Here is a 72,089-nt window from a genome sequence, read left to right as displayed (position 1 = left end):
TGAATGCCCCACTCTCACACATTGGACAGATAATCTAGGCAAAAAATCCATAGAGAAACACAAGATCTAAACAACACTTTAGACCAATTGGACTTAGCAGATATATACAGAGCATTTCATCCAACAACCTCAGAATATTCATTCTTTTCATCAGCACATGGAACATTCTCCAGGATAGACCACATGTTAGGTCACAAAACAAGTCTCAACAAATTCAGAAAAACTGGAATTATTCCATGTATTTTTTCAGATCACAATGGTTTAAAATTAGAAAGAAAAAAAAAAAAAAACTCTGGAAACTATACAGACACATAGAAATTAAACAACATTCTACTTAATGACATATGGGCCCAAGAAGAAATTAAACAGGAAGTCAAAAAATTTATTGAAAATAATGACACATCATACCAAAACCAGTGGGACACTGCAAAAGCAGTACTAAGGGGGAAATTTATCACATTAAATGCTTACTTAAGAAGAATAGAAAGATGGCAAATAAACAACCTAACACTTCACCTTAAAGAACTAGAAGAATAAGAACAATCCAAACCCAAAGTTAGTAGACAGAAAGAAATAATTAAGATCAGAGCAGAACTAAATGAAATAGAAACCTGAAAAACAATACAAAAGTTGGTGAATGAAATAAAAAGTTGGGTTTTTGAAAAGATAAATAAAATTAACAAAACTTTAGCAAGGCTAAATAAGAAAATAAGACAGAAGACCCAAATAACAGATATTAGAAATGAAAAAGGTAATATTACAACTGATACCTGAGAAATACAAGGAATCATTCAAGACTACTATAAACAACTATATGCCAACAAATTGGAAAATCTGGAGGAAATGGATAAATTTCTGGACACACACAAACTACCAAAACTGAGCCTAGAAAATCTGAACAGACCAATAACCATAAAAGACATTAAAGCTGTTGTCAGAAGGCTCCCAATGAAGAAAAAACCAGGACTGGATGGGTTCACTGCAGAATTCTACCAAACTTTCAAAGAGGAATTGGTACCAATTCCCTACAAACTATTCCAAAAGATTGAAACTTAGGCCATTCTCCCAAACTCATTCTATGAGGCAAACATCACCCTGATACCAAAGCCAAAGATACATCAAAAATAGAAAAATACAGGCCAATATCCTTGACAAATATAGACATAAAAATCCTCAATAAAATACTAGCTAACAGAATACAGCAACACATACACAAAGTTATACACCATGATCAAGTGGGATTCATCCCAGGGATGCAAGGTTGGTTTAACATAGGCAAATCAATAAATGTGATACACCATATCAATAAAATCAAAGACAAAACCATAAGATCATCTCTAAAGATGCTGAAAATGCATATGACAAAATTCAACATTCATTCATGATAAAGACTCTCTACTCTCTACAAGTTAGGTATAGATAGAAAGTATTTCAACACTATTAAAGCCATATATGATAAGCCCACTGCCAATATCATCATGAACAGGGAGGAAATAGACAAGGATGCCTACTCTTACCACTCCTATTCAACATAGAGTTGGAAGTATTAGCCAGAGCAATCAGAAAAGAGAAGGAAATAAAGGGCATCCAGATTGGAAAAGATGAAATCAAACTCCCTGTTTGCAAATGATATGATCCTGTGTATTGAACAGCCTAAAGCCTCAGCCAAAAAACTCTTAGAGTTGATAAATGATTTCAGCAAAGCTGCAGGATACAAAATCAACACACAAAAATCAGTAGCATTTCTATGCTCCAACACTGAACACACAGAAAAAGAAATCAAGGAAGCTAGCTCATTTACAATAGCCACGAAAAAAATAAAATACTTAGGAATAAAGTTAACCAAGGGGATGAAAAATCTCTATGAAGAGAACTACAAACCACTCTTGAGAGAAATTAAAGAAGACTCAAGAAGATGGAAAGATATCCCACGAACTTGGATTGGAAGAACTAACATTGTGAAAATGTCCATATTACCCAAAGTGATCTACAGATTCAATGCAATCCCCATAAAAATTCCAATGACATTTTTCTCAGAAATGGAAAAAATGATCCAGACATTTATATGGAATAACAAAAGACTACGCATAGCCAATGCAATCCTGAGCAAAAAATAAATAAAGCTGTAGGCATAACACTACCTGATTTTAAAGTATACTACAAAGCTATAATAACCCAAACAGCATGGTACTGGCATAAAAACAGACACACGGAACAATGGAACACAGTAGAGAACCCAGAAATCAACCCATACACCTACAGGCATCTGATCTTGGACAAAGACAACAAGTCTACACATTGGGGAAGAGACTGCCTCTTCAGCAAATGGTGCTGGGAAAACTGGATATTCATATGTAGGAGAATGAAACTAGACCCGTACCTCTCACCACATACCAAAATCAACCCAAATGGATTAAAAATTAAACATACATCCTGAAACAATAAAACTCCTTAAAGAAAACATAGGGGAAACACTCCAGGAAGTAGGAGTGGGTACAGACTTCATGAATATGACCCCAAAACATAGTCAACCAAAGAAAAAATAAATAAATGAGATTATCTCAAGCTAAAAAGCTTCTGCACAGCAAAATAAACAATTAACAATGCAAAAAGTCAATCAAGAGAGTGGAAGAAAATGTTTGCAAAATACACATCTGACAAAGAATTAATATCCAGAATATACAAGGAACTCAAACAACTTTACAGCAAAAAAATAAATTACCCAATTAAAAAATGGGCAAAGGAGCTGAATAAGCATTTCTCAAAGGAAGGTGTACGAATGGCCAACAGACATATGTAAAAATGCTCAACATCACTCAGCATTTGGGAAACGCAAATGAAGACCACTTTGAGATACCATCTCTTCCAGTTAGGATGGCTAATATCCAAAAGACTGAGAGTGATAAATGCTGACAAGGTTGCAGAGAAAAAGGAACTCTCATACACTGTTGGTGGGACTGCAAAATGGTGTAGCTTTTATGGAATATGGTATGGAAGTTCCTCAAACAATTACAAATAGATCTCCCATATGACCCAGCAATCCCACTGCTAGGAATATACCCAGAGGAATGGAAATCATCATGTCAAAGGGATACCTGTACTCCAATGTTTATTTCAGCACTATTTACAATAGCCAAGAGCTGGAACCAGCCCAAATGTCCATCATCAGATGAGTGGATAAGGAAACTGTGGTATATCTACACAATGGAACACTACTCTGCTATAAAAAAGAACAAAATACTGCCATTTGCAACAACTTGGATGGACTTAGAGAAAATTAAGTGAAACAAGTCAGGTACAGAAAGAGAAATACCACATGTTCTCACTTATTTGTGGGAGCTATAAATAAATAAATAAATAAACATACAAACAAATAAAGGGTGGGGGGAGGGAGAAAACACATCACAACAATTCCTGGAACTTGTTAAGACAAGTGAACAGTTATGATGTAGCGGGGGTGGAGGGGAGTGAGGGAGGGAGGAAAGAGGAACGAGTAAAGAGACATGAAAATCAACTGCAGTGTATATTGAAAAGTTAAAATTTAAAATAAATAAATAAATAAATAAATAAATAATAAAATAAACCCTAGCACTTAGAATAGTACTTGACACATGATTTGCAGCCAATAAATATTTTTAACGAATAAATAAATATATAAATTAGCAGATTAGATTGTAGAGTTGGCAGAGGATGATTAGTGAATTGGAAGTTAGAATAAAATCACACAGGAAACATACAAAGAGATAAGACATTTTTTAAAAAAGAAGAAGAAAGGAAGCAAAGTGACCTGGACAAAGAAAGCAATATTCCTGCATTCATTTACAATGGGGACTCCAGAAGAACAAAAGAGAAAGAATGGGGCAGAGGAAGTACTGAAAGGCATGCTGTCCAGTAAGCTTCCACTATTTAAAATGTATAAAGAATTTCTAAAAAATAATAATAAAAAGTAAACATACAAAGACAAAAATGAGCAAAAGCTATTAAGAGGCAATTCACTGAAAAAGACCCAAAGGTTTAATTAACATGTGAAAAGATGCTCAAGCCCATGGGTAATCGGGAAAACTCAATTGAGAACAGCAATTAGATACCGTATCTCACTCATCAGATTGGAGAGACTTATACCATCAAGTGTGATAAAATGGCAACTTTTACACAGCAAAAATTGAAAAATGTTAGCGCTTAAACTCAGTTATATTATCATTTGTAGTTTTGTATCTTTAACATATTTAATAATTCAAAATAATGGAATGTGAGCAAAACAAAGACATTTTCAGGTCTGCAAATATTAGTAGAATTTACAATCCAGAGACCCTGGCTGACACACTATAAGTGGATTTATGTACTTTAAAGGGAAAAAGGGAGGAGTAAAATACAAGAAGCATGGTTAACAATGTTGGACAAAAGGTCCTTTCTAATTTTTTGCTAGTATAAATAACACTGTAATGAACACTCTTTTGCATAAATCAGTGTGTAATTTCCTGCATGGTCTTATATTTGTCTTTAACAGACAGACAAAGAGTACAATTACAGGAGCTAAATATACATGGATGAAAAATTATGTATCCTTTGGCATCTTCAGGTTAACCAGTGTGATGAGTGGCATGAAAGGGTCCGATGCGTTCAGATATGGGATAAATCTGATTCAACAAATGCACCCTTTAATAGATGGCAATGCCCAGAAGGAACAGGAGGGGATCGTCTTGGCTATTTCTCCCAACAACGGATGGTGGTCACTTTGGTCCAGCTGTCAAGTCCAGGTCTCTGCAGATACAGAGGTGGAAAGACAGAAACCGTGTCCTTGTGGAGACCATGCACGTCTGAGAAGACAGTGCATAAACATACAAGGAGAACACCACAATGTGACAACTGCTGTAAAGGAGGCGCCACATCAATTTGACCATGGCTTTTAAGACCTTCATTTATTTTTCACTTTTCTAAGTAAGTCAGGGGTAGAATCTATCAAAATAAGTGAGTTATTGGTAGTATTGATTAATAAATATGGAACACTAAAAACCTGAACTACCTATTGTTATATATATTTGTATTCTCTAGAAGCACTCTTTCTAATTAAATGTCTCTAGGATTACGACAGTTTCTCAGATAGCCAATCTGTACCTATTCTCTGACCGGCCAAGTCTAATCCACCAGTCGAAATCCTTACAAAGGTTTAGTTTGTCCTTCTGTCCTCTCCTTCCCAAGAATAGTGACTTCCCACTGATGCACCCCATGGCACATTTGATATTTTGCTAATGAGCTACTTCTAAGAAATGCTGAGATAAAATCAGGACTTGAAGAAAAGATATAGATATTTTTATCTCAGTGAACTTTTTACAGTATTAACATTTGCTGAAAGTCAAGGCCAATGATGGAAAAATCAGGCAGCGTCAACCAAGGCTTCACCGTAAAACACCCTCTAAAAGGCAGTCCATGCATTTGTAGACCTTCTGGAGACATTTACTCACAATGAGAAGAATTTAATTAACTGTAACCTAATACCGTCACTCCCAGCATTAAACTCATTATTGAGCAGTGATTAAAACTGGTGAGCCGATGTTGGGGAGTCTCAAAGAAGTAGTAATGTTCCAACAACATTCTGTAAACTGAAAGTATATCAGTGATCAACCAGTACATATTTATGAGTGCTCCACTTGGTGCTGGAGAGAGAAGGGAGAGAGGCAGTGGTGATAAAGAGAAGCCTAAGACTTGCCCCCAAACCCTGGCAATGTAGACAGGTAGAAACAATAAGGTCAGAATTAAGTGTTCAACCTTGTGGCATAAACATATTAGGAAATCAAAAGGGAGAGAGCCCTTTGGTTGGAAGAGTTCAAGATATCCCCGTGGAGAAGAAGAACGGACTTGAAGTGATGGATAGAACTGGGGCACCTCATTGAGCACCAGGACAGGGAGGTCACAGCCAGCCAGGCAGACTCGGGTGCTCAGGGCTTCCTGCGTGCCTGCCTGGCAGCAGTGGTCACAATGTGGTGCTCTTGTTGCCTGTTTGCATGTACCCACAGGACCTCGCACAGAGCCTGGCACACAGAGGAGGCTGAGCCAAGGGGAATGCCAAGAAAGAGTAAGCAAAAGATTGTCATCTGCTCGAAACAGATGAAAGGGACATGTTGGGCAACACTGGGGCATCAGGATAGTCAGGTGAAGTTAGGTGACAGAGAGTTTTGAAAACCAGTGTAACTGAATAACCAAAGATCAAAATGTAACCTGTATTGAGCCTGAATTTATCAGCTTGCCAGGCAAGGAAAGCTGCATCACTCTAAAGCGAGTTCAGCAACTCTCCTTGAACGTACGTGTGAGGACGTGATATAGACGAGGATTTCCGAGAAATCCTCTGTGACTGGTGGCAGAGGGAATTGAAAAGTCTCCCCTGGGATTGATCATTATTGCAGTGAGACGTCACTGGGGTGTCCATTAAGCAGGGTCAATCCACACAAGGTGCATGGTGAATTGTGTAAGGCTCAAACAATCTCAAGGTCAATCCCTTATAAGCTAACCAGGGATTGAACAGAGATTTTCTTCAGCAGCAACAGACAATAGGGTGCTACCGTAGAATCTTGAGAAGGGGAATAAATGATCAAGATCATATTTTAGAAATATGACTAACCTGGTATCCCACTATTGCCCAATATGTACCTTTTATTTGTCATAAAGATATGACCAGTGTCTTAGTCCATTTGAGCTGCTATAACACAACACCATCCTGGTGGCTTATAAACAACATTATCTATTTCTTACAGTTCTGGAGGCTGGAAAGTCCAAGATCAAGTCATGGCAAATTCGGTATCTGATGAGGGCCTACTTTCTGGCTCATAGACAGTGTCTTCTCACTGTGTCCTCACATGGTGGAAGGAACTAGCTAGCACTCTGGGGCCTCTCTTATAAGGGCACTAATCCCAATTGTGAAGGCTCCACCCTAATGACCTAATCACCTCCCAAAGGCCCACCTGCTAATACCATCCCCTAGGGGGTTAGGTTTCAACATATGAATTTTGGAGGAACATAAGTTCCTCATTGCCTCTGACATTACACTGTTGTCAATTTCAGAATGACTTTGGTTTACTTTACCCAATTTCCATCCCTTGGTCATATATGTGAGCACTAATTATTTATGGATCTAGGACCACATTAAAAATGGTACAGTGTTCCAGAATTCCAATTTTGGAAACTAGAGGCATCTAGCTCACTTCCAGCATCTGTCTACTCGGCTTCTCTGTGGGAGGGAAAGCGGAGCTGGAGGCCTGACTAGTCTGGTAAGAGGCCCTTTGCACTGGGGAAGGTGAAGATCAGTGCCTGGGAGAAATGGGTGCAGATGTGTCATCTGGATGAGGAAGGCTGAGGCAGGTCTCAGGCTCCAGAGCATGGAGCAAAAGGGACAAACACAGGAACTGTAGAGAGATGTGCTTCCTGGTCAAACCTGGCCAGTACAAGGACACTTGGAGCCAGTCGTCGCTGGTGTGCGGGAGTCTCTAGTGCCTGGGCTTTATGAAGCTGCAGAGGGCTCCAGTTAACGTAAAAGGCTTGAGTCAAGGCCAAATCATGACTGAAATACACACCTTTCTTTCAACCAGATTGCACACTTCTTCAAAGCAACCTTCTTGCTCATCTTGCATCCACAAGCATCTGGCATACTGACTCACAAATTTGGATCCTCCGTGCATATGCATACCAGTTACATTTTGCTAAAAAGCCTCTTTTTTCCACAGCCATAAACCAAAGGAGATTCAGGTCAAGACAGTGTCTGAGGCATCAAAACCCTCAGTTAAAGCAGTTAACACTTTCTCCCTTCACCCCCATCCTCGCCCCCCTCCAATCCCACCTAGGGGAAACTCTTAGCCCTGCCCCTGGGTATCTTCCTCCCTTCAGGTCAATGCCCTGTATTTACATGCAATGGGTCCTCTTCTGGACCAGCCCTGCAGAGTTCAGCCTCCTCTGGGGATGTCTGCTCTCTGAAGAGCCTGTTTCCTTTCAACAGAGCCATGTCCCCTTTCTCATTACAAATCTAAACCGTGCCAGAACACAGATTTATAAACACATCTCTGCTGAGCCAAGCAAGCACTTTCCATCAGAGACAAAAGTGGCAGAGTGGTTTTTTCACATCCGCCCTGGCTCGGAGCCAGGTCTGCTCGATGGGCATGCCATCGGTCTGGCTGGGGCCAGGTCTGGAGGGACGTGCCTGCCCTGGCCACAGTCCATCCCACTACCCAACAGCAGCAAACTGAGATGCTTTCTAAATGGCCACTTACAAACCCCACATTCTTGTGCTTGCATAGTGCTCACGGTAACTTGGGGGCAAAGCACTGTTTTCTTTACCAAGTTGGCTGAGGCTTAATCATGTACAATATAATACAACCATTTATGTGTACAGTTGAATGAGTTTTGACAAATGTAATCCTGTGTTACCACTATCAAGATATAGAACACCCAAGAGATGGAATACCATGACCTAAGGTAGTTCCTCAAGCCTCTCTGCAGTCCACTCCCAACCCCAGTTCCAGCCTTTTCTAGAACTTCATGCACATACAGTAGGTACTCTTTTATGTCCAACTTCTATAGTTCACTCTTATTCATCTAAGTTCTTGGCCCCTTTTTCAATTTTAAGTAGTTTTTCATGGTATGGGTATACCAGAATTTTTACCTGTTGATGGTCATTTAGGTTATTTCCTCTTTGGGGTTGTCATTGAATAAGGCTGCTATGGATATTCATACGCAAGTTTTAGTGTCTGAATTTTTATGTTTCCTGGGTAAATACCTATAGTGGAATTGCTGGGTCATATGCTAATTGTATGTTTAATTTTATAACAACTGATAATTGTTATCCAAAGTGAGTGTACCATTTTGTATTCTTACCAGCAATGTGTGAATGTCCCAGTTGTTCCATATACAAGTGAACATTTGATATTGTAAGTTGTTGGGTTTTTTTTTATTTTGGCTATGTCTTTGTGGTTGTAAATTGTATGAAGGTGTTTCAAAAAGTTCTATGAAAAGATTTGTATTGTCTTTTAATTCTATTTTCCCATGGACTTTTTGAAGTACCCTCATATTTCTCTGATGCCTAATAATGTTAAGCATAGTTTTGATGTTCTTGCTGACCATTCACAGCTTCTTTGGTGAAGTGTCTTTCAATCTTTGAGACAAGTCACTTTTTAAAAGCCTTGAGAATAATGGAAATTCTCTGGATTGAGGGCCAAAGGACTAGGGTTTGAGTCTGCAAGGACTAGGGTTTGAGTCTGCAAGGACTAGGGTTTGAGTCTGCTCTGTAAGTAGCTGGTGGCTTCAGGAAGTGATTCACAGATTTACATATCAGTGTCTTACACTGATAATAAGGAAGAATGACTAGATTACCTTGAAGGTGCTTTTTCTGCCCCAGAGACTATGACTATATAATCTCCATTTCTTTATTTACAAGACAGGTTCATCCCTGGGACTCAAAGAAACACATAAACATAGAATGTTAAAACGGAAAGGGACGTTGGTAATCTCAACCTGCTCCTGCATATAGTCAGATACCAAAAATGTAGCATGGCCAACATCACTCAACTATTTAATGGCATTGATGCAACTAATCCCAGGGTTCCTGGCTTCAACGCAACTATTAATATAAGAATTTGAGAGATCAGCATATATTGTCACTGACTTCAGAGGAAATCCCTGAGGAATAAAGGCTGGGCAACATGGTTTTTCTTTCCTGCCCAAACTAGCACATGTTCACTTGAATGCGAGGTATTCATGAGAACAATAGAGAGGAGGTAGTAAGAAGGATCTGGAGGGCCCCTGAACCCAGGCGTCTGTCTGTGAACTGCTCCACCCATTGTGGCAGGTGCATTCCCATTAAGACACAAATCTAGCAGCCTCAGCCCAGGCAGCCTGTTTACAGAGCTGTGACTGCTGTAAACATTGCCACACAAATTACATTTGCACTCCAGTCTCGAGAATGAGTCCTGTAAACGGACAAGTACTTAGAGGCCGCGGTGTATCCCTCCATAATTACGGCAAGCTGTTCCCATGGGTGTTAATGTTTATAGAAGGCTAGTTAACCTTGCATAGGATCTGGGATCACAGGCCCATGTGTGCCATTCAGCTGCAGAACTGAAGAATGCATTTCCATGACTGCCACGTGTATGAAAACTCAAAGAGGACAATCATGGCTTGTTCTTGGGGCCAGGGCAACAAGGCTCCTGGACCTGGCCTTGGATCCCTTGATTGCTCGACCAAGGCCTGGAGCTTTCCCTGAACCACCCCAATTTAATGGACTGTGATTATTGGTCTTATACTGTAACTCTGTCATGTTACTTAAGCAAACCATGTAGTTACACATTCGTTTGTAACTTTTCAAGACCCCCTAGGAAAGAAAGGGCCATTGTAAACCTTTGAAACAGAACCCAGACACGCTGGGAGCCTTGGCGATGGTTTCCAGTAATATGAAACTGCTTTTCATCATGCACCCAAGGGGCTGCAAAGGAGGGTAAGATGTGGTGCTTTTGTTCCAAAAGTTTAAAATCTATAGATTTTGGATAGACAAGGCAGGCATACGTGAAAAATTCAATAAAATGGAAGAGGGTATGTGCAGAATCTCAGCAGGAGGGTGTAGAGGTAAGTTCATGAGAGATTTAGAAGTGTTGCTGTGGCTTGGCAAAATGGAAGAAAACTTCAGAAAGGAGATGGATACCAAATGGCCTGTTGGGGGCTGGATAGAGAGTGGATTAGGGCATGGAAATGTATAAGATAGGAGGCCAGCCCGATTGAAGATGACTGGAGCACTGAAGCCAGGGCTGAAAAAGCATGGGTCTCGCCCACATTGTGCAGGTCCTTGAAAGTCAACAGACCCTGGGAACAGAAGAGAAATGTGGAGGTAACTATGTTTCATTTGTTTGGTCAATACCCTTCAATGTCTTCCTAACTCTGAGTACAAACCAAAGTCCTAACAATGGTTCTACACAATCTGCCCCCTGCCCAATACAGGTTGAGTATCCCTTAACCAAAATACTTGGGACCAGAAGTGTTTTGGATTTAGGATTTTTTAGGATTTTGGAATACATGCAGGATGCATACCCGTTGAGCATCCCTAATCCGAAAATCTGAAATCCGAAATGCTCCAATGAGCATTTCCTTTGAGCGTCATGTCAATTCTCAAAAAGTTTTGAATTTTGAGCATCTCAGATTTCAGATTTCTGGATTAGGGACACTCAACCTCTGCTTCCTGATCTTAACACCTGCTACTTTCTTTCCTGCTCACTCCACTCCAGCTGCATGAGCTTTCTTGCTGCTAAAGCACTGGAGGCACATTTCCATCTTAGCACTCTTACATTTTCTGTCCTCTTTCCCGCTCTATCCACATGGCTTTCCATCTAACCTCTCTATTACTTGAATCCCCCTTGTCCGTGATTTTTCTCTAATAACTCAATTTAATATCACAACAGCTTCTCACCTTTGGTTCTTTCACACTTTACTTTTTAAGTTTATTTTCAGTTTGTGTGTGTCTGGTCAGTATAGGGATTGAAACCTGGCCCTTAGTGCTGTCAGCATCATGTTCTAACCGACTGAGCTAACCGGCCAGCCCTAGCCTTGGCTCTTTCTGTCTCCTTTTTGGGGTTCATTGTTTTCCAGAGGAATTTCACCATCTAACCTTGTATATGTGTACACACACACACACACACACACACACACACATGTATATGTGTATATGAATATAAAAATATAGGTATGTATATGAACATGTGTGTATACATACATGCATTACTATTTACTTTGTTTATTGTCTCTCTTTTCCACTACAGTGTAAAATCATGAAGACATGGAATTTTGTCTGTTTTGTTCATTGATGCATCCCCAGCACCTGAAATGATGCTCAGATACTCAATAAATATTTGTCAAATAAACAAATAGGTGATTTTTTAGAGCACATATATGATTAAAGAGCTATTTTAGGTGCACCAGAACACATGCATACAGCAGGATCCAGAATTCACAGTGCAAGAAAGAGGCTGGAGGAAGATACAGGATTTCACAGAGCACCTTTATAAGACAGGTAAGAGCAGGTATTAGGGCTCCTTTGTTGCAAGCAACAGAACTGAAATCAGGCTTAGGCTAACGGTAATTTACTAGAAAGGATCACGAGCTCACAGAATTGATGAGAGGCCAGAAGACCAGGCTAGGAAACGTAGAGAAGAAAGCAACCCTGGAGACCAAGTGTCAAGGAACATGACATGTGCCCATGCGGGGACGGTGTGGTGGGGAGGCCACTGCAGAGGGGACTGGAATGCCGGCTGCTTGCAGTTTCCTTGTCCTCCTGCTGAAGAGCTAAATTCCATTGAGGGAGCATCCAGTTGGCCCAGCTCAGGTCATGCCTGCCCCCTCACTCATCATAAAGATCTGCTGGGTTCTGGAGATCCAGCACCCATTGCCTCTTCCAGCTATCATCCCCAGATTCTTTTTCAGCATTTTTTTTCTCCACTAGATAGAGTTTAATAAGATTATAATCAAGAATTTATCTCTCCTTTGCCAAGAAGCTGAGCTCTTCCTTTCTAAGTTTTTACTCAGAACGGATAACTTGGGGAATCAAAGAGATTTCACGAAAGTGATCTTTTAAGAGCTTACCATAATGAAAATAACTTTGAAATATATAAGACATTATGTTTATAAAACACTGCTATATATATTCTCATTTGAATCTCAGCATTTCTGTGAGGTAGTTAGGTAGGTGTTGACCTTACTTTACAGGTGAGGAAACTGAACCTTGGAGAGTTTAAGCTATTTATTCAAGGTCTTAATGACAGGGCTGTCTTAATATGACATTCTGTTATGGTGATGGCACTTGCTATGTATTAAGCACTTTTATGCACAATACATGGGTTAACTAAAGTAATTCCCATGACAACCTATGAGGTGAGTACTAATATTCTAGTTAGCGGATGAAGAGGCTGAGGTAGGTCCAAGTAATTTACTTAAGGTGATGTATTTACAAAGTGAAAGAGACAGGCTCCCACCCCTGAGTCTGTACCCTTAACACTAGGCTATACTGCCTCTTGTTTTATTTAATTAGATGTTGATGGATACGTTCAACATCAAAAATATTCATGTTTACCAAAATTCCAGAAAAACACGTACTTCTGTGGATCAAATTCAGAGATTCTAAAATGCACAGTGTCTGTTCCATAGTGGTCATTCAATAAATATAAGTTAAGGGGTGAATGAGTGAATGAATAAATGAAAGAATGAATAAATGAAAGGTCTTTCCCTCACAGACTCTTTGCAGCAGGAAGCTTTGTCTTTCGATAACATTGCAGATTCTAGGACTTGAGAAGGTTACATTACAATGATTGTTGGTGCATTTTATTTTCTACTTTGTGCCCATATTCCAGGCACAAAAGAGAGGCAGTTCCCATCCATTACTCCCCTTCATCCTGCTGAGTTCTAAGGCATAACATGTTTAGAAAAGAATCTAAAGATATCTCTGTTCTTTGACATCCTGCATCCAGGCTTGCTCTGAATTGCTAATTTTTGTCAAGTAGGGAAAATTCTTCTGACTTGGAAAATAATCCTAGTAGCACACTCTTCATCCTATCCCACTGGATACACTGGCATGCCAACACTGGCAGTTCATGCCTGTGAGCTTCCCCATCTGGGAGTGCCCTTAGCCCGTGAATATTGAAGTGAGGAAGAAACACATTTATTGGCATGGAGGGTTCATGGCTGCCTGCAGCAGGCTGTGTGCTACACTCTGAGAACTAGCAGATGTACAAGACATGACCCTTACCTCTTGGGCCTGTGGCTGTTGTTTCTGTTTTGAAGGTTCAAGTTGGTCCGTGAATAATCCATACGTTTTGAAGGAATGTAGTTCAGGGGAAAGTGCTAACAAAGTGAACTTGATTCAGAACTACCTGATCTGGAAGTCAGAAAAGCAGTCGGTAAGCTACAATGAGCGTGTATCCACGAGAAGATGCGATTCAGGCCACGTGATACTCATGGATGTGAGAAGTGTAGACAAAGTGAACAACACCAGGCCAAAGCTAATGGTTCTCTATCACCCCAGATCCTTGTGTAGATATTTAATATCACGTAGTTCCATGAAAAAGCTGCACAAGGAACAGACATGGACAGTCACAAACCTGACTGGCAACAGTAGATGATGAAATAAACACCTCAATTATCACCTTGTTTTAAATGGCTCCATATGTAATAAATTACACATGAAAGGACTATATTAGTAGTTGTATCTTTGAAGAGTTATGTCTCAAATAGCAGTCATATTTCAAACAGATATAACCGCTCATAACTGGATTGAGGACAAATGCCAAAATGTGGGAAGTCACCAGCCCTATTCTGTCCTAATCATCTGGAAAAGACTTTCCAAAGAATGGGTATTTCAGCAGCTCCTTGAATAATAGGATTAAGCCAGCTTTGATAAATTCAGAATAAGTATCAAACATCACTTTAAAAAATGCAAATCTGTATCTTCAGGGTGATTTACAGCTTAGTTTAACTCTCCTATACTCGTATTTGAATATAAACCAGTTTAAGTAGATATTTTCATTATGCTGAAAGAATGGGTGAAGAACTTAGGAAAGTAAAGAAAACAATTTTGGAGAGTTGGGTCCTGCCCTAGAAGAGTTCAGAGAACACTAACTCTAATTCAAGATTTCCGTGAATTTTTTTAGTTTTACTTTCCATGAGTAAAATCATTGACTAAATCTGTCATTGAGATTTTTATATGCAAATGCACAGTTTGCAAATGTCCGACAGGTACTCCTACCATACCAACTTGTTATGGAAAATGACTATTATCTAGAACACAGGATTTTAGACCTAATGTTCAAGAACAGTTTTACTCCAAGTATGGCATTGGATTTATTCTTGGAAAAACACATGAGTTTACTTTGGAGAAAGAATCCCCAATAAGGGTTCCAGATTTTATAAGTGAACCATTCCATTCCCCAGCCCTGCTCTTTCACACCTCCGTGGGCTCTCTAAACATCAACAAAAACTCCAAGGATTTGATGGGAAAATGGTGTTAAGTCTCATGTTGTTTCAGGAATTTCCCAATATGCACTAAATTAACTTTTGGGCCATATGAGCATGAGTGGTAGGAAATCATTTCACTGGACACAGATGGCAGGCTAATGTCCCCAACAGCTGCTGCACACACGTGAAATCAGATTGGGATTAACACTTACCTTCAGAGCGGTCGTACCCGGATGGAATGGCTTCTCTGTAACATACACCAAGCTTAGCTTATGTCTCCAAAACCACATGACCTTGCAGGACTTAGGAACATTTGATCCAGGAAATCTGAACTTGGGCAGAAATCATAAAGCATCAGGTACACGTTAAGCAGGAATTTATCTGCTTTTTGTCTGAAGCAGCCTCACATCTATCCAGCTTTTGTCTGACTCTGGTGAAATATTTATAGACAAGCTGCTTTCTGAGGCAGAGTTACAGACCTATACGTTTGGTGTGAAATGTCTCTGCCCATTGACCACCTGCTGAAACCTAAATTCCAAGTGCAACCAGACCCACGATCATTTGTAACACCGTGAGCTTTAGCACTGATATCAGGGTGGTAACCGAAGTAGAATTAAGACCCCCAAAGACCCCTTTTGTCTTGCTTTGAGAAAGAGGACTACTTCCTTTGGGGAAGTTGCCATTTTACAAATTCTGAAATTCTCTTTAATATTATTTTCAGAACTATAGCTCAATAGTTCAAATAGACTTACTGCTGTGTCCTTGGAGGGTAGATTTGATTTTTAGTAACAACCAAAGGTCATTCAGAGCTAAGCCTGATGATTTAGGAAGGAGATCAAATTGGGTGATATCAATATGTGTCAAAATGAGGTGTGACTTTTAATTAGTAAGGTGGATTTTATTTTATGGCTTAACATATGGTCTTAAGGCAGTTCCAAAACTTTTCTTTTTAATAATGCCAATAGTATAGCAATTTGAATGCTTTAATTCTGGAATGTTTGCTTAAAAATAATCAGTTTTATTACTTAGTATTACAGTTTGTATGTGACCATAATGAGGACAAAGTTATGAAAGGATCTTAAGAAACTCTTCCCTTTGGAGTTAATCAGAAAGAAGTAAGCAACTCAGAATTCCTGATACGTAACTCTGGTACTCTTCAATTTTCAATATTATTAGTCAAGAGCCTACATTTTTCTTTGCTTTGCTGTCTTATCAAGGATCTATTAACCAGCTTTAAATTTCCTTCTTTTATTCCCTTTCATGTTCTCAAAGTTCATGGTTCACCTTTTGGAAAAGAAAAAAACAAAAGCCAAAAGCTCAGTAACTTTAACCGAACAGAATTTTATTTCTCTCATTCCGTTCAAGTTTAAGCAGTCCAAGGCTGGTACAGAGACTCCAGAATTTTGGATACTTCAGATCCTTTTTTTTTTTTTCTTCTTTCCTCTACTAAAGGAAAGATGGAAATGGCTTCCATCTTGTCTCTCAAAATAGCTGCTCCGACACATCCACAGACAAGCCAATGGATAAGAAGGAAAGAGAAATCACTTTTCTTTCAAGGAGACAGGTTGGAAATCATATGCACTAGCTCATCACTTCTATCTGAATCCCCTAGCCAGAATTTAGCTGCAAGCAAAGCTGGAAAACATAGTTTAACTTCCAAGCATGTGTCCAGCTAAAACTTGTGGCTTTGTTATTAAAGGGAAAGGGAAAGGATGGATATTGGGGAAAACAAGCAGTCTCTGGCACACAAAATCTTTGGTGAGATTTTATTTAACGTGATAGATAGTTTTGGCTATGCCTTGAGGAATTAGGGAAGGGAAGATGCCCCCATTGGGATAGGAAACAGCCAAAAGACACCGGTCTGGAGACAGTAAGAAAGAGGGAGATGTGAGGGGGACAGTCAGGGTGGGTTTGTGGAACGTCTAAGCTTTCCTTAGGAAATCCCAAAAGTAGTCAGGCTGTGCTGCATACTAACTGTCAGGAAAGCAGAGTCTGGTAGGAAGAATAAATTCTGATGTTCAAGGCTGACCACAGCTAATAATATTATATTGTATATTTCTAAATAGCTAGAAAAGAGGATCTTGAACTTAATCACTACAAAGAAAAGATAAATATTGCATGACGGATCTACCCAAAGTGAATCTATGCAAGCATAAAAACAACACACTGTACCTCACAAATATGTACAATTAATTTTTTTTTAATTTAAAAAGGGAAAAGTAACTCCAGAATACTGTACAGTGTGGGAACAGCTGGGCTTAAGCTAGTCCCTCCATTACAGGAGAATATTCTCAGTTCTTAAATGCCAACCTTTTATTCATCGGGGGAAAAGCCTATTCTGACATGTTTGTTTTTTAACAAATGGCAACAGACCAAGAGGAATCATGGTTAAGGTTTAAGCGCATGTGGGATTACTAGAAAACAAGTTGGAGGGAATCATTAATCCCCTTGTAGTATGTATCTGGCAAATGCTGTAGAGTTAGTGCTCTAATTATTCCACAAAGTGAAAAGAGCATTTAATAAGTTTAAGATCAAGAAATTTCACAACATCTGGCCCCATCACCACATTATGTGGATTGATGGCTGTGACTCGGGAAATACCAATTGGCCATAAGGCAAGACTTCTCGCCCCTGGCATCAGTCCCTTAATACTTACGAGAATATCCCTCTCATTGTTGAGATTCTCCAAGTCCAATTGTATCCAGAAGCCCAGCATATTAGGGTGAGAATTATCCTGGATACTGATATGCTGACAATCACACTGTGTATGTTTTAGAGGACCCTTGTAAGAATACTCAAACCATTTAAAAAGAATTGAAATCATGAGAGGTATTCCTTTAGGATACGCCTCAGCAAACATAGTGGAAGTGTCACAGAAGAATAAGTCAAAGTTGATGAAGAAGTGAGTAAAATCCACTCTTTGCAAATACTGCTGAAAAGTCAACTAACGTGAAGATATTCTAGAGAGCTGTGATTAAAAACTCAGTTTTGCAGAAAGCCGACCAGTAGTCAAATGGTGGCAGAGCATAAAATATGACCTGTGGTATCCAACGTCCTGTTACAGAAAAATCAAAAGAAAGTGGAAGAGGAGTGGGGCGGGGGGAGGAGAAAAGAAAATGTTTAAAGTGTTGGAAAAGATAGGATGCCATTAGTGAATCAGTGGACTAGAAATGTTTAGGAATTCTTAAATGATACAAAGCAGACAGAATCAGATCCTCCGTAAATAAACAAACAACGACCAAGAGGACAGCTCAGAATATGTCCAGAAGGAGCCTTCTTCAGAGGAAAAAACAGTTCTGGGGGCCATGAGGCCAGAGCCAGCCATCACAAGAAGCTGGAGAAGAGCCTGATCTGGACCCTGAGCTAATTAACAAGGTGTTTGCATTCATGGCTACATCTGAAGCAACTTGCCTCCTGCTTCCTCTGTGCTGGTCAGAAGGTAGCAGTGGTAAGAGTGTCAGGAACAGAAAAACAGCAAACAGCCCCAGAATGCAGCAGCCCCAGAAGACACAGGGAATTCCTACACCCTGAAGACCAGCCACAAGAATCCCTGCCAGAAACCAGTCCAACTCCTCCTTGGTCAGTGGAGGTGGCCCAGAGGAAACAGAAACATCTGAGGTAAACAGGACTCAGGACACATGGAAAAACACAATGAGGCATCCCCAGACACTTGCAGAGAACACTTGTAAGAGGGACAGCAAACTCGACAAATGCCACTGCCTGAGAAAATGGATTTAAATGAGAAAAGAGAAGACTTTAAAATATTTAAAATACTACTTAAATATTCAAAAGGCTCAAGAAGCTATTGCATCCATGATAGTAATCAATAGCAGTTCTTGGAAATTAATATTTGTTTCACCAAAAAATTTTTTTTAATCATTAAATGGGAGAAACAACAGAAGGGATGCAGCTGAAGTTAAAAAAAAAAGATAATTACCTGAAATACCAAACATGTAATTATCTAAGAATGAAAGATAAAAATGATAAATATTAAGAAACAGGGAACATAGATCTAGAAGTTCTAATATCCACCTTATGTAATTTTAGTATAAAGAACAAAGAAAACAAAGGGAAGAAATAACATTTAAAAAAATTATTAAATATGTATTATTCTTAATTTAAGAAATGACACAGCAACACTACTGAAAGACATATGGGGGTTCTTTACAATAATCTCTGTTCTTTTTTATGTTTGAAATATCTATATTTAAGTTAAGAAAAAAAAAACAATTAAGTTCTGAGAAGAAAAGAAAAAAAATGCCTACAACTATACCTATCATTGTAAAATTTCATAACACAAAAGGTAAAGGGAGAAAATGCTTCCAGAAAGGGTGGAAATGCTCCTGCCAAGGAAGAGAATCAGAAAGGCATCAGATTCCTCCAAAGCTGATGCTGTGGATAATGAAAGCAGACATAACAAGATAAGGTAATATTAAGTATTACGAAAGACTACTATGAAATTTTAGGCAAATAAAGTTTACAATTCTAAAGAATTAGTAATTTGGTAGGAATATATAATATTCAAAAATTTGAAGACCGGCTGGTTAGCTCAATTGGTTAGAACATGATGCTGATAACACTAAGATCCAGGATTTGATCCCTGTACTGAACAGCTGCCAAAAAAACAAAAACAAAAACAAAAAATTGGCTAAAGAAATCAATGGACTAGATAGACCAAACCAATTTATGAAGTTGTAAAGTCTTCAAAAACATACTCCTAAATAAACCTCTGAATTTAAATGATTTTATTTACAAATTTTGTCATATTTCCAAGGACACAATCATGCCTATGTTACATAAATGCTTACAGCATTAAAACAAAACAAAACAAAAAAATCCAAAGTTTTCCCAACTCATTCTACAAAATTAATTTTACTCTGACATCAAAATTGGACACAAATAGGACACACGCTCAAAAAAGGCAATGGGCCAAGATAATTTATAAATAAATGCAAAAATCTTAGGGAAAAGATGGTATCAAATCCAGCATGAGAAGAGCAATCCACCATGACTTGTCAGGGTTTGTTCCAGGAAGAAAAATAGTATTCAACTTTAAGAAATAGAAGAATATAATTCATTACTTTAGCAGATTAAAAGATAAATATCATCTGATTGTATTCATTCATACAACAAACATTTGTTGAATGGCTACTTTGTTTTAAGCACTGTTTAATGGATTGGGGATACATCAGTGAACAAAATACTTGAAGATCCTGGATGGTGTAATTGCAGCAGGGTAAAAAAAGCAATATATATATAAAACAACTGAGTAAACTGTACAGCATGTTAGAAGGTCATAAGGGTCATGGAGAAAAAAATAGAGTAGAATAGGAGAGATTGGAATCTCCAGGGAGAGGACTCCGCAGTTTTAAATAAGATGATTAGCAGTGGTCTTCCAAAGCTGACTCAAGAAAAAAAAAAAGATTCTGAATAGACCTATAACAAGTAAAGAGATTGAATCAATACCCCAAAAGCTACTAATAGAGAAAGGCTCAGACCCAGATGGTTTCACTGGTGAGTCCTACCACACATTTAAAAAAGAATTAATCCAATTCTTTATATACTATTCCAAAAAATAGAAGTGGGAAGAACACTTTCCAATTCTAAAAGGTCATTATTACTCTGATACCAAAACCAGACAGAGATATCACAAGAGAATAAAACTACAGATCAATATCCGCTATAAATATAAATACAAAAAACTTTCAACAATAATACTAACAAACTAAATTCATCAACATATAAAAATAATTATACATCACTACAAAGTAAGATTTGTACCAAGAATCAAGATTGGTCTAATATCTAAAAATCGATTAATGTAATACATTGTATCAATACAATAAAAAACAAATGCTATTAAATGTTTATTATTCTTAACCATTTAAGAAATGACACAGCCACACTACTGAAGGTATATGGGGGTACTTTACAACATTCTCTTTTTTTCTTTGCTTGAAAATATATTGAAAATATTTGAATAAGAAAAAGGACCAAACAAGTGCCAAGAAGAACTGAAACAAATACCTACAATTATACCCATCATGAAATTTCAGAACACAAGAAATAAAGGGAGAAAATGCTTTCAAAAAGGGGGCAAGCGTTTATTCCAAGGGAGAGAATCTAGTAGGTCACATCTAAGTAGATACAGACAAATCATTTTACAAAATCCAATATCCTTTTATGATAAAAAATGCCCAAACAAATTAGGAATAGATGAAAACTTCAATCAGATAAAGGGCATCCATGAAAAACCCCCATACTTATTGTGAAAGACTGGATGCTTTCCTCCTAACATCAGAAGAAGGCAGGAATCCACCTCTCCTCATTTCTATTTTACATTGTACTGGAGGTTCTAGTCAGGGCAATTACGCAAGAAAATAAAATAAAAGGCATCCAGGTTAGAAAGGAAGAAGTAAACTATCTCAATTTGCAGATGACATGATCTTGTAATTGGAAAGTCTAAGAAATAACTAAAAAGCCATTAGAACTAATAACTTCAGAAATGTTGCAGGATACAAGATCCTTATATAAAAATCAATTGTATTTCTACGTACTAACAATTAACATGCCAAAAATGAAAATAAGAAAACGATTCCATCGAAAATAGCATCAAAAAGAATAAACTGCTTAGGGATAAATTCAGCAAAAGAAGTGTAAAACTTAAACTTTAAAAACTACAAAACATTGTTGAAAGAAATTAAAAGATCCAATAAATGAAAAATATCTGTGTTCCCAGATTGTAGACAATACTTTTAGGATGGTAATAATCCCCAAATTGATCTACAGATCTAATGAAACTCTTCCAAATTCTAGCTGATATCTTTGTAAAAATCGATAAGTAAATCCTAAATTTCATATGGAATCTCAAATAGTCAAAACAATCATGAAAACAAAAAAGAGAGCAAAGTTGGATGATTTATATCTCCAATTTCAAAACAAAGCAACAGCAATCAAAACATAAGGACAAATCAATGCAGTAGACGGGAGAGTCTAGAAATAAACCCTTGTAAGTAGTCAATTGATTTTCAGCAAGGGTGCCAAGACCATTCAATGGGAAAAGAATAGTCTTTTCAACAAAAGGTGCTAGCATATATCCATATACAAAAGAATAAAGACATTGAATCCTTTCCTCACCACCATATGCAAAAAGTAACAAAATGGGTCAAAAAACTAAATATGAGAGCTAAAACTATAAAACTCATAGAAGCAAACTGCTATGGTCTGAATACATCCCCCAAAGTTCATGTGCTGGAAACTTAGTCCCCAATGCAGCAGCGTTGGGAAGTGGGTATTAATGGGAAGTGTTGAGATCATGAGGGCTCCACATTCATAAATGGGTTAATGTTGATATAAAAGGGCTGGTGAGACAGAGTTCTCTCTGTTTCACTCTTAAGCTGCATGAGGACACAATGTTTGCCCTTAAGCCTTCCACCATGTGAGGATGCAGCAAGAAGGCTTTCACCAGACCAGATGCTGGCGGCTTGCTCTTAGACTTCCCAGCCTCCAGATGTGTGAAAAAATAAATTTCTGTTCTTTAGAAATGAAACAGTCTGTGATATTCTGTTGTAGCAGCCCAAAATGGACGAAGACACAAACACAGGAATAAATCTTTGGACCTTGAATTTGGCAATGGTTTTTTCAATATAACATCAAAAACATAAGCAATAAAATAAAAAAATAGATAAGTTGGACTTCATCAAAATTAGAAATTTCTATGCTTCAAAGGACACTATCAAGAAAGTGAAAAGACAACCTACAAAATAGATATTTGTGAATGATATATTTGATAAGCAATGTGTATCTAGAATATGAAAAGAGCTCTTACAACTCAGTAATAAAAAGACAACCCAATTGAAAAATGGACAAAAGACTTGACAAACATTTCTCCAGAGAAGATATACCAATGGCTGACAAGCACATGAAAATTCACTCAACATCATTAGTCTACAGAAATGCAAATCAGAACCTCAATGAAACACCACTTCACACTCACTAGGGTGGCTATAATAATAATTTTTAAAAATCAAATAAATGTTGGTGAGATTGTGGAGAAAATAGAACCCTCATATACTGCTGGTAGGAAAGTAAAATGCTATAACCACTTTGGAAAACAGTCTGGTAGTTCCTCAAAACTTGAAACATAGAGTTAATATTTGACCAAGTAACTCTGCTTAGCTATATACCCAAGAGAAATGAAAACATATACGCACACAAAAACTTCTACACGAATGATTATGACAACATTATTCATAAGAGCCAAAAGGTAGAAACAACTCAAATGTCCATCAGGGGATAAGCAAATAAACAAAATGTGGTATATTTATTCATTGGAATATTATCTGGCCACTAAAGCAATGAAGTACTGGATACAGCATGAATGAACCTTAAAATAGTATGTTTAGTAAAAAAAGCCAGTCAGGGAGGAACACACAAAATATGATTTCACTATATAACATGTCCAGAATAAACAAACCAATAGAGATAGAAAACAGCAGTTTCCTAGGAAAGGAGGAGAAAGGCGGGTTGAGTAATAGCTGAGGGGTGTGGGGTTTCTTTTTGGGGTGATGAAAATGTTCTCAAATTGATGGTGATGATGTTTGCACAACTCAGTGACTATACCAAAAGCCATTGAATCGTACCTTTTAAATAGGTGAATTGTATGGTATATCAATTAAATCTCAATAAAGCTGTTGGAAGGAAGGAAAGAAGGAAGGAAGGAAGGAAGGAAGGAAGGAAGGAAGGGAGGGAGGGAGGGAGGGAGGGAGGGAGGGAGGGAGGGAGGGAGGGAGGGAGGGAGGAAGGAAGGAAGGAAGGAAGGAAGGAAGGAAGGAAGGAAGGAAGGAAGGAAGGAAGGGAGGAAGGGAGGAAGGGAGGGAGGGAAAGAGAAAGAAAGAAAGATCATGAGTGAACTAGGACTAGAAGAAAACTTTCTAATCTAATAAAGGATAACCATCAGAAACTACAACAAATATCAAATTAAGTTCCCATTAAAATCAGAATAAAATTAGAACGCCAGCTCCCACTGCCATCCAAGACTGTACTTCATGTATAGAGAAGTCAATGCATTGAGAAGGAAAAACAGAGATCTAAATATTGAGGAAGGGAGGAGAAAACACTCCCAATATTTCTGGATGGTAGTATTATCTATCTAGCAAATTCATCCAGTAAATGAATATGATATCAATGAGCACAACTGTTCTATATACCAGCATTAACATGCCAAAAAATGTTTTAGGAAAAAAAATTCCATTTACAGTAACTACAAGAAACATAAAACACCTATATTAATGCATAAGACCCATACACATAAAACTATAAAATAGTACCAAACAACATTAAAAAAAAAAAAAAAGAATTAAATAAATGAAGAGATACCACACTTACTGGACAAGAAAACTTTACCTTGTGAAGATATAAGTTCCACCCAAATTAACATAAAAATTCAAATACTTCTTATCTAAATAACTGTGGAATTAATTTTATCGAGTGTAACAAGCTAGTTTTAAAGTCCATGAAGGAGAGAAAATATGCAAGAACAGCCAAGAAAAATGCAGATGAAACAGACAAGGAGAGACGGGTGTGCCCCATCCAGCAGGACAGCAGGCTGATTGGCTCTTTTGTCATAATGCTACGTCGTGTTTGGATCTTTCAGAAAAAGAATGTATTCTTGTATTACTTGTAATACATATTGCCACTTTTCTTCTTTCCCAAAGTATTTGTCCAGAGTTATTTGATACCCATATTGTGACATATTAATTTCTGAGCTGCATTTTACAGACAGTGCATTACTAACGATTTGGAGATGGGAAAAATAATTAAAGAAAGAGCACCGTGCCACTTTTATCAGCAAGAGTCATGAGCCAAAGTCACAATGAACTAAGGAACTCTTCAAGAAAGCCCATGTGTGAATTTTTCTACGAGTCATGACCTCCACTAAATCCAAAGGACAAGTCATCCTGGAGATGGTTAGAGTGGCCTGTCTTATCACCACCCACTACTAGACATGATGGTCAATGTCATTTGTCTCATTGCTGTGAAGGGGTTGAGGAAATGCCTTTTTAAAACTAGACACTTCTGGCCAGAAATCTTACCCATTCCCCTGCTTTATTACCCCAAATGCCAGCAGGTACTGGACTTTGAGGGGACTTTCACTAAGCAGGCTAAACAGTTCCATTGTATTTGAAACAGATGTACAAAAGAAACGTAAGAGGAAAATAGATTTCCTTTATGAAAAGATTACATTTTGTATACATAGTCACAAGAAACCGAGTATAAATAAGTGGTAAATGTAGATGGTAAATGTCCCCAGGGCATTCTATTCAGATCTCTGTTATCACACTTATGTGCAATTATTGTAATTATTTGTTTACATGTCCCAGCCTAGTGCTCCTCAAATCATAGACCCTCAATAAATATTTGTTAAAGAGATGGAAAAAAATAAAGACTATTATCTAATCACTACATTTGCGTTTATTTTCAGCCTATTACTTGAAGATGGCTCTCTGTTTAAAATCATCTGTGGTCAGGCAGGATTCCTCAAACAGTGATGCTCAGGGACCCTGCCAAGGTCACCCTTCCATGATTGACAAAATCCAGAGGGTTTGTTATCTCTGACACTCTGTTCCTTCAATTTACAGAGTGATTTCCTCTCTCAGGGGCACAAGCATCTTCTGTACACGGACAGTCAGATCTCAAAGCTGTCTACACACTGCCCCATAGTGAAGTCACTTTTCCAATAGCCCTCTTTCAGCAACCTCAGTCAACATATGCACAGTAATGTTCCAATTTCTTGTTAATTTAGTTACAGTTTTATTTCTTTAACTAGGCTCCAGACATCCACTACTGTTAAAATTAACCTTCAGTCTGTAGTGGTCCTTACTCTGAAATCATGGTCTTTTTCTCCCAAGCTTATTTAATCTGATTTCTTCTGCCCCTCAGCTGCTTTGTTCCCTGCAATCTTTAACTATCAATTGCATTCATGGATACTAATAGGGCTTCTTCAGTTAACGTTCCATGGACACATTTCTTTAGAAGTAAACTTCTGCCTTCCAGCCTGAAATTGCTTCCAGTTTCCCATTAAAATACCTTTTAAAACAGGGGAAAGGCAGGTAAATCACAGTACTATAAACTAACATTGACAAGCAGCAGAATATAAGGCTCTAGGAGGGATATCTACTTACTAATGAGGCAAGAGGAGCTGCATCTGGAAAATTCTACTCACAGGGGACTCCTTCAAAGTCTCTCTCCTTTCTAGACTCGTGGCTAGAACAGAGTGCCTCCTAAGCCACCACATCTCTTAAAAGGACACAGAGCCGGTTCTTTATATATTTAACAAATAGCATAAATGGCAAATAGAGATTTCTTTGTTTAGCAAAATGTCCACAAATTATCATTATTATTTTATAAATGACTTTTCAGCTGCAGACGGACATTTGAGTCATCATTTTCGAATAAGAGTACTTCTAGGTGTCAACAACCTTTTAGGTCATAAGAACCCTCAGTGAGACAAAATAATTCCGGGCCAGCCCAAGGCACAAACAGGGAAAAAGGAAAAGAGGAAAGGGCTAAGTGTGAGGAATGGAAAACTGGGTATCATTTTCCCACTGAAATTTCTCCAGCGAATTTTAACACACTTAACAGAAATTCCACAGCCTCTGCTCTGGGGTAACAAGGCACATGATTAGACCCTACCTCTTCTCCAGGACCTCTTGTCCTACTGCTTTCCCTAGTGCTCCCCACTCCAGCCACACCGGTCCCCTTAATATTCCTCCAACAATGCCACCTCTGCTCCTGCCTCAGGCCCTTTGCCCTTGCCACCACCTCTGCCTGCCAGGAGCACTTCCTCCCAGCTGTCCATACGATTTACTTCATCCAGACCAATTACCACTTCATCAGCCCCACCCTCCCTACTCTCTCACACTGCTTGCCTCTCTATTCCTTACTCTCCTTAACTTTTGTTTGTAGCAATGTCTCACCTCCTGACTTTACCTGCGCATGTATGTATGTACGCATATGTAAGTACGTGCATATGCATTTCCTGTCTGTCCTCGCTAGATTGGCAAGGACTTTGAGTCATTCACTGCTGCATCCCTTTGTCTGAAACAGTGCCTGTCATTCAACAAATATTTGTCAAATTAATGGGTACATCGGTAATGGGAGGGGGAGAAAGGATTTCTCAGAGCACAAAGAAAAGAGGGGGTCTCCAAGGATTGCTGTAAGCACCAAGCTATCCAAATCACAGACCCATGAAATTGATAACCCCTTGCTGATACAACTCTTACTCTATTTCTGCATGTACTAGTGATAATGTATTTTACAAATATCATATTAAGGTATTTGGAAAGTTAGTTGGTGTAAAGGGGATCTGTCCCATCAAATGAGCCATAGGTATGAAATACAGATGAACACATGGCATTGGAAGAGATGAGAAGAGAAAACACCACATCAACCAGGGACTTAGTTCACAAAGGTAGAGAGTAAAAAGGTTTTCTGACTGCAGGTTGGGCAGCTCCAAATCAGGGGTGGCAAGCCTTCATGTGGAGAACTACACAGCAAATATACTCAGCCGCAGGCATTTACTGTTAAGTTGGAAAAAGACTGGCATTGCCAAATCTTCCAGTATCTCCAAAAAAAAAAAAAAAGGAAATCTGATTTTTATAGGAAATTACATGCGAACCAATTTTCGAAAATTAAAGCACTAAGTCGGGGCAACTCTGAGCAAAGTGCACCTTCTAGAGGGTCAAATCTGTGGGTCGTTAGTTTGCCACCTCTGCTCTTTAAGGTAATTAAGATGAAATACAACCAGGCCTTAGAATAGGTCACTTAGATTTAGGCATAACTACAAGTTGGTTTAAGTCAGTTTGCTCTGCTATTTAACAGGAATAAAACCTGCCTCATGGAGCTGTTGCAAGGCTTTGATGAGAAGCTCTAGCACACCTCGCACAGGGACATAATAGAATTAGCTTTTTATTACATGGTACATTTGCTCAATAATTGTAGCTTCCTAGTGAAGTATCATGTGCATACAGACTGTTTACATGCCATAAATGCATTTCTATTTGTTTTTATAAACTGAACACACCCGTGTAATCAGCACCCAGATAGAGAAGCAGAAATTATCCTAATCTTAGTATACTCCTGGGGGTCCTCCCAGCCAGGAAACCCCCATCCTGCCCTGAGGGCACAACCTCTGTCATGACTTAGTTCATCTGTGTTAGTTCTGCCTGTATTGTAACTTACATAAATGAAATCATGCAGAATGTATGTGTCCACACAAGCACATAAAAAGATTTGGGTCTAGCTTACTTCACTAATGTTGTTTGTGAGATTTGTCTCCACTTGCAGATTGTCCGATCTCATTTCTCTACGGTATCCCATTGTGTGAATATTCCACAATTTTTGTATTCATTTTATTATACGTGGACATTGGGTTATCTAGCTTTTTACTATTACAAATATTGTTGCTGTGAACATTCTAATATTTAACTTTTGGTGAATCTATGCCTGGATTCCTGCTGGGTATATTCCTAGGAATCAAATTGCTGGGTCATGGAGTATTACAGAGGAGGCAAAACTTTACTCCCTTAGGTTCTCCAGATGGGCCCAGGGATTAAATTGACATAAGACAGATTAACAGGAAAAAAAAACAAAACACAGATTTTTTATGTGTATATGGAGCCCCCACAGAAAAATGAAGACCCAAAGAAGGGGCAACACCTAAGTGCTTATGTACCAGGTTGAACAAAGGGAGGTAATTGTGGAAAAGTAACTAAAATATATGGGAGACCAAAGGAAAATAAGAGTTATTTTAACAAGTTCTGTTCGTAGAGAATTCTCTGGGCCTCAACTCCCCTTCTCTGGTGATAACAATGTTCTTTCCTCCTGGTGTAGAGAGGGCATTTTCACATGGGAGTTTTATCTACTACTTTCAGGAAGAAAAGGGGAGGTCAGAGCATCCCTCCTGCACCTGTTTTTCATGTGCCTTTAGCTCATAATAAGCCTTATTCCAAAGTGGCATATTTTGGTGTGGTATATTCTGCCATCCTTCAGTACGCACATGAGTAGCTTTAGTTAACACCATGAAACACTTTACAAAGCAGTGCATCATTACACTCCAACTAGCAGTGTTACTTCACATTCTTACCAAAACATTGCATTGTCAGTTCTTTTAACTTTAGCAGTATTGGCAGAAGTGGTGTAACAATGGTTAATTTGCATTTATTTCCCTTTTGACTAGTGAAGGTGAGGACCTTTTCACATAATAGTGGCCATTTGGTTATTCTGTTTTATGAAGCATCTGGTCAGATCTTTGCCCATTTTTCTATTGGATTTTCTGCCCTTTTCTTAATGGTTTGTAGAACTTCCTTTCATTTTTCTGGCTAAGTCTTTTGTTGAATGAACAGAAAGAGAGAGATTGAGAGAATTTTTCTTCTCCTATTGGCTACCTTTTTGCTATTTTTATAGTCTCTTTTTTAAAAGTTTTTAATTTTAAAAGCAGTTCCACCTATTTTTTTTTTTTTTCCTTTAGAGTTTAGCACTTTTTGTATTTTGGTAAAAAAAAAAATTTTCCTACTCCAATGTCATGAAGGTGTTCTCTTGAGTTACTGATTCCTAAAAGCTTTATTGATTTACCTTTCACATTTAAATCTGTAACCCATATGAAACTACTTTTGTATATGGTGTGAGTTAGAGGTCAGGACAGTTTTCTTTTTCCATATGGCTACCCAGTGGACCAGCACTATATTTTGAAAGACCCCACCATTACCCCACCATTACTTTTTAATTTTCATACTGCTGACTCATGTATAAATTTGTGGTCAACCAAGTAGTACAGGTGTTTTTCATATGGATGGCATTAAACCACGTCTCCCCATCCTGCATGTATTGCACAGGTGTTTTATAGTTGTGTTTGTTTGTTTTACCTAAACATGGGACTGATATTTATTTCTGATAAATTTTCTCTTATTTTTTTCAACCTATCATTTTTTAAGTGTCAGAAACTTTATAAAATTTCACATTACATTCCAATACACTTGTTATATCCAACGGGTTTAATAGGCATGCATTTTGCTTTTTCATCCAAAATATTTAAAATATTGAAAAAGAATTAGGCCTTATATAGATAGCCTTTGTGTCAGGACCATAAGGAATTTTCTCTAGGTAAGCAGTGATCAGTTCATCAATTGTTTGGTGATACAGATGGCCAGCCAGTTATCTGCATATCATCCAGCTGTGTTTCCTTTTTGACCTGACTTTCACAACTGTGTGATCATCTATTTTCAGACCTACTTTACAACACCAATATACTTTCCCAAAATCAGTATCTAAAATTCAAAACAATACCCAAATAGCAATCCAACAGCAGAGTAATATCTTTCTCAAAATCCAGAAAGCAAATTTTCCCAATGAATGACAATGCAACCTCCCCCAGAAATAAGAGAGTCCAAAAAACTCCTAGCCACCCCAACACACAGGATCCTTACTCCTAAGCCACCACCCCTAATACATACCATGGTAACACTTGTCAGCCAAGTGCCCAGCATCCTTATTTCCTTCCTGTGGCAGGCCAGTCTTCTTTGGGAGAAACTGTGGGGAACACTCTCAGCTCATGTGTTCTAGGAGAAGCTGACTTCAGCCCCGTTCTCAAACGGTAGAGTACATCACCTAGACCAGGGCCAGCTGGCAAACTTTTCTTTCTATAAAGGGCCAGATAGTATATATTTTAGGCTTTGAGGGCCACACAGTTTCTGATGAAACTACTTAAACCCTGCATTGTAGCACAAAAATATAGCCATAGACTGTACATAAACCAACGAGCATGGCTGTGTTCCAATAAAACTTCATTTGCAAAAATGGCATAATTTGCAACCCAAGACCTAGACTAAGCTAGTCAGCACATTTTATATCATTTGGCTATTGTGACTGACTTAAGTCAGGCCAATTAGGGCAAATGAGCCTCCATTCTGGGACTCTGAAATACAAGCAAAGCAGGCTCCCTGCTCCCTTGGAGCAGACACTGTACAAACACAAGGCTGAAGCTGCTGCGGACACTATGAGGTGCCCAGAACGGAGCCTTCACAGAGGACATAGAGGGGGGTCAGGTTTTGATTACATCCCTCAAACTGTAAATCTAGACACACAAAAGCTACCTTGTAACACACACAGCACAATTCTTTTTTTTTTTTTTCTTCCTCAATTTGATTTTGTTTGTGCTTCCTGGCCCTTGCAACTAAATGGGACTTATCAAACTTATTCATTGACTCTCAGTCTAGGTCTCCCACATCCTGCTTACCAAACAGGTCCGTGTGGGGCTCTGCATCTAACACCATCAAATCCCACCACTTGCTCTCATCTTACTCAGCTGTGTTAAGCCTCACCTATTCTATACAGTCTAGGTGAACATGCTAAGATGAAGGGATTCTCTTTTACCTCCTATATTTTATAAAGGTGTGAAGGCAGATGCATTTCTAAGGAAAGAGATTTTTAATGAAAATGATCAAAATGATGATTTTGGAAGTGTGCTGATCAAAAGTTTTGTGCAAAATGGATGTTAGTGACAGGACCTTGGAGAAGGTAAGGTAGACATTTAAAGAAAAGACCTCTCCCTGCAACAAATGTGGCAAACACTATTCATGGTCAATCTCTAACCACCAAACTGCCATCTCTCTCCTCCTTCCCTGTTGTCATGCACCTGGTTTTGTTCAGGTTGTGGAGAAAGAACCCTGCTCTCAGGGGAGTCACCTACTCTGCCCGGCCTAGGGTGAAGCACACGCGATAACCTCTCTTACCTCTGGACACGCTCACTTTCACACCTCCCCTGCAGCAGGGACTCATGAAACATGTGTTTTTTCTTTTTCTCTTCTTTTTTCTTTTAATAGCAATTTTAGTTTTACAAAGAAATGGAGCAGAAAGTACAGAGAGTTCCCATACTCTCCCCCACCCACATGTACAGTTCATGAAATGTATTTCTGAATAATAAAGTGAACAACAGGGCTTGAGGGAAGTCGGGTGTGTGTGTGCCTGGGAAGGATTTCCTACATGGAGTAAGAAGACAGAGCCTTAGGGAAGGAAAGGCATTTGCTGCTTCCCCTTCTTTGTTGCTTGGGATGCCAGTCTAAGGAGCGGTGATTAATGCTGCTGCAGCCATCTTGTGACCATGAGGAACAGAACAAGAACATCACAGAGAAGCTAACTCACCGTGCTGCCATCATAGCTGTGTTAAATCAATCTTGGTTATACCTTCAGCTAGTTTTTAGATGAGATGATTAGACATCTCCACTGACAAAGCCCCTGTACTTGCAGGTGTTCTGTCACTTGCTGCTGAAAGTATTTCTGACATATCAGAAATTCAAGAGTATGCTTAACTCATCACTGCATGATAGTAACAGAATTTTTAGGTACTGAAATTGATACAGAAAGACTATTAGGAAATAAGATCATCAGCTGCAGGCCTATGAACCCATCCAAAATGGTCATTCAGTCATACCCTACACCAGTCATTCCTGCAGTTTCGGGTGTCACCCACAGACTCTCCACATTTCCTGCCAGCCCTACTGGTAAATATACCAACTAGACAAGATCAAGGAAAGAGCTACACACAGCTTATCCCTGCAGGCCAAGGGTTGCACATCCAAAAGACAGCAAAGGTTTGCATGCAACATGTATGTATTAGAAACAAGACATTAGGGAATGGTGAGAACTGTGGGACAAGACAGGGTATATGTCCTGTACTAACGTTCACATTCACTTTTGTTTACAACACTAAGCTGACCAAGGAAATGTATGCAAGTCACATTTGGCCTACAGGCCTCTGTTTGAAGTCATCATTGACTAAGGTGATCTCATAATTTATCATCTATACCAGAGCACTCTGGAAAGTGAAAATAGATGCTAGTAATTGTTCCTCCAGGACAACAGAGGTGAACTGGGAGTGTCCCAGGCAAACCAGGACATACAGCAACAACAATATTCCCATGAGGAAGGCAAAGTTAGATTTATTTTTAATGGTGCTACTATTGGAGGTCAAGGTGAATGCTCAGCCAGCTCTGGACCCTCTTTATATCCAAGGTACCCTCTCCCCATGACTGAGGGTCTGTAGAACCCAGTTTGACAATCCCTTATGCAGTGCAAAGCCTAGAGAGGTCATTTAGCTGGCATGGCCTAAGAGGCACACCTAATGTTTTGCCAGTTCAGCATTCTTCTTGCTTCATCTCTAGGTCTCTCTGAAGTCTTTAGAGAGGTATTTCTAGGATAGTGGAGCTGCGTTTCCTGAGCTCTAGTTGTTTTGAGATGCTTAAAGCAAACATGGCAGCAACATGCTGTGCAAACAATCAGACTGTGGTCTTGGAAGGTTTTGAAAGCCAGCCATATACACAGCGGCCCTCAGTACCAGCTTTTTGAGGGCTCCGTCTCCACACTTGGTGCTTTGTTCTGCAGCAGATGTCAGAAGAAGCCCTGGAGGTCAGAGCCATATAGGCCCACACATGGTGAGCTTTGGTAGAGCCCAAGACATCCTGAAACTCTCTATCATAAAGCCAGGCTACACATCCCACCTGGAGCACCAGCTCCTACCCAGGTGTGAGGTCCTTCAAGGATTTTGGAGCCGGAAAGGCCAATCCATTGGTGCTACATCCCAGTTGTTTCTATTTATCATGTCTCTTCTCCAGAACTGTTTCAGCTGCTGCAAGGGTTGAGGACCCCATGAAGCAGGGGGGCTGAGGCTATTTATTATCAGAGAAAACTAAAATCAGTTGTCATTGCTGAAAACGATATTGCATGGTTTTGGAATAAAGAAACTAAGCTCCCTGAGAGCAGAGAGGGCATCTTATCCATACATCATGAGACGCCTGTCATCTATCACAGCGGCTGGTACATGGTAGATGCTCAATAAATGATTCTTGGGTAATCTTAGAAAAACCTTAGAAGTAAAAATTTTAAAGGGTTGAGAAACACATATTCCCCTCTTCCTCTCCCCTCTGCCTCCACATAAAGGGATCATAGATTTTACACTTACTTAATTTACAACATCTTTAGCTTTGGCTTTTGAAAACTGATTCAGCAAAACTGCACATGATCCAAAGCCAATGGTCAGCCAGGGAAGGTACAGAAAGGTAGAGAAGCCAGGCTTCCCAGAAATACATCCTTCCGAGTTTTCTCACAAAGGGGTGTGTGGCCCACATATTTGCATTTCAGTAGAGCAGACAGCATCATTTCTCTGTGTTTTCCCAGACTCTCCAAAGCACCTTCTCTTGTAGCTTGATTAATCATTTCAAGCTTACCATCTTTTAAAATGCTGCCTTGTACTGGGGGTAAGGGGTGAAAGGGGCCTGGGGCATGGGGATGGAGGGAATTACACACAAAATAAGGACACAGCAGCACTCCAGGGGAAGGCCACAGCAGAATGGGCTGGCCTTGGGTTTTCTGCAGTCCTCACCACTACCGAAATGCATCCAAGTGTGGCCGTGGACAGCTGGCAGGAAACCCAAGCCCACATGCAGCACAGAGCAAAGTCACGCTTTACCTGCTCTTCCTCCCTGAGGTTGTTTTTCATCATTTAATATTGAGGGAAAATTCCCAAATTTACAACAAATTATATTTGGGGGTGGGGGGGAGATGAGGCATGCTACTGTAGTCAATACTAACATTCAACGAACTGCAAAAAAAAATTGTATTCTGTGACCTCTCTCCCTCATAGTTCACTTTCACACGGATGGACACTGAGACCAGGGCAGGTCCCAAATGTCTCTGGAGCTAGGCCACTGCCACCTTTCCTTCTAGCTTCATGCAGCAACAGGCAGCCCCCCACCCCCTTTTGTTTCTATTAAGGTGAAATTTACCTTAATATAAAATTAACCATTTTAAAGTGTACAATTCAGTGGCATGTAGGACAATCACAATTTCATACAACCGTCATCTCTATATAATTCTAACACATTTTCATCCCCCCAAAAGAAAGCCCCTTCTCCCTTCGTCCTTCCTCCCAGCTCCTGACAACCACTAATCTACTTTCTGTCTCTATGGAGATAACTCTTCTGGATGTTTTATATAAATGGAATCACACGACAAGTGGGCTTTGTGTCTGGCTTCTTTCATTAGCATAATATTTTTAAGGTTCATCCCTGTTGTAGCACGTGTCAATACTTCACTCCTTTATAGGGCTGAGTAATATTCCATTGCATGGATATACCAAATTTCGTTTATTCATTCTTCAGTTAATAGACATTTGGGTTGTTTCCACCTTTTGACTATTGTGAATAGTGCTGCTATGAACATTTGTATACAAATATTTGTTAGAACACCTGTTTTCAATTCTTTTGGGTGCATACCTAGGAGGAGAATTGCTGGGTCATATGACGCGTGGATGTTTAACTTTTTCAGAAATCAACCAGCAGGGTTGTTTTACTTGTTACTAAGGGAAACTGTCGTGAACTGTGCTATGCAACACTTAAACCAATGAAGGGAGTTGGTGATCAGAAGAGGCCTCTCCCCGGCCCTCGGAGGCCAACAATATCACTGGAAAGGAAGACCAAAAAAAATGGAAATAACAGTACAAGGCTGAATATTTTAAGTACTCATGAAGCATCAGGAAACAATTTTTCTAAAGATCCCAAGGAAAAGAAAAAAACCTAGGGCTGGACATCCACTAAAGTGTCTCATCTCTTCTAAAGCTAAGGAAACTCTGGGCAAACAACTTTGGGGACTTTGACCTTAGACATACCTGTGACATGAGTAAAGACACAGAGGCAGGCAGGCACGTGGACCCCAAGCTGTCCCCTCTGGCTGGGAGGATGGCTCATGTGGGGGGCCCAGGGGCTGAGTAATAGTGTATATGAAATGAGAAGCCACTGAAGGTGTTTCCCCAAAGGCAAGAAGCTGAGGGGAGCCCTGTGCCTGGTGGAATTTCAGGAGAAGAGAATAGAACAAATGAGGTTGCTGAGAGAATTATCAAAACCATCCAGACATGATGTAAGGAGGACCACCCAGAGGATGTACCACGTGGATAGAAAGGAGGCGAGAGGTGTAAGAGGAAAGGAAAGAGTCTGAATAAATCATCCACAGGATTTGGGGATGGACCAAGTGTTGACGGAGAGGAAAAAGGGGCAATCCAAGGTCTCACGCCTCAAACACTAGGATACAGCAAGATCCAGGGCCACTCTGAAATGCCAAAATAATTTTACTATCACGAAGAAAGTGATTTTAAATTGATCAGGTGACTTAGACCATCCGTCAGGTTATTAAATTATTGATCATTCTTCCAATGCCACTGACGACTTGAGCTACGGAAAGCAACTAATACCAAATTGGACCTTCTGAATAAGGAAAGAGCTTTCTTTCTTTCTTTCGTTGTGCCCTGTAAGACCACTCTCGTTAAAGTCCATGAATCTGGACACTCACTAAAGTATCCCATCTCTTCTGAAGCTGAGAAAACTTCAAGGAAAACAGCTTTGGGAACTTTGACCTTAGAAATGTCTGACACCAGCAATTCTAACGAAAAACAAACAAACAAAAATGCTCACACACCTGCTAAAAATCCAGTGCAGTTCTCAGAGGAACATGGTTCTTTTCTATTCGGAGCAAAATAGATCTGTTTAACATCTTGCTCTACATTCTGACTTTAAACAGTGCCGTGTGAAGCTCTGAAAAGTGGGAGCCTGCCCCAGCATCTGTGCCTAAAACATCTCTGAAGCAAGCCCACAGAAGGAAGAGGCCTCATAGCAGACTGAGATTTGCCTGCGTAATGTTTTAAAGTATCCCTTCATCACAAAACACCACTGATTATATTGGAAAGCAGACACTGAACAGGGAAGAATATTTGCAACATATATAATAGGGAAAATTTAGTAACATCCTTATATATCAATAAGAAAAAAGAAGGCACCTGCAATGGACTGAATGTCCGCATCCTCCCAAATTCTTACATTGAAACCCTCACTCCCAATGTGATGCTATTAGGAGATGGAGCCTTTGGGAGGCGATTAGGTCATGAGGGTGGAGCCCTCCTGAATGGGATTAGTGCCCTTATCAAAGGGACCCCAGAGAGCTCTCTTGCCCTCTCTCCGCCATGTGGGATACAAGAAAAAGTCAGCAGTCTGCCACCTGGAAGAGTGTCTTTACCAGAATCCAGCCAGGCTGGCACCTTGATCCTGGACTTCCAGCCTCCAGACTTAGAAAAAATATTTGTTGTTTTAGCCACCCATTCCATGGTAATTTGTTTTAGTAGCCCCAAAATGACTGAGACAATATCAGACTTGAATGAGAAATGAGTATCACATGATCCAGCATGGTATTTACCCCCAATGAATTGAAAACTTATGTCCACATAAAAACCTACACGTGGATATTTATAGCAGCTTTGTTCATAATTGCCAAAACCTAAAAGCAATTGAGATGTCCTTCAGCAGGGGAATGGATAAATAAACTGTGGTACATCCAGACAATGGAATATTATTCAGTGCTAAAAAGAAATGAGCTAGCGAGCCATGGAAAGACATGGAGGAAACTTAAAAGTGTATTACTAAGTAAAAGAAGCCAATGTGAAAAGGATACATGCTGTATGATTCCACCTATATGACATTCAGGAAAAGGAAAAACTATAGAGACAGTAAAAAAAAAAAATCAGTGGTCATCGGGGGTTACGGGGGAAGGATGGTTGAATAGGTGGAGCACAGAGGATTTTTGGTGCAGTGAAACTTCTCTGTAATGGTGGACACATGTTATTATACATTCGTACAAACCCATGGAACGCCGAGCACCAGCAGTGAGCTCTCAAGCAAACTATGGACTCTGGGTGACACAGATGTGTGTGTCATTGTAGGTTTGTTGGTTGCAACACATGTACCACTCTGCTGCTGGATGTTGACAGCAGGGTGAGGGTGGGGACCTGAGGGGCGTGGTAATATGGGACCTCTGTACTTCCTACTCAGTTTTGCTGTAAATCTAAAACTGCTCTAAAAGTAAAGTCTATTAAAAAATGAGCAAAAGATATGAACAAGCAATTCACAGAAGGAAAAGTGTTAAATGGCCAACGAGTATTGGAAAGTGTTCAACCTTATCTGTAAGCAAAGAAGTTCAGATAAAAATGATACTATTTTGTGTATTACATTGGCAAAATTTAAAATGCAGAAGAAGGATCCCTAGTTGGCAAGTGTATGGATAAGAATCATGTTTATATACTGCCAATGGAAATGTAAATTGTTACAGCTTTCCTGGATTCACTTTGGCAAGATGTTCCGAATGACTTGAAAACGTCCGTGCCCTTTACCCCCATTCTGCACTAAGAAATTTAAGCCAAGAAAAAAATCATGGATATTCATCAAACGCAGCTGACATCAGTAGCAAATTGCAAACATCCTAAATGTTAAAAAAAACAGTGGACTGATGCTAAAACAGTACGGTATGTCTGTATGATAGAACACTATGCAGCCATTAAAAATTGTGATGTTGAAGTTTATGTGTCGTGCTAAAACGCATCCAATATAGTAATGATTTTGTAAAAGAAGTTATAGAAAAGTAAGTGCATTAAGATTCCATGTACACTAAAAATATAAATATTTATGGATATATATACATATAGCCTTATTGGGTTTATGGAAAGGAAGAATGCCTGGAAGTCTATATACTGCATATGAATCGTAGTTATCTGTAGATGGAAGGGTTTGAATTATTTTTCTAAGTTTTCTTCAAGAAATATAGTCTTGCATAATAAAACTAATAATGAAATCAAACCTAAAAAAAACCAGGCAGAACCTTAATTCTGGTTCTGCAATATATCTAGGCCACTCTTTCAGGCTCGGCAGGCCCAGCTTGGTCTCAGGCCACGAGTGAGCAATGCACTATGAAAGCAGCCCTCAGGCTGAAGTGTGTCCGGCATCATTTCTTGTTCAGACAAAATTTCTCCAGCCTACCATTTGCCTCTCCCTCCCCACTTTCTCCTCTAAACAAATATTGACACTAAGGGAGGGTGGAGCCCTCTGCAAGTTCTGCACTCTGAGCTGTGTTATTGTGACAGCAGCTGCTGGCCAGCCTGCAGCCTCAACATCTGTGCTGCTTGGAAACTGCTTCCCAGGAAGTGAGAAGGACCTCACAGTAGCCAGGACTCCTCTGGAAAGAAGAATTACAACTGAAAATGCACAGTTTAGCTTTGTGGGTTTGGAAGGTTTATAACAGCAGCCCAACTCATATGCACACCTGGGAATTTGATGTGTTACTATAGGAGTTTTGAAAAGGTTTGCAAATAAAGTCAACTGATGCAAGGGGGAAAGGAAACCCCAAAAGCTGCCAAGAGCCAGAAGCTGTGAGTGTCCCACAAAACAGGAAAGGGACACATAAATTGGACATCGAGGGATGGGAAAGTGTCTCTTCATCTTGAATGTGCAGCATTTCTGAGATCATGGTCAGATTCTCCAACCAAAGACTCTGCCCACAATCCTAAGGGGCCCCCAAGAGGCACCCTTCTGCCGTGCAGGAACTCCTAGTCCTAGAGTGCAAGGGGGCATGTCAATAAAGCATTCCCAAACCTGGCCATAAGAACAACAGAGGAAGTAAGTACAGATGCTGTGACGTGGGTTTCCCAGCCCATCTCCATCCTGGCCTCGCAGCCACACCCTTGGTGGGACGTGCCCCTGCTAGACCTCAGACAAGCCTAGGGAGCCACTTCTTTAGGGTACCAATGGTCTCCTTTTAGCTATCCTACCCCTTTTTTCTGTTACTGAGGAGGGTTTCCAAGAATCTCTGAGAAATCCTAGGACAATCACACGTCCTGATATCATTCATGAAACTAGAACTCTACAATATCAGAGCTGGGAGGAATCAGAGGGGAGATCTGTTCCCCTTTTACAGACCTAGGGGAAAAATTGGGAGGCTGGAAGGGGACATGAGCAGTCTGTGGGCCATCACGGAGCTCGTGGAAGACCTAGCCAGGTCTCCTTATTCAGAGCTATTTCTTCCATGGTCTGTGAGTACAAACTCACAGCATGGTTTATGTCCTAGAGGCACTGGCACCACCTGGGAGCTGGTTAGAGAAGTAGAATCTTTTCTTTTTTCTTTTTTTTTTTTCTTTTGTCCTTTTTCGTGACCGGTAAGGGGATCGCAACCCTTGGCGTGGTGTTGCCCACACCGCACTCAGCCAGTGAGCGCACGGGCCATCCCTATATAGGATCCGAACCCGCGGCAGGAGCGCCACTGCACTCCCAGCACCGCACTCTCCCGAGTGAGCCACGGGGCCGGCCCGAAATAGAATCTTTTCTAAGCCTCACCCCAGACTTTTAGAATCAGAATCTGAGCTTTAATAAAATCCCCACATGCACATTCAAGTTTGAAGTGTGCTTCTCTGAGGCAGTGGTCCTCAAAAATTCGTGCACATCAGTAGTCCTTGTGTTAGGACACAGATGGCTGGGCCCCACCCTCCCAGAGGTTCTAATTCAGTAAGTCTGGGGTGGGGTCTGAGGTTCTGCGTTTTCAACAAGTTCCTGGGTGCTATGATGAATGTGTATGTCTCTCCAAAATTCATATGTTGAACCCTAATTGTCAAGGTGATTTTATTAAGAGGTGGGGGCTTGGGGGAGGTGATTAGGTCATGAGGGTCTGTCTTTATTAATGGGATTAGTGTTCTTATAAAAGGACTTAAGGGAGCCCCTTTGCCCCTCCATCATGTGAGGACACAGAAGACATCATCTATGAGGAACGGGCCTTCAACAGACACCAAATCTGCTGGAGCCTTGGTCTTGGACTTCCCAGCCTCTAGAACAATTGTTTATAAATGACCCAGTCTAAGGTATTGTGTTATAGCAGCTTGAACAGACTAAGACACCAGGTGACGCTGATGCAGTTGATCCAAAGACCATGCTTTGAGAACCTCTGTGTTCTTTACGACATGCTGTTAGCAATCACCTCCACCAGGGGAAGCAGCCTGGGGCCTCTCTGGGGCAGGCCATGGGATGGCATGCTGCTGGGGGGCCTGGCCCCAAACTCAGGAGTTTCCTCTGATCACCCTGGGGTCTGTGCTGAGCCTGCTCTGGAAGCTTGGCTCTGCCGTCCTAACACAGAGCCCAGGGGAAAGTGTGGAGGCACTTTGATGCAGAACCTCCACTTGTGTGATGCAGAAAAATGACTCAAATTGGAGTCGTCTTTTTGACTCTTCACTTATGGCCTCCTTTGATCCTCTCTGTGAATGAGGGAAGTGAGAGGGTCATGTATGACTGACCCTTTTTACAAATGAGAAAAGCCACCAGCAGAGAAAGTGAAAAGGGCACTCCTCTAATTGCTGACAAAGCTAGAATGAAAAGCCATCTCTCCACTCTTACTTCATTAATTTTCCACTGCAGTAATTCATTGCCCTTTGGGGTTCTATAGGAGTGAGTATAACTAAGGTGTTTCTGATCACCTTCCAGATGTGGCAGGTACATTGCTATTCCAGATGAGTGGGAAAGAGCCATTCCACTCATTTTACACATAAAAAAGAGGCGTACACACACGCGTGCGCACACACATACGCACACACACACCCAAGCCATAGTGCTAAAAACATATTGAATTCAGCATCAATGTGGGAAGGATCAAAGACTTTCAAGGGAAAGACCATCTCCAACTAGAGAAAATCTGGTACTAATTTAACTCTGCATTTTGCCATTCATAAAAGCATAGGCAGTGCCAAGACTTTAAAAGTGCTGTGCTCCAAAAGCGTAGTTGTAAGTCAGTTTTTTGAAGTATAAAATGCTTACAACAGAGCATTTAGTACATACTGGGCATTAGAAAATTAATGTATTTCTTTAAAAGTTATAATGATAAATGGCAGGGAGCTTTCCCAGGCTAGTCCACAGAATCCTATTTCAGCCACAAGATGCCTGAAATGCCATTTAGCTCTCTGACAGTATCTTTGGAGAAAGATTGCATTTAAACTTCTAATTCCAAGCATATAACACAAGTCTTTCCCCATAATTATCTCATGCTATGTTTTAATTGCTTGGTAATTTGTCTGTCTTCTCCTCCTGAAGGTAAGAAAGTAGAAACCACACTTGTCTTATTTATCATTGTGCCCCTAGTGCAATGCCTGATACGTAAAGATATTTAATGGATGAATAAATAAATGCTCTTCCCACTCCCACCTGCTTTCACTGGCAAGTCATAAAGACAGCCCTCTCTTGACTCCCACCAAAGTCAGACACCTACTCAGGTTCTCCCCATAACACACTGTGCTATCCCCAGTCATAGCAATGACCACATTGTATTTTAAGTGCCTTTTCATTTATCACAAGTATCTTTTTCCAAGACTAGACCCACAAGCTCAGAGCTTTAAATTTGATTCTTTAGTTCTTCATTCTTAACATTGAGTGAATACAAGGCAAACATTTAAGCCTGAGACTATAACAAACAACTTAGAACAACATTCAGGAGACTGCAGAAGAAGACAACTTCAAAAATATAGTATTAACATCCTCAGAGAAGGATATTAAATATGTGTGTGTGTGTGTGTATGAGTGTGTGTGTGTGTGTGTGTATAAAAGTTCTATGAGCTATGAACAGAGAAAGAGTTTCCTATATTTAAATAAATATTCAAAGAACAAAAAAGAGGTCTTAGGAATTAAAAACATGCTATTAGAAATCATAAATTCAATAGAAAAGTTGTAGACATCTCCCAAAAAGAGACAAGGAAAGGGAAAACAGAAAAGATAAGAAAATTAGTAGAGAGTCCATGGGGTCCAACATCTAACTAATTGGAGCTTCAGAGAAAGGGAGAGCACAGAAAAGAGAGGCAGAAAATCAAAACCACAGCAATGATATTAATAAAGTCTTGCAGAACAGAACTGAAAAATGTAAGTGACCAAGTGGAAAGATATATTTGTAGATATTAGTCTTTCATCCAGGCAAATCACGGTGAGATTTCAGAACACAAATGACAAAGGTAAGATACTACAAGCTTCTGGAGAGAAAAGGGTAGATCACATTCAAAGCATCGGGGTTGAGAATGGCTGTGACCTTCCCAGCAGCAGCACTGAAAGACAGAAGATGATGGAGAATGTCCTCACCATTCCCAATGGAGATGAATTCTGACTCAGAATTCCATGCACAAGTTTATCATCGAGAAAAGGTACAGTATAGGAATGCTTAGACTTGAAATATTCCAAACAATTTGCCACCCATCAAAGTCTTTAATGGGATTTACTCCATGAAAATAAGAACACATAAGGAAAAGGAAGACCTGGACATATAAGGAAAACTAGGAAATACAGGACAGGAGAGAAGCAATGGCAAGTTGTGGGATGGTGTGGAGGGAGATCCTCTGTAACTTCCTTGCATCACGTCTTAGATGACAACTGGTCCACAATGGGGCAGATGACAGACTGGCACATTGAGGGCTATCATTGCCACACACTCTGCTGTTATCATCAAACCATTCCTGTTGTCCTCAAACCATTCCTGGAGGACATGCTTCACTAAAGCATGACATCCAAGGAACACTGGAATTCAACCTGGAAGAAAAGCAAAGGGAATTTCAATAATTACAGCAAAGAGAAACCCCAGGAGACAGCTGTGTAGTTCAGACAGTAAAAAAAAAAATTGAGAAATATATCTAAGAAAAAAAAACGGAAAAGATAAATTCCTGATGTAAGTGACTTGGTAGAAAATTCTGCTAAGAAGCTTTTGGAAGTCACGGGGAAAAATGAGCAATAAATACAAAGGAAACCAGGCAAGTGAAACATGATGTGAGTAATCAAGGGTGTGCCGGTGACATGAAATTTAGAGGCTGCCTGGAGGACCGCATGGCCCGAACTTGAGCACATAATGTCTAGAAAGGTAGTTTTATAGATCAAGTCTCCAGGGGGAGAAATTTCTGGAGTACAAAAAGTTAAGTTCATCCAAATAAATACCAAGAATGCTCATGCTTAGACAAGAAAATCCATAAGTTGAAGTTATTTCATAAACAGGGAGAAGTCGGGAGTCTCTGATGGCCCTTTTCAGAGTTCGTTCCCTGAGAAACCTCACACTGTGGTAAAGTCATATCTGGTTTTGGACAGGTGACTCCCCGACTCTGTAGCAGTGGGTCAGGGGCAGTGCATAAAGAAGAGACCAGGAAGAGGAACCGAGGTGGGCTCAAGGTCGTGACTCTGAGCCCCACCTGCGGTGCACAAGGTGGCAGTGCACAGCCCATCAGAGACAAGAGGACACCTTCAGAGTAAAGGCAAAGGGATCACTGCTGTTAGCATGAGACTTCTCCATGTGGGACTTTGCAGCTATGTACTGTGAGAGCTGACTTGAGTAAGAGCTGTGACAAAAGGGCTTAGGACCAACATCAGCAGAGTGGCTATTCTATCTGTACTTCTGGGTGCAGACAGCCACAGACTGGTGAGGTGTTTCCTAACTGACAGTCATACACTTATCACCTACACAGTTTCTGTGATACCTGGGGACCTCCTATATTAAAATTTACTTAGTATTCTGTTTAAATAGATAAAGATTTAAAACTTAAAACATTTATCTAAAAGGTAGATTTATGACATGGCAATCAAGAGAAAACCAGGATCATGCTCTTTGGTAGCCAGCCTCCAAAATAGCCCCCAATGACTCCCGCCGCCTGTATTTACATCTGTGTTGTCTCTTCCAACACTGAAGAGGGCTGACCTATGTAACCTAGTGGATGCTGCAGAAAAGATGGAGCGTGCCTCCTGAGGTTAGATCATGAAAAACATTGTGACCTCTACCTTGCTCTCTCCTAGATCACTTATCCTGAGAGAAGCCAGCTAATGTGTTGCAAGAGGTCCATGTGGTGAGGAACCGAGGCCCCCTGTGAACAGCCATGTGTGTGCCATCTTGGAAGCAGACCCTCCAGCCCCTGTCAAGCCCTCAGATCACTGCAGCCCTCGCTGACATTGTGGCTGAACATCAGGAGAGACCCTGGGACAGCAACATTCAGCAAAGACATTCCTGAATTCCTGACCCACCAAAACTGTGTGAGATAACAAATGTGTATTGCTGTTTAGGCCACTAAGTTTTGGGATATTTTGCTTAAATCACTAAAAAAAATAAATAAATAATAAATAAATAAAAATTTTTTTTAAAGGCTGTAAATAACTAAGACACTTCCTATAAATAGAAAATGAAAATAAACTAATGCTATTAAATTCTACTTGTGGACTGTTGGCTGGTGATGGAGGCTCTGAGCCTAAGATTTCTTGTCTGTTGCTTAAAGGGGGAGATTAGCAAGTATTAGGGTTGAAGACTAACTCCAAACAGATTTGTTCTTCTTAATGTAATCAAGAAGAAAAAAGCATGGAAAGAGATGTCTCCCTATGTGATTCAGTCATTAATCTGATGTCTTGAGCCATTTTAAGTGATTTCAGGAACTATTAATAGTACATGCCCATCCTTAGGGGAGGCTAATGGTGGAAAGGTCAGGAGATAGTCGCAGGGAAACTACAGAGTTTCTGGGCCCAGTTTTGATAGCTCCTAATGAGTGACTTTCCCACGTGACTTCAACCCCGTGAACCTCAATCTCTTCCTCAGTCAAATGAAAGTTGAGCCAGATGATGCCTGAGGTCCCTGTCCCTTCTAGCTCTTTTAATCTATAATTCCAGGCTGGACCCAAGACATCAATAATAGTACTATTCACCAGAATATCAGAGGACAAACATGGTAACTCACAGAAACTCCACAAAACTGCTTTTTATAAATGCATAGCTCAAAATATTTTTAACATATTTTCCTGTGTCAGATTTGTTCATTCAAGATTTGAAAAATAAATTTAGTCACATGCTCTTATTAAAAAAAAAAAAAAAAAACATTTCTGATTTACTAGTCAAGAGCAGTTCTGGTCTTTGCTAAAAATAAAGCCTTCAGCCTGAGTCCTATCCAAGTCATAATAATTAAATACCAAGGAGCAGAAGCTTGAAAAGGGTGAGGTCTGATTTCATTCCAGATGTGCATTTTTCACTGAGTATCAAAGTCACAGAGTTTCTGCACGAGAGCCAAAGAGGCTCTGTGCCAACCTGAACATTTTCTTTGACCTACAGAAAGCTAACCTGCTGGACCTGAAATTCTGAGAGAGCTAAGCTAATTTTCCAGAGAAGCCTAATGTTTTAATGACCATAAACTGACTCTGCTCTACCTGTGCACACATGTGTCATCCCAGTGACATTTCAGCCTAGTACTATTTTCATTTTACTTCCATTTTATTGCATCTCACATCCAAGACAAAGGCAATGTGGTATTTCCCACAGAGGAGGCTTGGCCTCCATCAGCCAAACATCCCCCACTTAACATACTTTCAGAGTCAGCAATGCCACAGGTCATTTCCTCGACTGGCCAGCTTTAGCGTGAAGAGGAGGAAACATTTCACTCATGTGGTGCTCTAAGAAAACGATATTTGAGGATTATGTACCAAATTCAAAACAATTTCCAATTTTGGTTTGACGGTTCTCTCTGTGTTTAGATAGATATAGAAAACATCCAACTTTGCTAAATTTAAGGTCAGAGCTTATCTCACTTAATTTGATAAATATAAATGATAAACATTAAGGGAATGCAAAAGAAGGAGAAAAGAGAAAAGAAACAACAACTACCGAGACAGAAGGCAGAAGGGAGCGAGAACAAGAGAGAAAAGAGAAAAGCAGAAATGTTGAACTGAAGTGACAAAGGAGCCAGGAGGGAAAAAACAGGAAAGCAGATGTGTCACTTGCCTTATCTCTTCAGCCTCCCCCAGTCTTCTCTTTAGCACGTGATGACTTTTATGTAACAGCATTTTCAGGGACAGCAATGGTGAAATGTACAAGAAATCATCCAGCACTGGCCCCACCTGCCCTCAAGGACAAGTCTGGGCAGGGTCACCACCTACTCAGCAGCAGACCTGCGTTCTGTGTGCCTCCCTCCCTCCCTCTGTCCACACCACCTAATGGGAACTCGGCTCTTGTTGAATTTTTGAAGGAGCCCCCAGTGGTTCTTCAGACAATCCCATAATCATCATGACCAATCTGGAGAGGTTAAAAAAAAAAAAAAAAAGAGACAACGTTACAATGTTAGTAACTTTGCTGAAGGCCAGATGAAATTTCACCAAGGGCTTGCGATTCCCACCCTGTTAGAGGAGCCAAAGCCCATTTACAAGTGTTCCCCACACTCTGTGCAAGGCCAGGGTTCCGTAGACGGCCACAATCTGCTCGTCTGTCTCAAGCGAGCACAAGGTCTCTCCATCATGCCTTCAGGGAAATTCAATGTTTGCGTATAAATGTGGTGGGATAATGTATTGAAATATTAATTTTTGCTTGCTTTCCCTGTATTTTTCTTTCCTTCCATTTCCAGTTGGTAACCCACATTGTCTTCCCTTGCCTTGGGCACTTTGGGAAGGTGGGAAAATCTAGAGCTGCAGTTCTTCCAAACTTGTTGAGATTAAGTGTTGGAAAAGAGGAAGGGAAAAAGGAGAGTGTCTTTGAGAAAGATGTGAGAACCAGGTGTTTGGGTTCTCCCATGGAGAGAAAACTGTGCACCTCCTCCAGGGGCCTGAACCTGAGTCTACCAAGGACTCTAGAACTCCTAGAAGACCTCTGTGTGGAACAGAGGGACTTCAGCCATGTCAGAGATTTCTGGGCCCCATAGATCTCGAAGGAAACTTGGGGCTGGGACAATGGTCATTTCACTGGGACTGATGATTGGTGAGTCTAAGGGCCTCTCTACAGTTTGGTGCCACTTCGATCTGGTAGCCAGGGCTGTCATGCACAACTGTGTGGACTATGCCCTACACAAGGGTGCCTGGCCACAGGAGCAAGCAGCAGCTGAAACCGAGCCTGCACTCAGCCTGCCGTGCCACTCATAGAGGCGCAGATGTGCATCTGCCAGGTGGAAGGGGTGCCTTTTTTCAACATATGCAAAGGAGCCATATAGGCTGGCAGTGGCCTTGCTGGTATGTGCCCAGCTCTGGGACAGAGAGCATCCCTAATGACCATGAATTTCTCATCCACAGAGTAGGGAGCTTGCAGTCAGATGTGGGTGGCTTGAGGAGTAAAAGAAGCAGCACATCTATCGCACATCCACAATTGTAGATAAAAATTCATACTCTCTGTAGTAAAACATTTAAAGCAGTGGTCAGCCTTTCTCACATCCAAAACACGAAATGGCGATTGCCATCATGGCAGCCTTTCTGCAAATCAGAGGCATGTCTTACAGGGGTAGTATCTCTGAAAGACACACACAGAAGGGGATCTGGATGCATCACGAACTCTCACTCCTAAGGAAGGAGGGCCACGGAGACGTAATACACGTGACTCCTCCTGGCTGAGTTTGAGGCCATCAGATCCACCTGAGAGCCAGTAGCTGGGATAAGGGTATGGGGGCATCTCCCATGAAAGCAGTTCTTTGTCGGGGAGGCCCCACTCTCCATTGCCCTGAGTCATACACTGGCTGCTGTTCATCCACGAATCCCATAATGGATGCCACCTGCTTTAACAGCAGCAAGACCTCTCTGGTCTTTGACCCATGCAAATCTCAATTAGCCAAAATTATTCAGCTGTGTCCAGACTCTGTCTTCCTTCAAACACCTAATTGTGTGAAAGCCACATTCCTTTGAGCCAGGGCTCCCACCTCCATGATCTGACCCTCCCTTCCCCCATCCTCTCCCCAAGGGTATCTCTAATTTTGTTTCTTCTCTTAATGAACTGTACCAATCATTAAGGAAATTCCACCAAAACATTATCACTCTTGGAGGTCCTTCACCCATTGGCCAGTGAGCCAAACAAATGTCCCTGTTTACAGCTGCTTCCAAGTCTACATCAAGCTCCCATCAGCCTTTCCAACCACCCTGCAGAGTAAACACAGCCAGGCAAATTCTCAAGAAACATAAAGAGATGTTAATATTGTACCAGATAACAGTGAGAAAACCTGCAAGCCAATTATTATACATCCGTTTCCTCACTCTGGGTCTCTTTTCCCTAACCTCTGTGGAATAAGTAATTAGAGGGAGAGTCACACAGTCTACAGATTCATTTGGACTTCGCATTGGTGAACTCTTCACATGCTGTTACTGTTGATGCAATCAAATACCCCTTTTAGTTGTGTCTGTTTGAGTTTTGGCAGAAGGCTAGGCATGATATAAAACCCAACTGAGATCTCATTAGTGTGACTCACTGGTCCTAAGAAGACATTGTCCTTGAACTTGCACGCACTGACCCCATTGATAACATTAAGGCAAAGATCCAGGATGCTACAGGCACCCCAGGGACCAGAAGCTAGATGCACCCTGACTGCACCATCCAGAAAGAATCTACTCTGAACAGATCCAGGCTAGATAGCATCCACATTCTCACGATTCATCCCAGGCTTTTGAGGACAAAAAAAAAAAAAAAAAAAATGGCATTTGAAAAACCCTAATTATCTTCATTACAAACAAATCAAAACAAAATATTAAGAATAAGCTAGTTTATCCTTTTGCTCTTTAAACCACTTCTGCTTTTTATAAAACCATACCAGATAGGTGAATTCCCCACAGAATGAGCAGAAGTGGAATGACGTTAGGCGGATAAAAACAGCAAATGCTGATTCTGAAAACTCTCATTAGCTCACTTTGGCTTCATTCTCAGTCCCTTTATGTAAAGCAAACAAACTCCTTCTGTTGTTTTCTCTGTTCTCTGATTAAATGCTGCTGGATTACTGTGTCAGGAGATACCTAGAGGTAGTCCCCGACATTTTGGATGCACTACAGTAAATTAACCATTTCCTTCTATTCATTTGCCCAGTTGACTCCCTCCTGGACAAGGGTCTGGATCAAGACTAACTAGAAAAGTGAGAAAGCAATGTGGCAGGTGATGGATGTCCCACAGGTGCTACAGATTGTTCTACTAGCTGTGCATGGTCCTAGGCTGCCCAGGGTGTAGGGAGCAGCGTCATACCTGTCAACTCCCAGGGCAACATGTTACTGCTGTAGGGCTTTGGGGAGCCCCTCTCCTGCAGACCAGTCCTCAGCATGAAGTATTTCAGGAAATGACACACCTCTGAGAAGCCAACACTAGTTAGCCCAAGCCTGCAGAAGGTCAGAAGAGCGAGTTACTGGCTGGTTAGCTCAGTTGGTTAGAGCTATAGCCTTGTAACACTAACGTCAGGGGTTCAGATCCGCATCCTGGTCAGCAACCAAAAAAAAAAAAGATCAGAGGAGTGAGAGAGAAATAAGGAGAAGGGTTTGCTTGCAGTGCAAAATCTCAGGCCCCAGCTCAGGCCTATAAATCAGAATCTATATTTTTAAAATGTGATTCTTATGCACGTTAAAGTTTAAGAAACACTGGTCTAGAACATAGTTGAATGAAAACAAGCACTAGCCTAGCTCTTGCACACCAATACAGTGCATATTAGAGAACATGCAGAGAGAAAGAAGAGGTCCACGTGTAGAATATTCTGCCAAGCGCGACATCAATTGCTTTTTCAAGTCTGCTACTTCCCTTTTGTTTTCCTCCTTGCAGGTAGGACGCAAGCCCACTCACATTCACACACCTTTCACTTACCGTCTCTCATCAGAACTGTACTGAGACCTCCTGCCTGCAGTCACTTCCTCACCAGCGTCACTGATGAGCCGCCTGCCGATCAGTCCTCCTAACACGTTTCTGATTTCCATCCTCCCACAGTTCTGCTCACAGGTCCACAGGAGCTGCCTGCTAAACCTGGAGGAGTGAACCCACACATCTGTCCCCGTCTCTTCTGGAAACCTCATTTAACAGAAGAATGGGATTTTCAGAAAATAAAAAGTATAAACCTACAAGAACAAAAGAAGCAGGAGAGGATGCTCCAGTGTGAGAAAAAAAAAAAAAAAATTCAGCAAGTTTTGGAAAACAGAAAACGAAGAGGGTAATTGACCCAAGAGGTCAGTGGAAACTTTTTTCTATTGCGTTCAGAAGGGAATGCCAACTTGAAAAGAGCTGATTCAGCCAAGGGGACCCCAGAACGGTCCAGGAGGTACTGGGAGCCAGGGAGGCGGGGGGGGGGGGGAAGGCTAGGAACAATGATCTTGACTGACAGTCACATGAGGAGTAATTAGACCACAGGTCCCCTCCCCCATCCCATGCAGCCCAGCAAACATAGCCACACACAGCAACCCCTATGGGAGATCAGTGGCCTATTCTCAAGGAAGTTGAACCCTGAAGTTCCTGAAGCAAGGACTCCAGGCATAGTAAAGGACAGGGATGAGGTGTAGGTCTGAGAACCGGGATGGAGTTAAATTTATAGTGGGGCCTTCAACTTCCTGTTGCCAGAAAGCAGAGAGCTGATAATAAACAGCTCAGGGAAAAAAGTGAACACAGGAAGCAGGATATAATCATCAAATATAGATAGATAGATAGATATATCTCTATATATGTATATACACACACAGAGAAAATTCCCCAGAAGTGTAGGACACAAGTCCTCAGGTCACAAGGACCCATCAAGCACCTAGCTCAGTGAATGGACAAAGAGACATAAACAATGAGAAGATATTAAAAGCTTCCAAAAACAGAGCAATGCCTTCAAAATTCTAAGGGAAAATTATTTACAACCTAAAATTCTATACTTAGTCAAACCATTAGTCAAGTGTGAAAGGGTAAAGAGAACTTTCCGACATGCAAGAAATCTAAAACTAGGACTTCCATGGGTCATTTTTCAGAAAGCTATGAAAGGATGTCCTCTAAACAAAATGAGAGTGTAAATCGAGAAAGAGAGGGATTGGGGGTCCAGGAAAAGGTCTCTAACCCAGGACAGCAGAGAAAGGAAATCCCAGGTCATAAAGGAAAACACTAGGACAGCTCCTGGTGGCAGGACTACTGATCACACAGTGTAGACTGGAGCCACGGGTGCAGGACGCCAAGCAAAAGCCAGAAAGGAACTACTGGATTATTGGATGCATATAAAACAAATAGGTAAAAGGCTTATTAACTCCAAGGTGGTCAGAAAATGGGCTGTGCCATCTAGCCCAGGTGTGCAGGAGGCTATGCCATCTAAGTTTGTGTAAATGTACTCTATGATATTCACACAACAAAATCACCTAATGACACCTTTCTCTGAATGCATCCCCACTGTTAAATGATGCATGACTGTATTTAGAAATATAAAGGATAAACAATTAAAAGGGTTGCAAGATTTTGTTTCTGGGGAGTAGACCCGTGAGGCAGGAAAGGGTAAGTAAAAGGACTCCTATGAGTCTGAATAAGTCTTCAACTACTACTTGACTTTTTAATATATGAAAATAGATACCTTTGATAAAATGAATAGTAGCTTAAAGAAGAGGAGAAGGGGAAGAAAAGGGAGGAGAGAGATAAAGAAGAATCTGTAGAAATATCTCTGTCCTAAACAATGAAGTCTAGGTCTCCAGGGCAAGATGACAAAATGGTTATGAAATTCCATCTGTGTCCTCCAGACACCCATGGAAATGCCCAGCAAAATATAAAAGCACAGTGAAAACACTTGGCTTCCTGGGCCAGCTACTGGAAAGATGACTGTCCACATGGTATTGCAAGGAATTTCTGCTGAACAAAATACAAGCAGAATAAGATAGAAGGCTTACCCCCTTCTATAGTTGGTCTCCAGGTCCCTGTCACTTGAAAGAGCAATGCTTAAGAAGAGAGAGTAGGGCACAATGAGAGAACCTCACTCCACAGCCACGGTGGCCTTCTGTTGGCTGTGTTAGTTAAACCCCCAACTGTCTGCACCCTCCAGGGTGCTATGGGGGTGTGGGCAAGCTCTCCTCCACTTCCTAAAGGATTCTCCAATCTTGTCAAATCCTGTGTTGGAGAAATCCGTCAATATTTTGACCATGTGCCTGACCATGTTCTCTAGTTTCTACCATGAGTTTGGATTTTCCCTCTTTGCAATAGTCTTTTGGTTATTTCTCTTGCAATTTAGAAACCATGACTGAGGTCAGAATCATGTTTTAATATCACTACTGAAAGTTGGAAGTCTTATGGCTGATTTTCCCTTTCCCTTTGGTTAACCATGTGTGCTGAAGAGTTAGACAAAAACATGTTGGAATTGCAGTTCCCCCAGTAGATGACCTTGAGAAGTTGCCTTACCTCTCTGCACCTGATCGTCCTCATTTTATGGAAGTTCTTAGTTTTATATAATCCCCTTTATTTATTTATTTATTTCCTGTGCTCTTGGGGTCTTATTCATAAGGACTATTGTGGGGTCTTATTCATTTTACAGATGAGGAAGATTAGGTGCAGAGAGGTAAGGCAATTTCTCAAGGTCACTATAATACCAACCTCATAAGATGAAGATACAAAAAGATTTCAGTAAATTAAACTCTTTAATGTCTCAAGATTTTAGGGCCATGCTCTGCCCTTGAGAGGTCAGTTGTTTACCCATGAAAATTTTTTTTTTTTGGCTGGATGACTGGACAAAGACTTTATGAATAAGACCCCCAAAACACAGGCAACAGAAGAAAAAATAAGCAAAGGGGATTATACCAAACTAAAAACTTCTGCACAGCAAAGAAAACAATCAACAGAGTGAGAAGACAACCTACACAATGGGAGAAAATATTTGCTAACTATGCATCTAACAAGGGATTAATATCCAGAATATGAGGAACTCAAACAACTTAACAGTAAAAAAGAAGTAACCTGATTAAATAGTGGGCAAAGGAGCTGAATAGTCATTTCTCAAAGGAAGATGTACAATGACCAAGATACACATGAAAAAATGCTCAACATCATTCAACATCAGGGAAATGCAAATCAAAACTGCATTGAGATACCTTCTCACCCCAGTTAGACTGGCCATTATCAAAAAGGCAGAATAACAAATGCTGGCAAGGATGCAGAGAAAGAGGAACCCTTATAAATTGTTGGTGTGAGTGTAAATTACTGCAGCCATTATGGAAAATCGTATGGAGTTTCCTCAGACAACTACAGAAAGAACTGCCATACAATCCAGCAATCCCACTGCAGGGTATATACCCAGAGGAATGGAAATCATCATGTTGAAGGGACACCTGCACTGTCATGTTTATCACTCTATTTGCAATAGCCAAGAGTTGGAACCGACCTAAACATCCATTGAGGGAGGACCGGCTAAGGAAAATGTGGTATATATATATATATATATATATATATATACACAGTGGAATACTACTTAGCTGTAAAAAAAGAATGAAATTCTGCCATTCGTAGCATCATGGATAAATTTAGAGAAAATTATGTTATGTGAAATAAGTCAGGCACAGAAAGAGAAATACTGCACATCCTCACTCATAAGTGGGAGCTGAAAAAATACACAAATGAATTTTTAAAAAGAAAGATACAACAATCACAATAATAAGTTGAACTTTCAAAAGGAGAGAGCAGAACTGAGGTCACCAGAGGTGGGAAAGGGAGAGGGGGAATTAGTGAGAAATTGGGAAAGGGCCACAAAAAATGATTACATTGTGTGACGTTGAATACGCCAGTTATCCTGATTTGAGCATCACGTATTGCACACAGATATAGATATTAAACACTGTACCCCACAGACATGTGCAAACATGTTTCAATTAATTAATTAATTAAAAATACCAACCTTGCAAAGTCGTAGTCAGGACTAAGAGCTAATGTGCACAAAGCACACTAAGTATATATATATATAAGGTGTAACTAAAAACAATGGCATTTCATTAAAATGAGAACCGTGTATCAAGAACTGAATAGCCGCTGGACTCAGGAATGGTACAATGTGCCCAGTTTTCTCTCACACACAGTTATTCCCATCTCTGTTTGGGCAGATGTCCCGACCAGCCTGTACTTCCAGGCTCCTCAGAACATCTCCCCACGGAAATGAGCCCACCCTGCTCCAGGCTGAAGTCCTTCCCAACCTGTGGACCTGCCTTCGCAGTGACGGGCCATCCTTTGCTGCTCAGGGGTGTCTAAGACAGGATTGAAATATCAGTGTCAGTGGAGGACTGCGGCCCACACTTAAAGAGAAAAAGAGTTTCCCGAGGGTGGAGGGGCAAACAGGAAAGCCAATGAATGGCCAGGAAGAGAGAAGCGAGAGAGACCTCGTGCCCAAGGCCCAGTGTCTAAACGGGCACAAAAATGAAGGGCTCAGCCTTTCAACATTTCACGCTCCTGCAGGAAGAGGATCACAAGAGATGAGAATAGCAATTAACAGCAGTGCTTTTCTGTAGCACATCACCCTTTCAAAACACTCTGCCATCTCATTCACACCTCACCAGTACTCTGAGAAGGAACTTAAGCAGGTGTTATATATCTGTTGTGCATATGAGAAACTGAGGCTGAGAAGGATCAGATGACTTGCTCCAGCCAGTAAAGAGCAGAGCAGAGGGTAAAACAAAGAGGTCCCAGTGCAGGCTGCAGTGCTGTGTCATGCTGCTGCCTGCAGAGGCAGATGGGTGCAGTCTAGATGCACAGCACCGAGGACGCACTGACGGGAAACTCGGCTCCGGGATTCTGCTCCGGTTTGCAGTTGATTGAGAAAGGAATGCTCCTGCCTGGCTGGGGCAGCTTCCCCTCACAACAAGGAATAGTGGGGGGTGGAACGCTGTACAGAGGGCACCTGGAGAGTTGTCCCTGGAGGGCCCCTAGGGCTGGAAAGACACCTGCCGACTGGAGGAGCATGAGTTTGAACTCCTCTAAAAATATCAGGGTGGACTCAGTCACCTCATGCCATATGGAACTCATTATCCTAGGAGCCCCTATGAGTCAAGCATTAATAGGTTATAAAAAGCTTTGAATGACGATTTGGTCAATTGATCCAAATTAGATTATTAAGAAGGGAGCTAGGCTATTAAAGTTTTTCCCCTTGTGTTTAGTGATGATGCTGAGAGAAGGAGCTTTGGAGACTAATCTTCAGATGGCTTGATATGAGCTTATCCAGGGTGGGGTTTTCTGTGTTCTCGTGCGGACAATTTTTGTGGTTTTGATAAACAGTTCCCTAGAGAACTATTGAAAATTCTTTGGCATTGTGACAGGGCTAATGTCAATGAGAGAACCCTAATTGTATGCCTTCTTTTCTTCCACTCCTAATTTTGAGTCTTATAATTTTTGAAGTTGATTCATTTCTGACTATCTAGTTTTTTATAAAGACAAACACAAAAATATTGGCTCACCATGTCATGTTTTCCAGTGAACTGCACTAACTCCCAAAGCCTAATGGTTTGGATCCTGTTAAAAGTCTTCACCTTTAATGATGACAGTTTTGGTCTTCTGGAGATGATCTAGTATAAATTCCCTTACACTAGGGAGGCCCTTCTCCACTGATTTTTTTTTTTTAATCAAAGGACAATTGTTACCAAACTCAGGTCTGGCTGCCCACTCTCTTGAGAAGGAAAAAAAAAATGAGAAATCAAATGGTTGGTGTTAGAAAAGCAGATGTACTCAGCTGAAGGAGAGGGTAGGCTATCCCATCTCAAAGACTTAGGTTTACTGGATGGTTTTTAAAGGGGGGATGAGGGAATGGAACCTGAGAACATGAAAAGCAGGGGGGCGGGGCATGTGAGCAGCAAGGGTTTCATGTCTCAAGTTCACATCAAGACTCCGTCTGGTTCCTGCTCCCATTTTGCTGTTATCTCAGGGTCTGGGTAGTACGTGCAAGTCTGCAGCTCCAGGCTGGCTGGAAAACAACTTCGCTTTCATGTAAATACTGTCATCTTGCCCCATAACCAAGGTCCAAAAGATCAAACAACCATGGGAAAAGAGGGAACTCAGAGAAATGCGTGCCAAGAAAAAAGCCGTGGCCTTTTAAAATGTGCCTACAGCCCATGCAGTTTTAGGTCCCAACATGGCTTCAGTCCTGCTCACTCTAACACAATGAGGAAGAAACAAGTGGAGAAACGGTATCATATATTCATAAACTTTACAGGAATGAGCAAATAGAAAAGGCGAGAGAGCACGCAGAGAGCAGCGCCAGGTCTGGCCTGGCCACTCAGCTCACTCGGGACAGCGTGGTGCTAATGACGCCAGGGTCACAGCTGTGGAACAACACCAGGTAAATACAAGTGGAAGCTCCACGAAGATCCTTACTCACCATGTACCTCAACAAATAGAGAGAACAGAGAGCAAAATTCCAGAAAAGACAGAGGCGGAAAAGAGAACGAGGCAAACAGGGAGATATGACGAGTACCTTGGAGAATTAAACAGGATCAAAACTTGAAGTGTAAGGTGAGTCATTCAAGGGGACAATACTGAGACCCAGAGGGGGAGAGACTGAGTTAACTAAAGCAACTGAGGGAGGATTAAGCAAGGGGAGTTCTAGAAGCCGGGGTGCATCCGAGAAGTCTCCGGGGGCTCTTCCCTACATGATGAAGTGTGTCATGATCAAACACGGAAATGACTCCTGTCCCTCGCCTGCCATCTCCCCCATAACCATCCCGTACATTCTTATTCTGAGATTATCTCTCTATTAATTACGTCTGACACACACCACGCAGGCCCCCTGCATGGCCATAATCTAACACAAACCACGTGAGGAGGCATCGGTGACAGCGCACGGCCTAATCCCCGAAGGCTCCCAGGGTCCGTGTTCCTCACTATCAGCAGCCACTGAGCTGCGAGGCTCGCCTGGCCCTGTTAATCCCTCCTGGGACACGAGGCAGGTCTCCCAAGTAAAAGCTGTAAATCTTCACCGTTCCTCCTCCAGACTTCCAGCCCATTAGAGCAGTTGGAGCCGCACGGAGCACATAATCACAGATCATTAGACACACACCGGATGGCAGGACCCAGCTGTTATCTAACCGCACCATGGGGGTGGGAGGTCTCCTGGGGATTCCAAGACCCATAGACGTTCAGTGGGTGCTCGGGGTCGTGAAGCTCAGACAGGATGAGGGATGGGTGGAAGGCTGCAGAAAGCAGACACGTTAAGAGTTCAGTAGTAACCTTGCCCTCCTTCCCACTGGAGCGTGGCCAAGAAACAAGATGTCTTTCCCCAATGAGGAGGAGAGAAAAGGTCCTGGAAATTGATTCTGAATCCCCAAAGTGGCAGAAGACAAAATCTCTCCTAACAGGTTGACAGACATCCTCTACTGTGGCCTGTTGTAACTGTGTTCTCAGTCACCCAGGATGGGAAGCTGAGTCCTCTTTCAACGTCCCTGTGGCTACTTCTCCCTTCCCCATACCTGTAAGCTCTTGCTCAGCGAGATGTGCCTCTCTCTGACCTTCCCCAGAGTCCCAGCCTCAGCTCAGCCTCGTCACCCCTGGTCAGAACTACTGTCCTTGCTTTCCAGCTGGTCTCCCTCCTGTGAGCCGTTCCACGGCCCACCGCGCTCATGCTGATGACTCCCTAGGCCAGAGCTTTCTTCCCTCCTTACGTAAACTGTGCTGGGTCCTCCTCACCTGTCACTAGAATCAAGACACTTTATTGTGGCATCAAAGGCTCTGCATCATCCAGCCCACCTGCCCGTGCACTGTGCTGCTCACAGCTCCCTTCCGACACGGCCCACTGCAGGCTGGCCCCACACATCGGTGCCCCGCACGTTCCCCAGGCCCTCCTGCCCCTTTTCTCTCTACCTGCAATTTTGCTGTCCGATATGGTAGCCACGAGTGACATGGAACTATTGAGCGCTTGAGATGTGATTAGTCCAAACTGAGATGTGTTGTTAAGGGAACATACACATCAAATCCCAAAGACTTATTAGGAAAGAAAGAATGCAAAATATCTCATTTACAATTTTTATATTGATTGCATGCTGAATTGAGATGTGCTATAAGGTTTCAAAAATTTGATACAAAAAAAAAATGTGAAAACTACTCATTAATAATTTTTATATGGATTACATGTTGAAATTATGTTTTGGACATATTGGGCTAACTGAAGCATATTGTTAAATTTGATTTTACCTGCTTCCTTTTATTTTTTAATTCAGCTACTACATGGCTCTCATGTGTGGCTCGTATTGTATTTCCACTTGGCAGCGCTGATCTAGAATGTAAGTCCTAGCAATTCTTCAAAGCCCAGGTTGAAGCTATTATCCATTAAGACTTGCATGACCCACAGGAGCCAGAATTGATCTTTCTCTCCTCTGAAACGCCACAAGGGTTATCTTTTATCTTATCAATACCTACCTTATAAATTATAATTACTTCTCTCTGTACCTCCCTGGAATACAGCACAAGGCAAGAGCCATTTCTGATTCACTTCCCAGTTTCAGAATTGCACGGGGATTGAGAGCAAACGCTTCCACATTGTACAGACTCAGGCTGGGTTACAGATGCCGTGATTTGAAGCTGGGTGATATTGGCTATGTTACTTAACCTCTCTGGACCTCGGTTTCCACATTATAAAGTGAGGATAATAATAATGCCTATTTTGTAGGGTAATTTTATAGGGTAGTGAGGATTAAATGAAATAATACAGAGAGAGCATTTAGTACAATGCCTGGCATAGAGCAACCTTAAAGGAAATTGTGGTAGTTATTATTACAACCTATGATCTTACCCCTTATGTCAATTTTGAGAAATAAAATCAATGGGATATAAATGGGATACATACATACATATACAGAGAGAGAGAGAGATTGACTTATTTTAAGGATTGGCTCACACAATTGCGGGAACTGGCAAGTCTGAAATCCACAGGGCAGGCCAACAGGCTGGAAACTCAGACAGGGTTTTATGTTACAGTCTTGAGGAAAATTCCTTCTTCACAAACCTTCAGTGTTTGCTCTTAAGGCCTTCAATTGATTGGATGAGGCCCACCCACATTGTGGAAGGCAATCTGCTTTACTCAAAGTCTGCTGATTTAAATGTTAATCACATCTAAATCATATCTTCACAACAACAGCTAGACTGGCGTTTGTCCAAACAACTGGGCACCACAGCTTCAGCTAATTGACACATAAAGTTAACCATCATGCCCATAACAGAAGGTACCCTATATTTCCTGAAGATATCAATGAAGATTTGTACTCTTGCTCCCCAGATCCTTAAATCAGAGAATTAAGTTGATTATCTGCTCCTTCCCAGTCCTCAGACAATCTATGCAGTGGGCCAGTCAGTCACCAAATACTGCATTTACTGAGTGCCTACGGTGTACCCCCAAGTGTTCAAAGTCATGGAGACAGAGGATAGAAGATGGCAGAGTCTTTGACCTCAAGGAGCTTCAGTGGAGGGAGGCAGACAGAACATGTGAACAAGCAGGTAAGGTACTTTCAGGTACTGACAAGTGCTGGGAGGGATACAGAATGGTTAATGGCTTAGAGTTGAGGAGATGACTCAAGAGGTGGTCACTTTACTAAATGACCAAGGTAGGCCTCTCTGACAAGGTCATTGCATTGAGGCCTGAGTGCAGCCAAAGAAGCAATGCAACGTTGGAAGTTAGAGCTCCTCAAAGCACAGGATGTACGGAAGTATCTTGCTCCCAAGGGAGACGTGTCGTGACATCTCAAGAGACCAGGAGAGCTCACAACACTCCCACTGGCCTGAGATGCTTCCCAGTGCCAAATGCTGGTGCTGTAGATGCTTTCACAGCCGTAGGCAAACTTGAGCTTAATCCCCCCGCAAACACACACAAATGCATACTCCTCTCTGCTTGTCCTCTCATATTTACTTCTTGGTGTCAATGACGCCTTCGTAGGAAATGAGGTAAAAATGGACACAGCAGACACCACCCCAGCGAGAGGCAGGCTGTGTTCCCCAGATGAAACCTAAGCTCTACCAGTCTGTTTCTCCCAGTCACTAAGCTCATCCTTTCCACACAATGAGGGAGACTGCACAGAAGACCTTGATGAACCACCCATCCACCTCCCACCTCCCTGTCCCAGGCTCCACTCCAGTGAGGCAGGAATTGCAAGCTATGTCACTAGACTGTCTACAAACACACCTCCAGTCTGCCACTGTCCTGGTGTACATGTGAGCGTGTATGTATAAGTATGCGTGCATGTCCATGTGTGGGGATGCGAGCATGCGTGTATGAGTGTGTGTGTATATCCATGTGTGGGTATGTGAGCATTTGTGTGTGTGTGTGTGTGTGTGTGTGTGCATATCTACGTATGGGTATGTGAACACGTGTGTGGGTATGCATGCAAGTGCATGTGTGGGTATGTGTGCACACATATTTGGGTAAGTGCACACACATGTGAGTATATGTGCATGCATGTATATGACTTTGTGTGTATGAATGTGGGCTGGAGGGAGTAGTAGGAAAAGGACAATCTACCATTTTGGTCTGTAGCTAGGCTGCTCTGATCTGCAACTTAATCCATCTTTTCCTAATCTTTAATCCTCAATAAGAAATAAACAGGATGGTGCTCACTGATCCAGAAGGGGAACTGTTAACTGAGGCAAAGGAACGCCAGTGTCCACAATAAGATGTCTGATGGACCAGCCCCTGCCTATGGCTATGAAGGTCTTTTGACTTCCTTAGCACACTAAAGAGAGCCAAGGAGCTTCTACTTCAAAGCCACTGGTTGAGTTGGCCCATGGGGGAGAAAGAAAGATGTGCGAGCCTTGAGCACATCAGGCACAGACAAGCACAGATGCGTGGCCAGTGTGCACCCCCAGATAATGGCCTGCCTCTCTCCACCAGAGGGTTTCTGCTGCTTTCTCCTGCTGGCAGTATCTCAGAGAACTTCCCAGGATCCGTATGTGGTTCTCTTTTTCTTTGCAACAGTGTGTAGAACTGATGCATGTTCACTGTTTCGAGCTGGGCTCCACATTCAACACCCTGACATGCACTCAGCTACTTTTCATCTTAACATCAAGTTCTTGTCCCAATGTCTAAAGTGCAGAGTCTTGGAATATGGATTACCTGGGTCCTGACTCTTGCTTTCTCCTTAGCTGATCTCAGTAGACTGCCATGTTTTAGGATATTGTCCTGAGGAGTCAGGGGAGGGGGGAGAAGAAACTGTGGAAATGAAAACTAACAACCCAGGAGTTCTAACTCTATAAAAGGCACTTCTTCTTGCAGTCCCATTTCATCATAACAGCCTGTGAGGTCAAGGGAGGCAAAATAACTCTATTAGTCTAAATTCTTTTCATTGAAAATGGTGGGAACCCAGCTTAAACTAGCTAAACCTAAAAATGAATGTATTGCCTCAATACCTAAAAAGTCCAAAGATAAAGCTGATAGATTAGGCAAGGCTGATGTGGGCTTTCAATGGATGACTCCAGGAATTTGTGAACTTGTGTCTCTTGACTCGGCTTCCCTCTGTGTTGGCTACATTTTTAGGCAATATCTGCAAAAGAGGTGGCAGAAAAGGCCACCGGCAGCCCTAGGCTTGCATCGTCCAAATGGTTGGCAATCCAAGCAAAAAAATGAATGTCTCTTTCTCAAATATTTTTGCAAAATTCCTCTAGCTGATTATCATCAGCCAGGACTCAGCCACATGACCATTCTGGAGCCAGAGGATGGGGTCAGGCTTCCCAAAACCACACAGGACCTGAGAATGGAAAAGGCTGTTCCCTCCTAGTGGATTTTGACAGACATATTTTTAAGTGTGCCCATCTACCTTTTTCAAGACAAAGCCTGACTGGGAAACGAGTCCTATGCCAGAAACTACAGAAAGGTCTATGGCTAATATTTTGAGTATTTCACTGTACACATTTTTTAAACCTTAAAGTCTTCCATTTTAGTCTTTCTGTTGGGCCCATACTCTTCTAGGTGGCTATTCTCCTACTGCTCACGTCTCCATTATGAAAATCACTATCCATAGTAAGCAAAGTATTTTAAAGGCTGGTTTCTGGGAAGTGGCTGGGGACAGGCAGTTGAGCAAAAAGAATTGATCTCTTTATAGGCCCTAAACTAGGGCACCCAAGTTCAAAATTTTTTTTTATGCTATTTCCAAATGTTTGTTCTGCAAAACATTATTCCCTTATGATGCAACATGAAGAAAAGTTTCCAGGATCAAATAAGGCTTGAAAACATCACACAACATGCCCTCCTTGGAGAAGAAGCAGATTGACAGCCCCAAGAGGTTCTTAGGAGAGAAACAAGTTTAACTTGTTTTGATGCAAAGTTTATCAAACTTCCCTGTCCTCAAAATGTTTTTTATAGATGACACATATTAACATCTCCAAAATATGGTAATACGTGTCGGGAAATGCTGGTCTGAGGAAGTTTTACAAAGGCCATAGACTTCCATCTTTCCAAACTCTCAGTCAAGTTTGAGAGCAGAATAAAGTCCTTTCATAGATTTGAGTTCTCAAAAAACATATCTCCCATGTGCCCTTTCTCAGGAAGCTATTGGAGAACATGTGCCACTAAAACAAGAGAGTAAACTAAGAACAAGGAAGACATGGATCCAGAGAGCTGAGGACTGAATGCAAAAAAGAGGAGAAGGGAATCTCCAGGATAACGGAGAGGGGACACCCCAGCCTGTCAGCCATGTGTCAGTGTGAAAGGCAACCAGTCCAGACTGGAGCAGATCAGAAACATCCTGGAGAGATAAAATCGCTAGAATCCTTGATACAACACTTTCAGAATATTTTAAAACTTAGAAACTGAAACAGGAAAAAAAAAAGTTTTTAAAAAAAGTTATAAAGAAATACATTAATTAACTGCAGAAAAACCAAAATGTAGAGAAAAAGAGACTATTGATCTAATCAAACTTAGAGTACAGGTTTCCTATATGTACAAGAGCACTTCAAAATTTCATGGAAGATTCATATGATCTTTCCATCCTACCTTTTCATGAAATTTGTGAAGTAGTTTCGTATGTAGAGAGAGGGAGAGCAGCAGTGATGGCTCCAATCGTCACCCCTTCCTGTACCCATGCCCTTCTCCCTGCAGCTTCACAGTGGCCCTGTAGCCCCACCATGGGCAGAGTGACCTACCCAGCCTCTTGATCTTGGGGCCGATCACATAACTTCTCTGACCAATGGGCTGTTAGCAGAGGCTTTCTCTCTTGTGCCTCTTTCATCTCCATGATGCTAGGGGATGAGAGACATGCAGAGCAGAGCCAAACCATCCCAGGTGCCAAGTCACCCCAGCTGCATCCAGTCTAGCTTAGTCGACCCCAGTCAAGCCCAGAAACATGAAGGAGGTGAGTCTAGACCAGCAGCGCTGCCTAACCTAGGTGATCTAAACCCTGCAATGGAGACTGAAATCAGTGCTCTTTGCTTTCTGTCACTGAAGTTTTGTGGTTATTATCATGTAGCATTTTGTGGCCACAGATAAATAATACAGGAGGAGATAAGGCTGGGAATGGTGTGCTTTTTGGCAAAGATGGAAGGAAGAAACAGAGCTAAAAACCTTATTTTCCACAATAAAAAGTCAATTGTAATGCCTAAAACTTTAACAAAAAAGAAGTGGAGGAATAGGAGAAAAAGGAGGGGGAAAAAAGGAGGAGGAGGAAGGGAATGAACACAAGCATATTATTTTAAAACATGGGAAAGTGAGGTAGTGGCCCTGGTAAAGAAGAAATAAGGAAATTGAAGGGCAAGGGACAGCTCCAGGTCCTCACAAGCCTTAAATTACTATTTAACTCTTTCACCTATATGGATATATAATGTTAACAAAAATTTGCATAACAATGAATTTTTAAAATAAGAATCAAAATTAAAATTCCTAAATAAAATTTGGGAATAAAGTCAAAGAATGTCAAAAAAAAAAAATTGAACTGAAAAACTAAGAGATAAAAATATCAGAGAAAAGATTTATGTGGTGGAACCATCCGTGAAGCCCAACATGTAGTTGATGAATTTGGGTTTTGTTTTTTATTTAAAAAGCAGAGTAACTGAGATATCAAAAAAATAAAGTAAGTGTATTTTCCATAACTGAGTGGCATGAAAATCTAAATTGGAAAAAGCCCTGGATTTTTATTAAAGCCACACCTTGCACTTCATTATTCTAAAAGACTAAGAATAAAAATTCAAAACCCTGAAAGAAAAAATTAAATGCTTTCCCAACAAAAATTAGAAACAGACTAAACTCAAACTGCTTATCAATACCAGTAGATGTTAGAAAACAATTATGAGATATCTTCAAATTTCTGAGGAAATATGGTTTCCAACTAGCCAAATCAGCAGATCAAATGTGAAAACTAAAAGAAAAGTCATGTTCTAATGTAAAAAGACTTGGAATATTTAGATTCCAGAAACCATGTCTTCAAAAATTTCACTTGAGGATATTCTATTCGAAAAGGTGAGAGAAAATGCTGAGAAAAGACATGGGAAGTAGAAACCAGTGGAACCAATCCAAGAAAGCAGTGACAGGTAGTCCCAGACCACCTAGGAAACAAGCAGTTCAGATGGTGAATAAGGATAAAGCCCCCAGGAGAGAAATCCGAGGACAAATAAAATCAGTATAATGTGGGATTGGGTGGAGAGGGCAGAAAAACATCAAAGATACAAGAAAGGAAAATGGTGCAAGAAAAACCAAGAGGCAATTTGAAATCCAGGAAAAACAAAAAGCAATAAAAAAAGAAATTGTTACTATAGTACCTGGTTCCAGGATGAATAATATTTACACAGTTAGAATAATGTAAACACTGTTTTTCCTCTTTTCCTTTAAATAAAATACAAACAACTCAATTATGTTTCTGGAAGAGAAGGTAGATGGACTCAACCACAATTTCATAAAAATTTAAAGTATACCAGTGGCAGAAGCTAGGAGTTGGAGATGGAAGGAGAGCTAGTGATAAAGATACTAAGGGAAGAGTTGAAAGATTCTGTCTATAATTGATGGAATAATAAACAAATATGTAAATATGACATAAGTGTAAAGAATAGAGGAGAAAAATAATGATATTGAAATTGGGGGAATGAGGAAGCAAAGGTAAAGGTGGAGATAAAATTACAAATGAGCTAAATCCTCACCTATTTTGTCCAAAGTCAAAATACAGAGCCTAAAACTGAAAAATGTGTGTATTGCAGTATAAGCATATTATTTATTTTTGTGTTTAAAGAGTTCAAAGTTGTTGCTACCAAGAAAAGGAATTTAGCAGCAGAAAGGATACAACAGGGTACCTTGGTTTCTTCATTTATAAACCTTTTGAAGACTTTAATTTTTTAATCATGTGCATATATTACTCCAATAAAGAAATTTATTTTGAAGAAATTCAATTCAGTTCAAAAAGTCATGGCTACCCTCCTCTCTGTTCCTATTTCTTATGTCTAATCAAAGCTCAGCACACAATTCTGGAATTGGGGAGAGGCGTGACCTTAACCCAAGCCCCTGACTCCCACCACACTTCAAACCCAGCTAAGGTCTGGCAAGGCTAGGACTGAGGTTCCTAGAGGGAGAAGAGAAAACTACAGATAAAGTTCTCATCCTGAGAGTTAGAGACAAGCCAAGGGGGCGTAAATAAAGAGGGAAAGAAGTGGGGGCAGGGTTGACCCAATATTCTGGCAAATGCAGTGACAGGAAACATCCTCACACTGTACCAGGCAAATAAAAAAATGTTTTAATGGCAAAAGACCCTGAGCAGCTTTACGACCTACATTCCTGACTTCTTACTGTAGCTTTATGTTTAAAAATACATCAGAAAGTCAGTCCTGACATAGAAAGATGTCCACAATATGTTTTTTTAATGTGATTTTCTTTTTAAAATTCCTTTTTCGTTTGTAAATGTTCCATGTGAGCCTAAAACAAATATGCAATCAACAGTTGTTAGATGCAATTTTCTATATATGTCAATTAAGTCAACTTTATGAAGCATGTTTTTCAAATCTTTTCTATCCCAATTGGGCCACCAAGATAACTTCAAACTGAGAGCTGACTTACTTCTAGTTCATCTTTACCCCTAGAATGCAGCCATTCAAAATCCCAACCCAACTCCAGTGATCGGTCAATACTTTCACCTTTAGCTAGTCCGGGACTCCCATTTTTGTACCTCTAGCCCAGCAAAGCTGTCAAAGTTTTACTTAGCTCTCACCTACTGCAAGGCCTAGAATCAGCAATGCCTCCAAAAGAAAACAGCCCCACATGGCAATCTCACCTCTGCATCTCTGTCTGCCCCTGGATCATGGCTTGGTAATTCTTCACTGCCTGCTAAATCCTCCAGTGACTTCAGGAGGACGTTCTTTCAGGTTTGTCTTCATTTTGTAGATGTCCACAGATAGAAAATTGATCCAAATGACCTCATCCACCGTTACCAGAAGTCCTTGATTAGGGATGACGGTTACTTTCTTTTTCACTGTTACATATTATCTGAATCTTTTACATTGAGACACATTGCTTTTTAAAATTCCTTTATGAGAGTTTCAAGATGGCGGCGGCTGCGGCGGCTGGCGTGGAGTAGCTGAGGTGGAAAAGGTGGCCACTGGGCCTCAGGCAGCCGGGAAACTTGTGGACCTTCCTCTGGCCATCTCTTAAGGGAGGACTGCTGCTGCTGGCCGGTCGTGGGGGCTCAACGCCACTTTGCCCCCGGCAGGAGAGGCTGCCTCATTTACAGGCAACAGCTTTGAAGTGTGGAGCAGGAAAAGAACTGATTCTTAGCTGCAAAAGCGAGTCTTGAAACAGGGAACACGGCGCCAGGGCTGCTGTGGATGCAGCCAGGATCCCGGAGGCTGGGGCCGCACTGAAGGCGGCCAGCTGCCCTATTCAGGATTCGAGGTTTCAGGCCGGCATTAAAGAAGACTCCTGGGAGCGCCCGAGCGGCGCCGCGACTGAACAGCCCGAGGCGGCAGCGCCGAGAACACGGAAGGCAACAAACCAGAGACAGAGCGAGCGCCCGACCTGGCACAGCACTGTGAGTGATCCCTGGCACAGCTCTGTTCAGGGGGTGGATGCCCACGCGGCTCCCCGCCTGCACCACCAGGCCACTCACTGCCCCGGTGCTGCCTCCATTTTCCCAGGTGCGGGCAGCTCCGCCCTGCTCGGCCATCACTGAGCCCATTTGCTTGGCCTGGCGCGGGGCTTTCCGGACCCTGCGGGCCGGCCTCCTCTCCCACTCCCTCCACGGTTCTCTGGCAGGGCTGGGGGTGTGGGGCATCCCGACCAGTGTTGGGAGGGCTAGGAAGTACGGGCGGGCCGACTGTCACTCCACCACACCCTGGACTCCGGCCCCGGTAAACTTCCTGTTACTGGGAGGCAGATACCATCTCTGCGACCACCAGTTTGGAAAAAGGCCTAACGAATTTCTGGTTGGGAATAGTGTGGTAGGAGAGTTCCCAGGTCCGCTTGAACCTGCCGGAGAGCAGGCTGCAGGCGGGCACTAGACTCGGTTTATACCGGGGGGATACAAAGGTGAACAAGACCCGAGAAAGATCTACACAGTGTTACAAAGGCACCCAGAGAGACCGGTCGTCTGTGCCTAGCAGAAACCTGGTAGACTTCCTGGGTGAGGCGGTGCTGAGCAGGGTCTTGAAGGCCCAGCGGATAGACGAGGGGTGCAGAAGACACGCCCCAACCCAGCACAGTGTGCACAGAGGGGGGAGACGTGCGGCCAGGGAGGCGGAGACTCGACAGAAACCACACACCCGGTGGGGTCGCCACTGCACGATCTAACAGCCTGGGCCAGAGCACACGGAACGGGGAGAAGTCCTGTACAGAAAGTGAAAGCTCAACAGAGATCACACACCCTGTGGTACGTGATCCACCAGCCCAGCAGAGTACAAGCTGACCAGAAAGGTGGATCCCCGGAGAAGCCCAAGACCCGAGGCAACCACACACACAAGACACTAGAAGCCAACTGAGCAGTCACGGCGGGAGCCATACCAAATTGGCAACCACAGCAACATCCTAGTTAGTCATTAGTCTTAAACCGGTGGACTGTGAAACCCCCTGCCACAATGAATAAACACCAAAAAAAAGACACCAGAAATACAAAAAATCAAGAAAGTACACCACCAAAAGTTAATAAATCTCATACTCTAGATCCTATAGAACAAGAAGCCCTTGAAATAACTGACAAGGAATTTCGAGTGATAATTCTAAGGAAACTGAATGAGATACAAGAAAACTCAGCTAGACATCATGATGAAATGAGGAAAAGTATACAGGATCTGAAAGAGGAAATATACAAGGAAATCAATGTCCTGAAAAAAAATGTAGCAGAACTTGCTGAACTGAAGAAGTTATTCAGCGAAATAAAAAACACAACGGAGAGTTTAACCAGCAGGCTTGTCGAAGTTGAAGAGAGAACCTCTGAACTTGAAGATGGGCTGTTTGAAATAACACAAGCAGACAAAAAGAAAGAAAAAAGAATCAAGGACATGGAAGAAAATCTGAGAGAGATATCAGACAACCTCAAGCGCTCAAATATCCGAGTCATGGGTATTCCAGAAGGGGAGGAAAATGGAGATTCCATTGAAAACATATTCAACAAAATAGTGGCAGAAAACTTCCCAGGTATAGGAAAAATCACAGATCTTCAGATCCAGGAAGCTCAACGATCTCCAAACGTATTCAACCCAAAAAGGCCTTCTCCAAGACATGTCATAGTCAAATTGGCAAAACTCAGAGACAAAGAGAGAATCTTAAAAGCTGCAAGAGAGAAGCGTCAAATCACCTATAAGGGAGCCCCAATCAGGTTAACATCAGACTTTTCATCACAAACCCTAAAAGCTAGAAAGGAATGGGATGATATTTTCAAAATACTAAAAGACAAAGATTGCCAACCAAGAATACTCTACCCTGCAAGGCTATCCTTCCGAAATGAGGGGCAAATAGTATATTTCTCAGACAAACAAAAACTGCGGGAGTTCACTACCACAAGACCACCCTTACAAGAAATCCTCAAGGGAGTACTGGGTTTGGTTCCTGAAAAATAACTACCACTGCCATAAAAACCTAAGAAAAATCTAAACCCGCTAGTACAATAAAAATGGCATTCATGAAGAGAAAACAAGCTAACAAAAACACTATCTACAACCTAAGGAACCAACAAACAAAGAAACCAAACAGTAAATCAGAAAGCAAGGAACAAAAGACACCTAAGACAACCAAACAACCAATAAAATGCTAAGAATAAATCAACACCTTTCAATAACAACTCTTAATGTTAAAGGCTTAAATTCCCCAATTAAAAGACACAGACTGGCTGACTGGATCAAAAAGCAGTACCCAACTATATGCTGCCTACAAGAGACCCACCTCACCCATAAAGATTCACACAGACTAAGAGTGAAAGGATGGAAAAAGATTTACCATGCAAACAGAAAAGAAAAACGAGCTGGAGTGGCTATTCTTATATCTGACAAAATAGACTTTAAACTAAAAACCATAAAAAGAGACAATGAGGGACACTACTTAATGATAAAAGGACTGATCCATCAAGAAGACATAACAATCATAAATATGTACGCACCCAATGTTGGAGCAGCCAGATTTATAAAACAAACTCTATTAGACCTAAAGAAGGAAATAGACACTAATACCATAATAGCAGGGGACCTGAACACTCCACTGTCAATATTAGACAGATCATCTAGGCAAAGAATCAGTAGAGAAACACAAAATCTAAACAAGACTCTAGACCAATTGGAATTGGCAGATATCTACAGAACATTCCACCCAACAACCTCAGAATATTCATTCTTCTCATCAGCACATGGATCATTCTCCAAGATAGATCACATATTAGGTCACAAATCAAGTCTCAATAAATTCAAAAAAATTGGAATTATCCCATGTATCTTCTCAGACCACAATGGATTAAAACTAGAAATTAATAACAAACAAAACTCTGGAAACTATACAAACACATGGAAATTAAACAGCATTCTACTTAATGACATATGGGTCCAAGAAGAAATCAAGCAGGAAATCAAAAAGTTTATTGAAACTAATGAAAACAATGATACATCATACCAAAACCTGTGGGATACTGCAAAAGCAGTATTGAGGGGAAAATTTATTGCATTAAATGCTCACTTCAGAAGAATGGAAAGATGGCAAGTGAACAACCTAACACTTCACCTTAAAGAACTAGAAAAACAAGAACAATCCAATCCTAAAGTTAGCAGACGGAAAGAAATCATTAAGATCAGAGCAGAACTGAATGAAATTGAAAACCAAAAAACAATTCAAAAGATCAACGAATCAAAAAGTTGGTTTTTTGAAAAGATAAATAAAATTGACAAACCATTAGCATGGCTAACAAAAAAAAGAAGAGAGAAGACTCAAATAACAAAAATTAGAAATGAAAAAGGCGATATTACAACTGATTCATCTGAAATACAAGGAATCATTCGAGACTACTATAAACAACTATACGCCAACAAATTTGAAAATTTGGAGGAAATGGATAAATTTCTGGACACACACAAGCTCCCAAAACTGAACCGTGAAGACGTAGAAAATTTGAACAGACCAATAACAATAAAGGAGATTGAAGCTGTTATCAGAAGGCTCCCAACAAAGAAAAGCCCAGGACCAGATGGATTCACAGCAGAATTTTACCAAACATTCAAAGAGGAATTGACACCGATTCTTTACAAACTATTCCAAAAGATTGAAACGGACGCAAATCTCCCAAACTCATTCTATGAAGCAAACATCATCCTGATACCAAAACCAGGTAAAGATATAACCAAAAAAGAAAACTACAGGCCGATATCCTTGATGAATATAGATGCAAAAATCCTCACTAAAATACTAGCAAACAGAATACAGCAACACATATGAAAAATTATTCATCACGATCAAGTGGGATTCATCCCAGGGATGCAAGGTTGGTTCAACATACGCAAATCAATAAATGTGATACACCATATTAATAAACTCAAACACAAGGACCATATGATCATCTCTATAGATGCTGAAAAAGCATTTGATAAAGTTCAGCACTCATTCATGACAAAGACCCTCTATAAGTTATGTATAGAGGGAAAGTATCTCAACATAATTAAAGCCATATATGCCAAACCCACTGCCAATATCATCCTGAATGGGGAAAAGCTGAAAGCTTTTCCTTTAAGAACAGGAACTAGACAAGGATGCCCACTCTCACCACTCCTATTCAACATAGTGTTGGAAGTACTAGCCAGAGCAATCAGAGAAGAGAAGGAAATAAAGGGCATCCAGATTGGAAAAGATGAAGTCAAACTGTCCCTGTTTGCAGATGACATGATCCTATATATCGAACAGCCTAAAACCTCTACAAAAAAACTGTTGGAATTGATAAATGATTTCAGCACAGTAGCAGGATACAAAATCAACACACAAAAATCAGTAGCATTTCTTTTCTCCAATAGTGAACATGCAGAAGGAGAAATCAAGAAAGCCTGCCCATTTACAATAGCCACCAAAAAAATAAAATACTTAGGAATTGAGTTAACCAAGGAGGTGAAAAATCTCTATAATGAGAACTA

This window comes from Cynocephalus volans, chromosome 10 (assembly GCF_027409185.1).
Source record: "Cynocephalus volans isolate mCynVol1 chromosome 10, mCynVol1.pri, whole genome shotgun sequence".
Taxonomy (NCBI): Eukaryota; Metazoa; Chordata; class Mammalia; order Dermoptera; family Cynocephalidae; genus Cynocephalus; species Cynocephalus volans.
The sequence above is the reverse complement of the archived record's forward strand: the minus strand, read 5'-3'. Positions refer to the sequence as shown.